This window comes from Lepidochelys olivacea (assembly GCF_965140295.1).
Source record: "Lepidochelys olivacea isolate rLepOli2 genome assembly, chromosome: 9".
Classification (NCBI taxonomy): domain Eukaryota; kingdom Metazoa; phylum Chordata; order Testudines; family Cheloniidae; genus Lepidochelys; species Lepidochelys olivacea.
Genome location: NC_140419.1, coordinates 75919393 through 75981930, shown reverse-complemented (window position 1 = coordinate 75981930; position 62538 = coordinate 75919393). Strand labels below are relative to the sequence as shown.

Below are 62538 nucleotides of genomic sequence, written 5' to 3'. Positions count from 1 at the left end.
AGCAGGGCTAACTCCTTTTGTCCTATGATTGTAAAACAAATAATCAGAGGCAAGAGAACACAAAATGAAGCTAGCACTCTGTTCTATATGGTTCCCAACCTCATATAGGGACAGGCTGTGAACTGCCTTACACAGCCACACAGGGGAATAAGGGGATATAAAGAACTTCCTTATTATCTTTGCTCCAGCTACATGAAATGCAGACAGCAGTGCAGGGGGGAGAGCCTAACCTTTTGTAGAAGATGAAGTCCACTGGTGTTCAATCAAACATTTAGTCCCCAGATCTTTATACATCTGTTTTTTAGATAAAGACGCAGTTTATCTGGTCTCTGCTCAAAGACCGTCACCACTCTCAGGCTTCAGAAAAGGGAAGATTTTTTTTTCTCTCACTAGATGCAAAATTCTTCTCTGAGGCCTGCCTAGATTCACAAACCTACTTAGGCACTTAACTTCCTTTGAAATCAATGAGAGTTAAGCACGTAAGTTGCTGTGTGAATCTGGCCTTTAGATTCACAGGCAACCAGCAAACCATATAGGAAGAGCAAAAGATTTATGTCAAGATCCAAGGCACATTTAAAACCACTCCTGCTCTCACAGAAGGCAACGGGAGTGTTGCCATTGACCTTAATGGGAGTAAGATCAAGGCCTTGGTTTATGATTATAGACCTACATATATATAACATAAACTAAAATCGAATGCAACTATTTTAATTTTCCTTTATTTTGTGTCTGCAGTTTGTCGTGAAATGGACAGTAAATGATGAAGGGAGGGAACTAGCCTAACATGAAGACCCCATATGCATATATACTACATTAGCAGCACAGGGATAACTCTTAGCTCTGAGCACTTGAAACAAATAAAATAGGTGTTGCTTTGGTGGCAGCATAAAACATTTACTTTCCCCCCTAGAATGAAAATACTGATTCCCTTGTTTTGGCTGTGGTTTTGGTTTGCTGTGAGGAGGATAATTAAGCACTTCAACAACTGATTAGTAGTGAAAACAAAAATAGCATGGATTTTAGATGAGTGACATGGGACTAGATAATATGTAATATTCTGCCAATAGTGTAGAAAATGTCTTATTATGAGTCAGGAAAACTTAGTTATTATAATAATACTCAGTGCATTTATTGCTGTTAACTTAATACATTTTCCTTCATGAAGCTAAACTGCCTGTTAAAGTGCACTTTGGAGACTGATGATTAGAAGAGGTTTTTTAGCAGGCAAGGAAGAGAGGGTACAGCTTGAGTCACCAGAGTGTCAACACAGAAAAACACTGTTTTTATGAGGGAGAGAAGAGCTGATGAATAGATATTCAACTAACTCTCTCCTTATATTCCATTCAGAACTGTCCACTTCCATGTTGTCTCCATTCTGCTTCACTTCTAGCCCATTGAGAATGGTTTATTTCAGTGTTTGCTGTGAGAGCAGGTGCTAGCTGTTAGAATTGGAGCAAAAGGCCCAAAGAAAACCTGCAGGCCATAATGTGTCACAATGTAACTGCATAGTACTTAATACTTACCTTATTATTTTGATTGTTTCCACTGCAGTAGTACCCAGAGGCCTCTTCTCGTGCTAGACAAATATATAATCAAAGACAATCCCTGCCCCAAAGAGCTTATAATGTACAGCCGCTGTCCTGCAAGGTAGTCCATGTGGCTGCAGTGTTCTGTCCAAGTAGATGGAGCTCCTTGCATGATTGGTGCCTAATTTAACATCTCAGAGCAAACTGTGTTGTAGCTAAAAAGTTACCATAATGCAGACACTTTTAATGGTGACTGACTTACACAATAAATCTCCATGTTCCCAGTGAGCTAGAAACTTGACATTTGGAACATTTACTCATTATGGAACTTAAATTTGAATTTTCTATAATAGGTCAGCAAAAAGTTGTCAGACTAACCATTTAATAAATTATATGAATTTCTTCTGTGAGGTAGCCATGTTGGGTATGTGTCCTGCAGATGACAGAAATTAAAGTCATCTGAGGTCATCAGTTCCATTTATCAGATTTTAGCTAAGAAAGTTGTTGAAAGAAAGTGAGTGTGCAGCAGAAGTTGATGCTGATAGACACATTCTCCCAATGAGTGGACTGCTCCCAAGTAGTATTTTCATAGTGATGCATTATTTGATGGGATTTGTACTCATTCTGTACATTCCACTCACCTCTTTGAAAACATACACCTAACGTTATTATTTCATACATCTGGAATACATTTTGTTATTAGGTATTGCAGCAACTCCATGGTTAACGTAAGACAGTTACCATTGTAAACATTATGAGCCTCAATTTTCCTCCTCCCTCAAGTTAAAGACCATCTTTTCGGTCTGAAATTTCACATATGAGGTCTCTTGACAAAGAACTTCTTTTTGGGAGAAAGTCTGATATGAGTTGGAGAAGTCCTGAGATATGAGAGTTTGAAACAGAGAGGTTTTTCATTTTTTCGAAAAGCGTTCCAAGGTCTTTTTGGAACAGTATCTGTGATCTCAAAAACTTCTTGAACTAAAAATGCCACATTTCTTTTATTCATTTGTCCACAGTAAGGTCTAGTGCACACTATTGTGTATAAAGTTATGTGCTTAATTTTGGAGTTATTCACAATGATTATCTGAATCTTTTTGAGACTGCCCCAAGATTTATGTAGCATTTACAATCTAGGGTCCCAACTAATTTATTTGGGGCTCTGCACCTCTGATTGGATGGTGGCTTTGCCCACTTGAAGGTATGTAGATTTTTAAATTCCATAAACCAAATGTATCTTATTCAAGGTGATAAAAAATTATACAGGTACAGCCAGTAAAGCATGTAAACTCTTTTAGCCAAGAGATCTGGTTCAAGGAATTTAGAAGTTTAACAGAAACAACTGGTGTAGTTTCTACCCTCTGTAAAATTATTAGTTTTGGTTCCAGGAGATTAGGATGTAAATTTTTCAGGGAGTGTTTCTTCAGATGTGTTTGTACAGATCCGTTCACAATGGGACCCTGATTTGGATTGGGGCTTTGAGTATTCCTGCAATAATAATAATAAGTAACAATTAATAACAATGATAAATTAATAATTACAGTTTCTACAGAGTCCTAGTAAAGCACTATGGTACTGGATGGCATTATATAAACTACTGATTATTAATAAAAATAATAATAATTAATAAGCATACAGCCCTTAGAAAGAATGTGAAAGAACAGGTGGAGAACCTGTGATATGTGTTTCCTTGAACTCTGGGATTAAGTGATTGCCATTAACTCCATACACAGCAGCTGTTGGCTGGGAGGCCCTCAGGACAGCTATGAAGAAAGAGAAAGAATTCCTTTGCAGTGCAATTGTTTAGATTAACATTCTATCATTTTAAAACTGTTTATACACAACTTCTTTAAATTTGCTTGATTTATTTTTCCAGAGGGTGATTGTTTTAGTGGCACTAATGTGTATTCTATTGATATTTAATTGTGTATAAACTACATTCATATAAATGAGAGTAGTCTAAGGATGGGAGCCTTTTAACTCTATATGAAACATGCAAGTAGCCCTATATTTTTGACCAGGAGCAAAATCTGTTAATTTAAAAAAGAAACCATCACACTGGAGTTCATTTTAAAAGAAAGCACTTACAAGGTGTAAATCCTGTTGCTTCTTCCTCTGCAACATCTGTAAAATCTCCAATTTCTTTTCCATCCCTCCTGCTGAAATCCTCATCCATTCTTTGGTTCTCTCTCCTCTCAACTCCTGTAACTTCTTCCTGTCTGGTCTCCCCAGTTCTTTCCCCTCCATTCTAATTTAAATGCTACTGCCAAGAGCAACTTTCAATCATTCTGCCCTACCGATCTTCCTTCATTTCTTATTCCCTATTGCCATTCCTCAAATCTCTGTTCTGGGATACTCAGTCAGCACCAGATTTAAGCCTTCTTTTTGTACCCAGCTTGTAGGGTCTGCACCACTACACCTCTGTTCCTGTCTGTTACTGGACACCCCAGCCCACTCCCTATGCTCTCCTTATGTCTTTTGGGGTCTGATCCTGCTCCATAGAAATCAATGGGAGTTTTTGCCATTAACTGAAATGGAAATAGGAGTAGAAGGCCCTTTATCTCCCTCACCCATTCCTGAATTTGTGCCTTCTTTTATGCCACATCTTATGGTTGAAGGAGTCACCTTATTCATCTTTCCCAGTCTCCTTTCTTAAAAAGTTCTGGAGACCCATCTGTTCATGAAACATTCCTGATACAGAGATGAGCCCGGCTGTGCATTTGTTCTGTATTTTATTTTCCTCTCTTTACACCTATGCTTTTTTGTAAGTTGTTTGGAGCAGGGAGCTCCATTTGAATAGCACTGTGTTAGCAAATATCTTCAATAACAGCAAAGGGGAGACAGAAAATTACTGACTGCAAAGTCGACATAATGCAATGTCACAACTGTATACAAAAGCAGTGTAATGCAATGACCATATACAAAAGCAATACACGCTCTCCCCCTTGTTGTTGCTGAAGATATTTGTGCCTGAGTAATAGCCCATTCCTGCAAGGTGCTGAACATCAGATGTGTGGGGCTGAGCCTCCTAACTCCTATTTGCTTCAATTTGGAGCTGAGGGGACTCAGCCCTTCCCAAGAGGAGCTAGTATCTTGCAGAATTGGGTCCTAGAATTCTTCCTCTCACAGCTCCTCTTTCAGCTGAACACTGCAATTAATTTATAATTCAACGTTGATTATACTGTGTTACTGGGCGTCGTGGAATGATTACAATGTAACAAGTCCTGTAACACAGTACATGTAACATCATCCTTTACTTAAGGATGATGAAGTTGCAGTGGCTGTGAAGAAGAAAGACCTATTTAAACAGGCATATATATTTAAAAATGAATCCACGTGCGATTCAGTTTTCATTTCTGTTCCCCACACATGCATCATGGTGCATTTTAAAAAATCTGCTCGTGTGCAACCAAAGCTAGGAATTGTAGTGATTAGATTTCAAGATTCATGCCATATTTTTTAAAAAAGATGTGGTCTCAATTTAGAAAATGTCTGTGGGTTTTGTTTTTTAAATTTTTGTTTACAAGTAGGGCTGGGGCACTGGAGATTTGTCCTATTTTATGGCTGCTGCATTGTTAATTAGTGGGGGTAATTTGTGTCTGCAACGAAGGCTATAGATTATTTTTTAAACATGGTCTCTGCGTGCAAAGTTTGCCTGGTTATTACTGCTAGTTGGCAGGGCTGATTGCCTGGAATTAATGCTGTTGCCTGGTGCCATGTTTGCCTTCGTGCATGTCAGTTCCTTTCCACAGTTTCTGGAGCATGCTCTCAGGTCTAAGCATCCGGGAGGTGTTGGCAAACCCTGGACTGATTTTTACACCAGTTTCTGTTTATAGAATGGAGAGGGCTTCAGGTATCCTCCTAAGTACATCACTGATCCTACTAGCAACTAGACATCATCCTTCCATGAGACAAGCTGCAGGAAAACATACCCCCACAGCTTTTATTTTCCTTATTTGTTACTTAGGTGCGGCATTTTAATGGGTAACCCTTAATGGACTTGGAGGATTTTTTCCTGTGCCATCCTGTGCTGAAAGGTGCATCCTGACACGTCCCCCACCCTGCCTGCCTGGTGGAGAGGGTAGGGAAGAGGCATACCTCAGCAGCCACCCATCTCTCCACATATCTCGCAGTGCTAGTCGAGAATTCCCTGCACCTTTTCACCATTTACACACTATGAAAATCTCCTCGCCTCTTCCAGGCTCTGGAGCGCTGAGTGCCACACTGCCTGGCCAGTGAGAGCCAGCGAGCTGGCTGGTGTAGTGTTAAAAGCCCACTACTGACACATTTTGCTACAAAACCTGCATTACAATGCAATCCCACCAGTTGGAGCTTGTTTCTCAGGCCCAGAACTGGTACTCCACCATCTGCAGCTGCTCCAGGAATGCCACCAACAATTTTGAATTGGTTGTTGCTATGTCCCACAGCAATCTGTTCTGCATGGAATCATCATGTTCCCACTTCTATTCTTGCAGCTCTGCAAATACAGCAGGATTGTGTACCCTGGACTTCCAATGCTAGTCGTGACAATAGTGCAGAGCCATGCAGACTCCATGCTTCTGTCTGTGGGATTTAGGAAAAAAAGCGCAAAAATTATGTATAATTTTACATATGGGGTACATATAAAATTAGGGGATGGTGAACACTGCAGTATGTGAAGTTGATCTCTGTGTGCCCCATTTTAACCCCAACAAACTTCCAAAAATACAGTATGGTGGACGGTGGCGAGTTGCACAGTGGGACACCTATCTATGGTGCACCACACTCTGGATCGATACAAGCATTTCTGGTGAGTACGCTCAGCAGCGACACAAGGAGTCAAGTAGGCATGAGCACATGACATACTAACTGTGGCGATTCTATGGTGACATAACTTGATTTAACATAAGTTTGAAATGTAGATATGGCCTTGGGTATATGAAATGTATGGGAGAGGTAATAGGAAAAGTATGAGAATAGGCCAAGATTCATTCAGGTGTTTAGGCTCCTGCTTTTGTGGAACCGGGCCTACTGCACCCTAAAGACTCACGAACAAAGAGGCACATAAGAAGAACCCAATATCATTTCTTTCTTTTTTTTAAATTTCATGACTTGAAGGTGTATAACTCCTGATTCTGGAATTCTTGTGGTTGTGAATCTATCTTGGGGTTGTAGATGTGTGTTCATTATATTCTGAAAGCCAAAACAATAACTGAGTTCAAAAAAGAATTAGATAAGTTCATGGAGGATGGGTCCATCAATGGCTATTAGCCAAGATGATCAGGGATGCAACCCTTGCTCTGGATGTTCCTAATCCTCTGACTGCCAGATGCTGGGAGTGGACAACAGGGGATGGATCACTTGAAGACTGCTTGCTCTGTTCATTCCCTCTGAAGCACCTGGCATTGGTCGGACTCACTACAGCTATTCTTATGTTCAGCAAAAATTACAGAAGATTTTTGCCCTTGAGAAGGATGTAATATGAGATAGTACAGTGCCCTTATGGAATATTGAGAATCAGGTTCTATGCACAAGCAATGACATGTGAAAAAGCACTAAGGGCTGGATTGAGAGACAAAATAATAGTTGTAAAAGGCAATCCCCATTGGTCGATCAAATGCAAAAGACGTTTTGACACCAGGCTTGGAAATCAGTCAGACTGGAAGTCACATGAGCCAACAGAATAAACTTCTACTGGAAAATAAGAAGAAAAAGTTAGAATTAAAAATTCCAAATTAAAAATCACAGTAAAAAATACAGCAAGTGCTCCATTAGAAACACAATGTCATTGGCTAAAACTACTAGCAACTATTTACTTATAAATATTTGATGAGTGTTTGCTATTAAAATAAAAATTAAATGGCACAATGACATCTGCACAATGATAACAAAGGTTCATGATCAAGTAATAAGAGTAATAAAAAAAAACATTTTAAAAGGTGCAGAACTGTTTAAATAGATTATCTTTAAGGAAGGGAGTGCAACTCAGGGCCCCACAGCAGCAGGTAAGGCAAATTTGTGACCTGTTATGAGACTTTGTGTAGACGTACAATCTCAGAAGGGATTCTTTTAACTAGCCACCATCCCTGATTTTGCCCTTCAGCTGCTTGACCCCCCCCCCCGCCAGTAAATTTCCGCCCCCTGCTCAGACCCTGCCCATCCCCCCTCCGGTTTGCCGCCTTTGAACCCCTCTAAAGCAGCAGAGTCGGGTCCCAAGGAAGGGCAGAGTGCGGGCAGCGGCTTCAGCAGCTGTTACTGAGCATGCCCGGTGCACCCTCAGCGGCCCCCTTCGGACAGGGAGCCGTTTGTGACGCTACCCCGGTAGGCGGGGCGCAGCGGCCCCGCCCCCCTCCCCCCCCGCGCTGCCCGGGGGCCGGGCCGCCTGCCTGCCTGCGCTCACTGCCCCGCTGTGGCGACTCGGCCAGCGCACACCCAGCACGAGGCGCCCGCGTCCCCGCCGCTCCGCTCAGCATGGTCATCCGAGTCTACATCGCCTCCTCCTCCGGCTCCGTGGCGGTAAGGAGCAGCCCGCGCCTCGCCGGCCCCGGCGCCCAGTTGCCACTGGTCCGCCAGCTAAACCCCGCCTCGCTCCCTTCTGCAGGGGCGGCGAGTTGGGGCACTGCGGGCAGTTTGGGGGCGTTTTCAGCTGGCGGTGTTCGTGCCTGTGGGTGTGAGGGACCTGGGGTGAGCCCGGATCGTACATCCGTCCGCAGGCGGGGGGAGGGTGAAACATCTGGCGGGGGGGGGGTTATTACACATCAGTGCAAGGGTGCTGGAACAGTTTGTATGGGGGGCTGAGAGCCATTGAACCGAACTGTAAAGCCTATATATGATGGCAGCCCCTTCAAGCCAGGGGGGCAGCAGCACCTATGCAGTCTGGGGGGAAGACGAGAGGGTTACACATCTGGCTGGGGGAAGTGGAGAGGAGAGGGTTACACGTGTCTGGGGCGGGGGAGGAGAGCGATACGCATCTGGCAGGGGGGAGGAGGAGAGGAGAGGGTTCTATTTTGAGACTGGGGGCCAAATCATGAGAAACCCACAGCAAAATTCCAATTGGCTTAAATGGGACCAGGGATTGGTCTATGTATGCCCAACTTCTGCTGGGAAGGTGGCCCTGTGTCTTTGTGATGCCTGAGTTCTTTTCTCTCTGGTTGCTTGCGCTGGGTTTTTCCTCTTCTAGAGAGATCCTCTTCTTGCAGTTCAAATGCGTCAGTGAATGAGGAAACACAACTGTACAAGTGGCTTCCGTGTTTGTGTGTGTGAGAGAGACAGAGAGAGATGAAAGTTCTCTGGATATTTTAATGCATACTAAAAACTACTACAAGTTGCTCATCTGGAAACATGATAAAGAGGGTGAAACCTGAATGGTGACAATGATAAATGTGCAAATGTATGTTGCCTTCCCTGAGAGGCAGAGTTGGGAAAGCTGAGGTCTGATATAGGTAAATACCTACTTCCTGGTTTTTCTCTCCACCCTCCCATCCATCCGTGTTTGCTTCCTCACCCATCTCACTGGACCTTTCCTCACAAGCTCCAGGCCAGTGACAGCACATTGTTGTACCAATAAAATAAAAACCAGCAGGATCTTATTAAAGGGAAAAAGGCAAAATACCACATTTATTGTGAATACAGAAAGAATCATAGTAAGCAGTTAGTTATAGCTATAACATTCCATTCAATCTCATATTTAGTCACACATTCATTCATTCATACAAACACACACACATACACACCCACACACACAGGTTCTGCAAGGTTGTTATCATAGTTACCAGCCTTAGAGTTGCTCATGCCAAGCTACTGGCCAGGTGGCCTGGACATGAGGAGGGAGCAGGGCCTTGTCAGATGCTCATCTGATGCTCCTGGAAGTTGGTTTGCAGAATCAGACCCCAAAGTTCTCACTTTTTAGAGTCTATTTTTATAGGAATTTCTTCCTATGCCAGTCTATGGGAATTGCTTCATCATGCTGTTGCTGAATCAATCAGCAGATAGCACATTCCTGACGGCTCCAAGATGTTATCTTGTTCTTTGGTTCTCCCATTCTTGAGGCTGTTGGGTGGATTCCAGTCTGCCCTCTGGGGGGTCCTCTGGTTATTTCCACTTGATGCCTTCTTCAGCCGATGGACACTGGATTCTTAGGCTGGCACCTCCCTGATCATTCACTTATTATCCACACCAAGCATCCATCCACATACATCCTCTATCTCTATTTTAATCACAATTATTAATACAACAAAAGGGTGGGGAGTCTCTGGGTGCTGTTTCTGTTGTTAGAGTATTGCTTTGAGTCTCTCTCTCTGTGAATTGCTTTGAGAACAGACTCTGTCTTAGAATGTACTAACACAATTAGCAGCTTGCAAGTTTCACACATAGAGGGAGAGAAACAGTCCCAAAAACCAAGAGACCTCTTAATTAGTAATACCCTGGAATGTAAACTCTGGGGAATCAAACTCATTTGTGATTTTAATACAGAACTTCTTTAATATGATCCAACAACATCTCCAGTTTTATACCTGAAGAAAGGTCATGGGTGAGGTTGAGATCTTTTTTTTCTGAAAGTGCTGTTACTTTCTAAAACTAAATTCTTTCCACCTAAAAGAGATGTAATTTTTTCTTGTTTATGGAGAGAGAATCTAAAAAGTTAGTGGCTTTTTTACTTGTCCATTAAAGAGATTAAAATTATACACATTTTGCAATATTTCCCTCTTTTTTTTTTCTTTTTCTTCTCAATCTCACTAGGAAATCCAAATATCTACTGCTTAGTCCAGCAGCAGTTTTGCATTGTTGAAATTCCTGCAATGTAATCATAGTGGAGTTTCTAAGTCCTTTTAAGCATTATAATAAACTCTGTATGAGACTTGAGGAGAGAGAGGGGGATCAGACAGTTGGATTGTGTTCCTTTTCTTGCCATGAAATGGAATATGCCTTTCCCCTTTTCTGCCACATTCCAAGCTTATCCCTCAGGACAAGCCCAGTTATTTATAAGTGGGTAAACTATGCCTGCGGGCAGGTCCCCTTCCAGGCAGGAGTCCCCTCACTCACCTCTCTGGAGTATGGAATGCTTGATTAATAATTAAAGAGAAATTTGCAGACTGTTCCCACTCCAGGTCTTATTCTAAATGGGAGGAGCAGCCTGTGTTTGAAGGTGTCCTGTGTTTACTGTTGCTGGTCACTGAAAAGAAAGCATTATTTCCTTTGTGATTTAGGAGTTTGCAACGTGACTTTTAATCTGACCTTCCACCACTCACTCCCAAATACTCTTCTTAAATAATTTCAGTGGAAAAGCAGTACATTTTTCACAGGCAGCCTCCTGCTGCTGGAATGTTCAGGCAAACCACAATGTTTATTCCTAAAGCTAGAGACAGTTGATCATGTCAGTGTTCTGTTTCAATTACTTTATTTCTGCTATGCCAAGTGATTAATGATGATGCTGGAAATATGTCTGGCTGCTGCTGTAGTGGTTTGAGTTTATTACTGTACTACTATGGAAATACTGAATTTTGAATCGTACACACTGAAACTTGTTCTATGATCAGTCGCAAACAAAGTTTAAAAATAAATACACAAAACTTTTTGTGCTTAGGGATGGGTAGTTATTGATTCAAATCTTCCTGAAGCTGGTAGTAACTAAAAGATGTGGACATCTGACTCTGTTTTGATTGTCTGTATTAAAGATGGTCTGTCTCAGTTCAGATCATAGTGGACTTCACAAAAATCAAGAACACACTTTGGCCTGGTCTACACTTGAAGGTTTTGCCAGTACAGCTATACCACTAGACTGTGTTCCTGTGGATGCAGTTTATACAAGCAAACCTGTTCTTTTGCTGGTGTGGCTTATTCCAGCTCCCTCCCCGTCCCACCCGGCGCAGCTAAAGCACGGTTTTACTGGTATAACTGCATCTACGCAAGGGGCCTTAGTGACTTTTGGAGTCTGATAATTGAAACCAAAAGGCCAGGAGACTAGACTAAACTAATCTTTCCGATGAAGTGAGCTGTAGCTCACGAAAGCTTATGCTCAAATAAATTTGTTAGTCTCTAAGGTGCCACAAGTACTCCTTTTCTTTTTAATCTTTCCCTGTCATTGCTGGTTAGTGTAGTTTGGTTTGCAGTGTTGTTAAGCTAGATGGAAATCATTTTCAGAGGAGGACTGTGAAAAATATACAGTCCTGTTCCACTAAATTTTGCCTCTCCAGTTCCATGGATTATATACAAGTACTAGAAATCTAAATACTAAGTTGGGTGAACTAGAGCAGTGGTTCTCAACCAGGGGTGTGTGTACTCCTGGGGGAACACAGAGATCTTCCAGGGGGCACATCAACTCATCTAGATATTTGACTAGTTTTACAACAGGCTACATAAAAAGCACTAGCGAAGTTAGTACAAACTAAAATGTCATACAATCACTTGTTTATACTGCTCTATATAGTATACACTGAAATGTATAGTATTTATATTCCAATTGATTTATTTTGTAATTATATGGGACAAATGAGAAAGTAAGCAATTTTTCAGTAATAGTGTGCAGTGACTCTTGTGTATTTTTATGTCTGATTTTGTAAGCAAGTAGTTTTTAAGTGAGGTGAACCTTGGGGATACACAAGACAAATCAGACTCCTGAAAGGGGTACAGTAGCCTGGAAATGTTGAGAGCCATTGAACTAGAGAGCCTGGCATTAAATGAGGATAATGGCATAACAGGCATCATGGAAACTGGGAATGAGGATATTCAATGGGACATAGTAATACAAGGGTACAAAATATATAGCAGAAGTGGCCAAGTTTACTGCTCTGAGCCGCATATGACAATCTTCAGAAGTATGAGAGTTGAGGGGCGCCTGCCAGGGCTCGGGGCTTCTGCCCTGTGGGAGGCATCTGTAAACCGCATTTTAACTATAAAAGAGTCGCCTGCGTCTCGTGAGTCATAGTTTGGCCACCCTTGATATATAGGAATGACATAGTAGGGTGTGCTGTTGGGGGATTGGCACTGTATGTTTAAAAAAAAAAGCATAGAATCAAATAAGGTGAAAATCTTAAATGAATAAAACTGTACTATAGAATCTCTATGAATAGACATTCCATGCTTGAATAAAGAGGGTATAGCAGTACGAGTATGCTACTGAACACCTGACCAGGATGGTGACCGTAATTATGAAATGCTAACGGATGTTAGAGAAATGCAATAATAATGGGTGATTTCAACTATCCTCGTATTGACTGGGTACATGTCATCTCAAGGCATGATACATGATACATGCCTGATTCTTAGAGCTAGTTCTGGAACCCACAAGGGGAGACGCAATTCTTGATTTAGGCTATGGCTACACTGGCACTTTACAGCACTGCAGCTTTCTCACTCGGGTGTGAAAAAACACCCCCCTGAGCGCAGCAAGTTACAGCGCTGTAAAGCCCCAGTGTAAACAGTGTCCCACGGCTCCCAGCACTCTAAGCTAATCCCCTCATGAAGATGGAGTACCAGGAGATGGAGTACCAGTACCACACTCGCCCTTCAAAGCGCCCCCGCTGCAGCGCTTCAAAGTTTTAAGTGTAGCCATGCCCTTAGTCCTAAGTGGAGCACAGGATCTGGTCCAAGAGGCACTTATAGCTGAACCATTTGGTAATAGTGACCATAATGTAATTAAATGTAGGATCCTTGCAAGGGGGAAGATACTAAAAAAATCCCACCACAGTAACATTTAACTTGAAAAGGAGGAGCTACTCAAGGACACTAGTTAGACTGACATTAGTTGGACTGAAATTAAAAAGAGCAGGCCTAAGGCTGAAGGGCCTGCAAGCAGCATGGAGATTACTTTAAAACACCAGAATAGAAGCTTTGTCTTTTTTTACTTGGGTTATACATTAAAGTCTGTCAGAGGACCAAACGAATGCTACCATGGCTAAACAGCAGAGTAAATAGGTCATTAGAGGCACAAAGACATCTTTTAAAATTTGGAAGTAGATGCTGATGTGGAATGTAGAAAGATGCACAAACTCTGTCAAATAAAATATAATAAGGCAGGCCAGGAAAGAATTTGAGAAGCAACTTGCTAAAGATGCAAAAACTAACAGTAAAATATTTTTAAGTTTCTCAGGCTTCTTGCTTCTGATGAACAGGCAGGGGAGCCTATAGATGACAAAGGTATTAAAGGAGCATTCAAGGCAGACAAGACCATTGTGGAGAAGATAAATGAATTCCTTTCATTGGTCTTTACTGCAGAGGATGGCTGGAAGATATCCACATCAGAGAGATTCTTTTTGGGTGACAAACCTGAAGTACTGTCCCAAATTGATGCCTCAGTAGAAGAGGTTTTAGAACAAATTGATAAATTAAACAGTAGTAAGTTACCAGGACTATATGGTATTCACTCAAGAGTTCTGAAGGAATTCCAATATGAAATTGCAGATCTACAAACTGTACTGTGTAACCTATCACTGAAATCAGCCTCTGTACCAGATGACTGGAAGGCAGCTAATGTAATGACAATTTTTAAAAAGAGCTGCAGAGGAGATCCTAGCAATTACAGGCCAATGAGCCTAACTTCAGAACCGGGCAATTTGGCAGAAACTATAGTAAAGAACAGAATTATCAAGACACATGGATAAACAGGATTTTCTAGGGGAAGAGTCAGCTCAGCTTTTGCAAAGAGAGGTCATGCCTCACCAATCTATTAGAATTGTTTGAGGTGGTCAGCAAACATGTGGATAAGGGTGTTCCGGTGGATATAGTGTACTTGGATTTTCAGAAAGCCTTTGACTAGGTACTTCACCAAAGGGTCTTAAGGAAACTAAGTAGCTATGGTATAAGAGGGAAGGTCCTTTCATGGATCGGTTCTAAATTGGCTATTACCATAGGAAGTGTTATGAACTTCAAAGGACTGTACTTAACAATGTGGCATGCAAGAATGGACTTTTGGAACGAACAGAATCAAGCGATTTGCTTGGGACTCTCTAGAGGAAGGTGAATGTAAATTTCTCCCCACCCCCTGATTATGCAAAAATCCAGCCTTTTGAAGCTATGTCCTGATTACCTGTTCCAGAAGTCTGAAGATCAAAGGCCTGAGCAGTATAAATGAAAGACTAGTCTGTGCATGGGTTTGCTTGTACTGGGCTAAAGCTGTTAGGAACTTGTAACCACAGAAAAACCTCTTTGTGGAGTTTGAAGGACTGTCTGCTGGAGTTAGGGGGTATCTCTGGTAAACTTATTAGCATGTGTAGGTTCTTTTATTGTTTTTAACATGTTTTCTCTAATGCTTTCACCTTAAAGAAATTATACACGTGTTCTTATAATTGCTGGCATTTGTATTGTTCATAGCCTTCAAAGAGAAAGCAAAATGCAGACAGTGGCTGTCTAAGCAGTCTGGCTTGCTGAAAGTATCACAGTATAGGCAGGGAACTTTGCAGCCTGGAAAAACCTCAGTCAGGAGCGAGAGAAACGTGGTCTCCACCCAGGAGAGGTGATGGCTGAGGAACCAAGACTTGAGTGGTTCTTTGTGGATCACAGAGGGGTTATACAGGTGCAATTTCTCTGAACGGAGACAATGTTGATCTCTTGTGGAAGGAAATTCTGTAGGTGTGAGCCACACAGAAAACCGGTGTCCCTACTTCTGAGAGTCTAGGCTGTGTTTTTGACAATTGCACGGTTCCTGATACTAAAAGCCTTGTCTTCACTAGTGAATTACACTGTTGCAACTTGCACCTGAGTATCTGAATCAGTGCAAGTTGAAAGGGTGCAGTGTGTTGGTGTTTCTTATCTTACTTTGGGTGCAGAGAGTGCACTAAGTCCTCCCAGAACATTGCCTGCCAGCATTGCAGGGCATGTGGATTCATTGTCTCTATCCTACAATTCCCAACAGAGCTCTCTCAAGCTAGGCATTATGTAGCACCAGAGGCAGATTAAGATTTATTGGGGCCCTGGGCACCAAGTAGGGTTGCCAACTTTCTAATCACAGAAAACAACACCCTTGCCCTGCCCCGAGTCCTGCTCCTTCCCTGAGATCCCGCCCCTTCCACAAGGCCCCGCTCACTCCATCCGCTTTCCCCCCCGTCACTCGCTCTCCCCCACCCTCACTCGCTCATTTTCACTGGGTTGGGGCAGGGGGTGGGGGGTGGGCTCCAGGATGGGACCGGAAACAAGAGGCTCAGGGTGCAGGAGGGGCTGGGGATTGGGGCCAAGCGGTTTGGAGTGTGGGAGGGGCTCTGGGATGGGACAGGGGGCTGGGGTGTGGGAGGGAGGGAGTTCAGGCTCTGAGCTGGGGGTGCAGGCTCTGCAGTGGGGCCAGAAATGGGGGGTTCAGAGTGCAGGAGGGGGCTCAGGGTTGGGGCATGGGGGGAGGGTGGGGGTAAGGAGTGCAGGCTCTAGGCAGCGCTTACCTCAGGCAGCTCCTGGGAAGCAGCCGGCGTGTCCCTCTGGCTCCTAGGAGCCTGGTAGGGAGCCTGCCAGCCCTGCTGTGCTGCCAACCGGATGTTTAACTGCCGACCAGAGCCGCCAGGGTAAAAACCAGACACTGGCAACCCTAGCATCAAGAACATTCAGGTCCCCCACATCCCACTCGCCACAGGGCCCCACCCCCTCCTCTGCCCCAGTCTAGAAGCCAGAGCTGGGCCATGGTAAGGGCTGCCCAGGAACCCCGGGCCGCTATGGGGCGGGGGACATGTGGTGGCTCTTGTGTTAACTTGCCACTGCGTAGCGCACATTTCCACCTCTTCACATCTTTTTGTTTGTTCCGACGGATGCTTGGAATGGTTCTTTTGCAAGGTGATGCGCACATGTGCCATGAGGTGCAAGGGATGTGCTGTTATACCCTCATGCTACCAGTGCTGAAGCCATGGTGGAGAATGACAAGCCTTCGCCTGAGCCAGTGCCATATAGACTGTGTGCTGGCATATCTGGCTATTAGGAAGAGCCCGTCACCATTTTGGGGGTGGATCTCAAGGAGGTGAGGACCTAGATTTCATTATTTTCATTTATAAATTCAGTGTTTTATTAAAAACAGTGTTTTTGTTTTATTTTGCTGCTCTTTTTGGTTTGGAGTGGAACTGATTCTTTCTTCCTTTCCCCTTTAGGAGCCAGACATAGGATTTAGTCCTGGTCTGGAGAGAGGACATCTCTAGTGAGTAATCCCATCTCTCTTCCCCCACATAATGTAGTGGAGTTCACAGGGGAATGTATTGCTTCTTGGTGATGGCTGGAGGAAGGGAACAGCAGCAAGTGGGTTCTGGAGCAACACAGGATGGTAAGTGGATTTACTTTGGGGAAGGGCCATGTGAGCTACGGGGTGGGTAGATTTGCTGTGATTCCTGTAACTCATGGTCCTTTTCTGTATTCTCTTTTCCACATATTAGGGCTGTGGGAGAGGCTGATGAGGCATCACCCAGACTTGTTATAGCAGTCCCAATAAAGTAAGTATATTGGTGGAGTTTGTGTGTCTACCAAGTAACCATGATTCTTGCATTTTGTATTTTTGTAGGTGAATTCCTCTGGACATCCCTCTGTCTGTTCCCATTTCCCCCAAATTAGGAAGTGTTCGCTTAAAAGAAAAAAATGAATAAACCTTTTTTCCCCATTCTGTTTGTGTGTCTTGCTGTGTTCCTTTTAAGTTTTGGTGGAGGTTTGCGTGGTTCTGTTTGCACAAGCAATGCAGAGTGAGACAGCATAAGCTGACATGGTGCTTAGCCTTGCTAAGCAAATGCAGTTACATTTTTGTCTGTGGATGTATAGTGTTTTACAGGCATCCTTTGAGATGCAAGGATGGAAGCAAAGCCAGAATGCAATGGCGTGAACAAAGCTGAATAGCATTCACTGACACTTGTAATCCAAAAGCCTTAAACAGAAGAAGCATCCCTATCTGAACTGTGTATATCTTCTTTTCTGATTGTGTGTTTAGTATAAATCAGTCCTGCTAAATGATACGAAGAAGAAAATACTGGTAGACATCTCATTTTATTTTTCATCATACTGTGACTAATCTGGTGCAGGCTTCCATTGAACTGCATAATTTGGTGGAAATCAAATGGATGTGTAGTTTTAAGAACAATCATTCATTTTTTAAAACATATTTATATTTTATTTAATATATACAACATAATACGATTGAGCATTGACTTTTTAATGGGCACACTACTGAGTTTAGTTGCACATCTTCTGTAAACAACATCTGCATGAGGTATTCCTTTATATTGCTAGTAGCTCCCACACTGAATGTCTCTCTTGATAGAATAATATTAATTATTCTAAATAAGGGCTATCAGATGGTGGAAAATGAAATGTTACATGAATATGTCTGAATGGTTAACCTGGGATGCATACTTTTTTTTTTTTTAAATAGATCTTCTGATTTCCTAAAACAAAACACCACAAACCACTATTCCAAACCCTGGAAGGGAAGATGGAATGATTTAAAACATTACATTCAGATTTTCAACGGAAATCCAAAGATTAAAGTGATTGGAGTTGTTGCAAAAGCTGACAACAAATTGAAATAAAAACCGCAGTGGCAGGCATTCTACTATTTTTAAATAGAAAGGATTTACTAAATAAATGAGTAATATATACACAGATATGGGGAATTGTACTGCAGAAAGAAGGCTGAAAAGGGCTTTCTGTTAAGAATATTTATATGCTGCATATGTAACTATGAGAAATACCTGCTTTACAGGGTGTATGTTTTCATAGCGCTTTGATGAAGTAGGGCCCAATCCTGCAAGGAAATGAGTGGACTCCACTCGCTTTGGTGAGCATCTACTTTTAACTGAAGTCACTTTGCAAGCTCTGACCCATACACTGGCATGTAAGTGTTAAGTATGTATTGTATTAATAAATATTTACAGAGTTAAAGCAAATAAATTTATTTTCCCTGAGGCATTGACTGAAGCATTCAGGTTACACTCGCCAAATTCCCATAGAAATTAGTGGAGCTGCACATATGAATGAGGGTGGAGGGTGCCAAAACAGGGTTGTATGCAAGGTTGGTGTAGAAATTTATTACGTTGCTTATCCCAGTTTCTCCTTTTTTGCTTTTCGTTTTTCTTATTTAGGGTAGTGGGGTGGGGGGGAGAGAATCACGACTGAGACCAGCACTGTAAGGAAAACACAGAGCTAGCAGAAATGTCTCCCTGTATTTTAAGTGGGAGATTCAAGATTTTGACTCTGATTGTAGCAAGGATATTTATTACCTTCACCATAGCCTTATGAGGTTACTGCTCTTTTTCCAGGTGCATTGTCTAGATTAGTGATGGTTTTCCATAGATGGGTCCCTTCTGGCCTCAGATTGTGATAATTTAGCCTGACCTCCTGTATAATACAGGACAGAGAACTTCCCCCCAAGTAATTCCTAGAGAAGATTTAACAAAAAAAAATCCAATCTTGATTTAAAAATGGTAAGATGGATCCACCACAACCCTTGGCAAATTGTTCCAGTGGTAATTGCTCTCACTGTTAAAAAAAAAATGTATGCCTTATTTCCCTTCTGAATTTGTATATCTTCAACTCACAGCAGTGTTACTTTCCTAGATGACTGTATTAGTCAGTGATCTGGAAAATTAAATTATCTCTAGATCCTATAGAACTGTTACATTATTTAAAAAGGTTTATACTTAAACAGGAAGATGTTTCAAGAGTGTTGTTTGCAGCACTGGATATAGTCCTGTTTGTGGTGGTGTGCACCCATATTTTGGGCAAAGGCTGGAACATCTAAAAGGGAAGGCTTAAAAAAGGCTGTAGGACTCAGCGGAACATATCCAAAGAATACCAACAACGAAGAGTAAAACAAAAAGGAGTTGTGGTCAGGTCAAGAAGTCTTGGATACACCGAATGTACCTGAGCCCTGATTCAGGAAAGGTCTTAAGCACGTGCTTAACTCCATCCCTGTTCAGGACTGCCACTTCAGACCATGCTTGGTCTCATGGACTTAAGTGGGACTTCAGTGCATGCTTAAGTGCTATCCTGAATAGGGGTGCTTTTTTGAATTGGGTCTCTAGTGCTGGAACATTTAAAAGTCTGTCAGCATTACCATTAGAAGCACAATTTTTCAGCATGGCTCTTTATGTGATGGTAAAAATTCACCAAGCCTGAAACTTGGCAGATACTTCTTGGTTTAGGACTGTTTAAAAAAATTGCTTAGCAGCTACTTTTATACAGTTCACTTGACAACCTGGAGAACTTAAACAGCTTCTATTTTCATATGTAATAAATAAATTACAGGTTGAAGGAATCATGGTTTAAATCACCAGAAAACTTAATGGAGGAAAATTCAAGTCTTTTACTCCCACAATTGCAATAAGAGTATTTTTAGGCAATACTTAAACATGAAACTTAAACACAGCAGTTTTCTACCAGAGATACTCTGAATGTGACTCATTGCTGTGGTTAGAACCACAGTAGAAATGTTAACAGCAACTAAGTTTTCCGAAAAGTTTTTTGTGCATGCTCTCCCATACTGAGAAAAATTAGGAATGCAGAAAGTAGAGCTGTAATTGATTACTCCTGATACCATCATTCAGAGGTCTTTCTGCAAGAAACCCTCTACTCTGTTAGAAATGGGTGTGCCACCCTGTCCACAGGCGCCGCCCCTGCAGCTCCCATGGGTCACGGTTCCCAGCCAATGGGAGCTGCGGGGGCAGCGTGCGGTCTCTGTTGGCTGCCCCTACACATAGGAGCTGGAGGGGGGACATGCCACTGCTTCTGGGAGCCATGAGGAGTGGGGCAAGCCCCCAACCCCACTCTCCGGCATGAGCTCATGGATCAGATGAAATCGTCTGGTGGGCCGGATGTGGCCCCCGGGCCATAATTTGCCCACCCCTGATCTACATGGACACCTTCATTTTATACATTTTTTTTTAAATTATTTTCACTCTAAAACAGAAGGCATCAGATGGACACAGCTGATGACCCAGACTTCATCAGACATAGAGATTGGGATCAGTCACACACTTTACTTGCATCATTAACAGAGGTTGTGAGTGTATATCACATTCAGACGTCAGACTTAGACACTACGGTAGGTTTATTGAAAACATCCATTGCCTTAAACATAAATCAAAATAAATTGATAGCAGCATCGTAGAAACACAAAACAAGCAGCCTCAAGGGAAAAATAATAATTTTCACCTAATACCACATTTTTATGCGTTTGATGGTTTCCAGGCTGCATTAAATTCCTGGGATGAGCTCCCAGCCCCACTGAAGTCAGTGGAAATTTTGCCATTGACTTAGCAAGACCGAAATTTCATAGTGGTATGCAGGACTTCATCATGCCATTGATCTGTACTTTATCATTGTGACAGGCATATTGTAGGCCAGGGCATCTGACAATGTGACCACAGCTGCAGATGTATTTAGAGGAACAGTAAATGTAAGAGGAAAATCCAAACTTTCTCAGCTGGCTTGGACGGCAGCGAAGCTCATGTTAACTTGTTCCTTCAGAAAGAATGAACATAGATTTTTCCAGATAGGAAACAGAGGCAACATAAGTGACTAGAAATAAATATGGTGAACAAGTTACTCTGAGAGTGGTTGTGAATCACTTCTTGTTAATGGGTATTGAAAGTCCTGATTATATTCTGAAATCACCTTTCTGCCCTACATGGCAGATATGCAAGTAGTCTGGGGGCATAAATTCATAAACAACCTTCATATTTGATTCACTTTTTCTTATATCTCTGCTTCCTTTCATCTTGGTAGCTTGCTCCGGAGTTAACAGGCAGATGCCCATGTATTACACACAGAGGACTGAGGTTTGTGTGTGTGCATGCTGTGTGAAGATCAAACAAACGCCATAAAGCCACTGTGGTGTAACACCTGTGTAAATGGAGAAGGGATTGTACTGAACACAGGATGCCCAAATATGTGTCAAAGAAAATGATGTTTTGGGGCCATAATTAGCCCCAAACTAGAACAAGGCAAGGAAACTAGAACAGCCAATACTTGATGCTATTAGCAGAGTCAAACCAGCAGGGTGAGACTTGTGAGCATGGGGGACTGGACTTTCTTGGCTGCTGGCTCACGACTGTAGAACTCACTTCTACAATGAATAAGAGTGGCTGTGGGCCGTAGTTCTTCTAAGCCACGTGAGTTCTGCATTTTGCTCTTGCTTATGCACATGAAGTACATAATAATAATTTTTAAACTGAGGGAGTGGGAGAAAAACGTAAGTAATAAAATAAAATCAAGTATTCAAATGGTGAAGAGCATGGTCTAAAAATATGGAAGAGATGGGAGGGGAGCTTCAGAAGTGACCCTCAGATTGCAGCATTGTGCTTGATCTTGTCTGAAGTTTGAGTCATCATGGGACACCAGTAATGGCGTGTTGTTCGGGACAGGGTAGAAGTTAGCTGTTATGCTAAAGTTGGCATGAGTAGATGCAGAGAGAAAATGATGGAAATGGATGAGAGACCACTGCTCTTGCATTGTTGGTGAGGATGACTCTGCTGTACAGGGCAAATTCTGCTTTCTTTATTCATGCAAATAGTGACTTCAGGGGAACTGCTTGTGAGCCAAGTACTTCAAAGGGAATAAGGACTTCAGAGTTTTTGGCCCTGTGTCACTAGGGTAAGCAGGATTTGGCCATATGACTGTGGCTACAGAAAATAGTTATTCTAAAACTTGCCGTGTTGCCCACTCTCACAAGTCTTAACGTTAGTTGGTGTTTTTCTTAAAGCCCCAGCTCTTCAAGTCATGCTATGTCATAAGAATCTTTGTTTTCATTTTTAAAAAATAAGTTTTTCTAGCCCTCATGGTTATAAAGAAAAGAGCTGAAGGTATCCTATAGATCAGTGTTTCCCAAACTTTGGATGCCACTTGTTCAGGGAAAGCCCCTGGCAGGCCTGGCCGGTTTGTTTACCTGCCGCGTCCGCAGGTTTGGCTTATCGCGGCTCCCACTGGCCGCGGTTCACCGCTCCAGGCCAATGGGGGCTGCGGGAAGCGGCGGCCGGTATGTCCCTCGGCCCGTGCCACTTCCCGCAGCCCCCCATTGGGCCACGGCCAGTGGGAGCCGCGATTGGCCGAACCTGTGGATGTGGCAGGTAAACCGGCCTGGCCCGCCAGGGGCTTTCCCTGAACAAGCAGCATCCCAAGTTTGGGAAACACTGCGTTAGATTAAAAATCCAGAACACAAATAAATAAAAGAAAATTAAAAAAAAAAAATCAAGGATTTTTGAAAGCCTGGGGTTTGCTATTCTGGACTTGAAGTTTCAACCATATTGATTTTGTCCAGAATGACTTTTGTATTATTTTCCTGGTTATCTTTTCAAACTATTTACTCTTTACATTGAGCTAGTCCTGTATCTCCATTTAAAAAAAATAAAATAACTTTCTTTTCATTTTTCAGAGAAAAATGGCTAATACAGGCTCACATTGGTGATTTTTCAATACTGAAGACATTGTTTTAAGTCCTATAAAATATGAATGCATTAAAGATGGAAAGTAACAGATCAGCAACAGTTTGATTTACATTAGGTTCCTATAGTTTTTATTACACTTTTTCTTAAGAGATTTAATTTTAAAGATGAGTTAAATACAAATATGTTCAGTAAAGCAAAAAATTGGTATTGTAAACTGCAGATCTTTCAGTCTTACCAGAACATTTATTCTCTCTGTTTACTTGCTCTAAAAATATCCTTTTTCTTACTTAGCTCTTGTGGTTTGTAAGAAACTTGGCTACATTTTTTTAACTCCATTGTTAACCATAGCAAAGTTATTCTTTCATCATGTCCTCCCAAAACAAACATCCCAAGCCCTTTCATTCTGCTCTGTATCCCTGAACACAAAGCTCATCATCACCACTGCAAAGTCACAAATCCTGGCAAATATCAAATTCTTTGCAGCTGTTTCCAATAAATAAATCTAAACTTTAGCCTTCTACTGTTCATCCGTTTATGGAGACTCCTGATTTAAGGTTGACTGCTCCAGCTGCTTCTCAAGGAAGTGATAGCCATCGCTGTGTAGTCTGGGATAACGGAAATTTCAGAGTGGAGTGAATTTGACCTACGCCTATGTTTTTACTATGGCTCCAACATTATGGCAGTTAACCCTCTCCCAGATTTCAGCTGCTTCCAATTTTTCATAGGCTCAGATTCAATCTAAGCCTTCTTGGAGACTCTTTCTTTCCACACATTTACAATCTGCAAGGGATAATCTTGGCTTTCAGAATTAGACTCACTGAAAACATGACTTTGAACAGTGCTCGACAGCCACAATCTGGTCCAGATTTTCAGAAGCTCAGTTCCCACTTTGGCATGTAAATAAAGTGGCTGTGTTTTCACTAGTGCACAGCACCTAAGTCACTCCCACTCAGTAGGAGCTGCTGGGTGCTGAGCACTTTTGAATATCTAAACCAGGGGCGGGCAAACTTTTTGGCCTGAGGGCCGCATCGGGTTTCTGAAATTGTATGGAGGGCCGGTTAGGGAAGGCTGTGCCTCCCCAAACAGCCAGGCATGGCCTGGCCCCCGTCCCCTGTCTAACACCCCCCCACACACACACACACGCTTCTTGCCCCCGGCGGCAGTCCCGGGACTCCTGCCCCATCCAACCCTCCCTGTTACCTGACGGCCCCCTAGGGACCCCTGCCCCATCCACCCCCCCGCTCTCTGTCCCCTAACTTCCCCCTGCCAGCCCATCCAATCCTCCCCCTCCTTCCTGACTGCCCCCCCCTCCTGGGACCCCTGTCCACCCCCTCCCCACACGGCTCCCTGTCCCCTGCCTGCCCCTGGCACCCCCATCATCCCATCTCCTTCCTTATTCCCCCCCCCCACCCCGGGACCCCTGCCCTGTTCCCCGGCCCCTGTCCACCTCCCGAACTTCCCTGCCCTCTATCCAACCCCCTGCTTCCTGACCCTTTACTGCGCTGCCTGGAGCACCAGTGGCTGGCAGCACGGCTGTACCGGGACAGGCAGCTGCGCCATGAAGCACAGAGCACTATGTCAGGCCGGGCTCTGCAGCTGCGATGCCCCAGGAGCTCGCAGACCCGCCGCCCAGAGCATTGCACCGGCAGTGCAGTGAGCTGAGGCTGCGGGGGAGGGGCCAGGGGCTAGCCTCCTAGGCCAGGGGCTCAGGGGCCGGGCAGGATGGTCCTGTGGGCCAAATGTGGCCCGCAGGCTGTAGTTTGCCCACCTCTGATCTAAACTTTTAATTTTGTCATGTCCCAAAAGAATCTTGGCTCCTGGAGGTGGCTAAAATCCCGCAGCACCTAAGTATCTGCCCCTGATCACTAGCATTGCTGCCTTGGTCTAGGTGCATGGGCACCTATCGCAGAACTGATAATCCCCAGAGTGATTCTCACGCCAGGTGAAACTAGGCATGGTCCCAACTTTCTCATCTGCAGGGCCAATCCAGTTAGGACTTCTCAGAGCACACCTAACTCTACACAAACTCCTTCCCCCTAGATCTTTTAGTTAGGCATGGACTGCTGTCATTCTTGCAAGAAACAAAGTAGGCACTGGCTACAGGAGAGGGTTGCCAGCTGAGTCCGTAGCAGAGATAGGCACCTCCCTCCAGCCTAGACTTAGATGCCTAAGTCCTGGAGGGAGGGGGAGAGCCTTAGGATCTGCTCAGCATCTGTTATTGGCTAGCTTAAGCAGCCCCTATCCTAATGTGCTGGCGCTTGTGAGCCCACTTCTTAGGTGCCTGACTCTCCCCAAGCATTGTATAGGGAGTCTGGGTGCCTAATATTCACTGGGCTGCTGGGTGCCTAAAAACTAGGCAGAGCAATACTTACCATTGCGGCGCCTGTGAGTTTCTGTGAATATAGTCCTAAGTGACTTGTTCTAAATCACAGGAAACCTGGGGGTGATAGAGGTGGGTTGGGAGCTCAGGAACTGCTTGCCCTGTGTTCACTCCATTAGACTGCATTGCCTCTCCCGTATAACAAACATTCATTACTTAAGCCTTGTTTCAGAGTAGCAGTCTATTCGCAAAAAGAAAAGGAGTACTTGTGGCACCTTAGAGACTAATCAATTTATTTGAGCATAAGCTTTCGTGAGCTACAGCTCACTTCATCAGATGTAGCTCACGAAAGCTTATGCTCAAATAAATTGGTTAGTCTCTGAGGTGCCACAAGTACTCCTTTTCTTTTTACTTAAGCCTTGCAACCCCCCTGTGAGATAGTTAATTATTATGCTTATTTTAGAAGATGGGAGGAAGAGAAACTGAGGCACGAAAGGGGGTCTTTTACCTGGGCCGAATACTGAGTCACTAGATGAGAACCAGTCTTAGAACTCCGAACTTCCTGACCATCAGCATTTATTCCTCCCAGCCATGGCACCTCCCACAGAATAATAATCAGAAAAATCTGACCATGATAAAATCTAAAATGCAGTACAAAGGCTTAGAGTTGAAGTGTAGTGCAGTTCACTGATCCAGCTTTTAAGCTAAAGCAACAGACAACAAAATCTAAGAATAAATGATGAAAGAGTGAAAATTCAGAGGAGGTTGTTGCGCCAGGTGTCTTATACGTCTGGCTAAAGTGCTCCTATGAATTCAATTGGGGGCTACTCCTGGAACCCCTGCCTTTCTTGCTTGCCTTACATTCTGTGCTGGCAGTTAAGACTGGCTAGGGTGTCTGCAGTCAGTACCTGGAATTGAGCTGTCGTGGCTTGTGGCAAAGCTATTTCCGCTGTGGGCCCCTGACTTGCCAGCTTGTTCTCCTTGGCAGTCTGCCACAGTCTGTCAGCTTTGGGAGCATGGCAGTCTTCAAAGCATAATGTAGTGTGTATTTATTTGGTTAAATGTATGTGTTGTTCCTGGCATTCTGATGGCTTCATATATTTTGACTCACAGCAGTTATGGTAGTTTTGTGCTACTTATAGTGGGGAGCTGGCATAATTGGTTCTTAATTTAATGTGATATAATACTTAGATGCTATGACTAGAAGTGCTTTAAAAATAAGTAAAATAAAATGTACCTAGCAGAAATGGAAGTAGGTCTATGTGTGTGTGACACAAGAACAGCTGTAAGTGTGGACGTGATTGGGTTCATATTCTTCTACTGGCTGTGTTTGTTAATGGATAACTAAGATAAGAGTTGACAGTCTGACCATGGGGAGGTTTCCTCTGTGTTAGTTTTGGACCAGACAAAGGCAGTTTTGAGGCTTGTAAAAGTCAACTGTCACTCGCCTGATTTGTGAAAGGGGACAGGCTCTTTCATACTGTAAGGAAGTAATTTGTGTTTGACCATGATAAGTTTGGGTGTTGCTCTGCTCTGTTAAAAGGCAGAACACAGATGCCGGAAGGCATGGTTTGGCAATCTGACAGTATTTGTTTGGGTTCTGGTCTTAACCAACATTGTCAGTGTTTTAGGCCTGGAAGTTTGGTTAGTAAAATGTATGTATATTTTTATAGAAACTAATAGGAATAGAAACCTTTTCAGTAACTGAAATACAAAAGGGCTATTTTGTTTTGTATTTCAGTATTCCCTCCCGCCTCTTCTTCTCCCTGCACTGCTCCCCCACAGGCTGTGTGAGGAAAAGAACACATATGGGAGAGGTGACTGCATGTAGTGGAGGAAGAGTGACACTGACTCTGTGCAAAGTGCTGTCAAATGCACAAAATAAACAGTGGAAGGAGAAAGGAACTTTAATGAGTCAGTTTTAGCAATTTTAGGGGTTACTTGTAATAAAACAGAAGGTAAATATATTCAGGCTGGAGTGTGCACTGTTTTTTAAGGTGAATGCTGTCCCTTTAACACAAGCAAAACAAAAGCCCAGTTGTAGACAACTCTCTCAAAGCCCCTGGACTATTCCACAGGCAATCTTTCCCCTCTCTGTCTGCCAAACATTTAGTTTATAATCTTTTTTTTTTTTTTTTTTTTTGGTCACCTGTGCAAGGGGAGACAAAACTAAAGCTAGGGTTAGCCCTCTTGCACTCTTCTTATCACAGGGGTACTTAGATTTCATTACTTCATGTTGACATTTGCAGTTTGGAAACACCCTGGCTTCTCAAATAATAATCTTTGATTGGTACTAAGAGGCAATAGGCTCTATTAAAGTATAAAGTTCAGACTAATCAAACAATGGTCCCTGTGCGGTTGTTTGCAGGAGTCACAAAATAGGAGGTGTGGAAAGAAAGGCCAATGCTGCTAATCTCATTTCACAAGATGATACTTGAAGCCCATGGTTCCTTGGGAACACAAAATTATGCATTCTGTGCTATGTTTATCTGTAAAATAGTGAGTTTTTTAGATGGGCTCATGTTGCACAGAATGGCATCTCCAGTAGTTGGCTGTTCCTCTTTGCTGCACACTGCTTGGATTGCATAATATTGAATTGAAGTTAGAACACACTTAATTAGCACAAGCAACACATTTGTTTTCTCTACATGAATTAGTTCTTCAATCATTCTCTCTGGCTAGGAAAAGGAGAAGATGAATGTTTAGAAAGAGTTGACTGTAACTCCAAGGGGAGGATACAGATAGTCTGGAAGCTATTTTTCTGTATTTTACTCCAATTTTTGCATGTTAATGTCTATAAAACTTTTGTGAATTGTTTTACATTGTTCTGACACCTTTCTGACTGACCTTCAGCCTCTCGTCCAAGAAAATAAGTGTAAAGTCACCTCAATCCTTGGTAATGTGATATGAGAGCCGAAGAAGATATCATTAGACTTAAGGAAAATACTGGGGACTGAAATTTATAACAGTTTTAGTAACATCCATGACCACATGGTATCTCTTCATCTTACTCCACTGCCCATTACAACCCTTAAAAGGTCACATATGTTTAATCATATGTTTAATATCTTGTCACCTCATTGGTCATTTTGGTCAGGTGCCAGCGAGGTTATCTTAACTTCTTAACCCTTTACAGGTGAAAGGGTTTTGCCTCTGGCCAAGAGGGATTTTATAGCACTGTATACAGAAAGGTGGTTACCCTTCCCTTTATATTTATGACAGTATGTGATTTTAAATGTTTAGTTGCATTTCTTTTTTTTGCCCTCAAACATGTTTAGACTGCTGTGTTTGCTATAAAAAATGTGTATATGTAATGATATTTACTGGTAAGATACCTTATTTTTGTGGATTTAAGTCTTTATTATGGCTTCTGGTAGGGTTTTAACTCCTCACTTTCTCACTGTTGCATGGGTGTGAGCTCACTGAGGGACCTGATGTATTGTGTGTCATAAAATACATAGCACAACTGGGTGAGCTACCATCCTGAGACCGAATTTCTGTATCATTAACCCAAAATATATAGTTTAAAATAATATTTAAAGTTCTGCATTTAGATCCCTGAAAATAATTTTTTGAAGTCTAGACCCTAAACTATAACAGTCCTATCAGGCACTTTTGTCTTTATCTGCATGACAAAAAGTTTATCTCTTGATACATAGAAGGAATATATTTTAGAGCTGTGACTGATGGGCCCCATGTGCACTGTACATCAGCCACTGCAATAAAGCATACTGGAATATTGATGTATCGGGAACATCAGTGTTTAAAAATCCAGATTATTTACTGTCGGTGCATTCATTGTCTAAACCACAGCTCTGGGAATATTTGTTCTTATTCAAACATATGGCAGTTCTGGGATTATTTGTTGTTGCATTTTAGTGATTAATATCTGATTGCCAACCTAGAGCCTGTAGATTGAATTCCATTTAAAAATCAGTTTAACAATGGCCTAATGCAGGCTTTCTGTCAATAAGGATTTGACCCTGCAAGGTTTTGAGCAGTCTTGTGAAGGGTGGAGAATCTTCAACTCCCATTGTCTGCAATGGCGCTTAGCTCCTTGCAGGATTGAGCTCTTTAACAATCCTGAAAGTATACCTCAGAAGCCCCACAGGGATCTTCATGGCTGATGCCATTCCTTTCCACTTCAGTTTCATTTCATTTGATTTTTTTGAGGCAGGACTCCCTTGTCCACGCTACATACACCTACCCTATAAATCTTTCTGCAATGTCTGTTTCAACTTCTAAAGCTGCTTGACTCCCAACTAACCTTGAGGGCTTGATTCTGTGTGTTGAATGTGCATGAAGCTTGAAACTTGTCAGCTGGGAGTCTCAGCTGACATCTTTGCCTCCCTTAAGAAAACCAACTACCTCTTATTTTACCTTCATTTGGTCATTAGAAAAGATGTGGTATTTTGGTCTGTGATGGATGGACTAAACGGGGCAGCTACTCCACCCCCACCTCCCCCCCGGCTCTAGAACGACATCACATTTGAATGTTAAACAATTTGTCCATTATAATTAACCATCTTATTGTGAAGGACTCATTGTTTTTAGTTTATTAATGTTGGACACGGTGTATAAAAGCATGGAGCCAAGAATAGCTTGAATATAATGAATAGAGAGTTGAGCCTCTTGAGTGTTTATCCAGACTACCACCCAAATTAATTTTTGGGCCTCAGGCTGTTTAGCAATTCAGCTCTTTCCTACAAAGTAATCTGACCATATCACTTATGGGCCCCCAGCCTTAATGCAGAGAAGCCATTATTTTTTGTACCCTCGGCTCTTGGAGAAATGTGTGTGTGATGATAGCGAGCCTTTGCCTGTTTTGGTAATAAAACACTGAAATAAAATAAATATTTTTATGTTTCTGATCTTTTAATTAATGTTTTGGCACTTTGAACTGCTACGGAGAGGAGCATTTAGTAATTAGAAAATGCAGTGAATAAATATTACTACTATTTTTCTGCATAAGGCATAGGAGGAGAACCAAATCCATCCAGAATGTAACATTATAAGCTCATGCTGTAGAATTCTGGTTCTACACCCTTGACTTCTGTTATCTTCTCAGTTTTTGGCAGGCACTTGTTAATTCTGTAGTCTGTATATTTTTTTCAGCCAAGAAACAGGAGCGTACATGAAGAAATTCTCAGTGAAGAGAAGCCACCAGAGTTGTCATGCTCAATTTACAGCATGCAGACTGCATCTAGGCTGGATGGCCATATGTGTTGCTCTCATGGGTTTTACTGCTCAGTGAATCGGAGTATTGCACAAAGCAGACAGAACGCTGTTCTTTTGAATTGGCAGCCTAGGGAATATTGAGAGGAAGTGAGCTGTAGCTCACGAAAGCTTATGCTCTAATAAATTGGTTAGTCTCTAAGGTGCCACAAGTCCTCCTTTTCTTTTTGCGAATACAGACTAACACGGCTGCTACTCTGAGCCAGTAGAGTGGAGTGTGGGGGAGTCGCCTCAGTGCTTACATAGGAGGGGCAGGCAAAGGGAGGAGAAAAGGAGTAAACAGGAACTTACTTCAGTCGGTGAGAAAGGAGCATCCCCTCTTTTTCTCTGCAGCTGGGAGCAGGGCTGTAAGAGAGGGAGTAAACAAAATACAAACAAACAAAAGTCTTCCCAGACTGGCTTGAGTTGGGAAAGAACTTGCTGCTGTGTTGTGATGATGCATTATTGTCATGTCGTGTATCAGAGCAACACCAGGAATTTAGTAAACAGCTCTGTTGAACTGTCTGAAGCTCTGTATTGACAAAATGCCTCTCCGTATGTTAAAAGCCCCATACCTCTGCAATAGCCTTTTGAAAGGCTAATATCAAAGGACAAATTCTTCTCTCAGTTGGACTACTGCATCTCCCATTGACTTAGTGGGGGTATTGTGCATGTGTTTAAGGGCAGAATTTGGCCCAAGCTTTGGCTGTGTACTGAACCTGAAGGAAGATGCCTTCGTATTCTGTAGATTTAAAATATATTAAAAATGAACTCAACCTTAATTATGCAAGTGCTGCCACAATTCCACAATCTCTTTTGTACTTTAAGAGCACTGTAAATTAAACATACATAGGGCTGATCAGTATTTATAAGTTTGAGTTTGAAACTGTAACAGCAGCAATAATTTTTTAAAATATGTGGCATGTGCATTATCTGTGAATGTCTCCAAGAGAGCCTGTTTCCTTCGCTTTAAGGCGATAATGGGCACAAATTGCAGCTAAGAGAGGCTAGGCAGTGAGATTTTGATTCTGTATATTAATTAATGGACAATCAAAGGAAGCAGCAGTCAATGCAGCTGAACATAATCAGAAATGAGTTGGACAGGAAAATGCTATGGGCCGGGGGACAGAGGGAGGCATGAAAGCTTGCAGGGATAAGTAGACTAAACTAGATACAGATGGATCTAGACCCACTGGAAGCTTTTTAGATTTTGTCCAAGTTATTGAATTGGTGCTAGGAGAACCAATGGTGTGATGTGTTGCATCCCAGTAAGGAGCTGGGATGCTGCACAGTGGATAGGCTGGAGCACCTTTTTTGCTTCCACCTTAATTCCCCAGATAAAGCATATGGCAGTAATGTAGCATGGAGGTGATGATTGCCCGGATCATAGTGGCAAGATCAACGTTGAAAATATATGATCCAGAAAAAAAAATTAGCATTTGAAAGCAGCTTCTTTGCTAGTAGAGGACAACTTCAACAAGATTTCATTACTGTAGCAGGTATGCAGGATACTCGTCAGTGTGCCTTAGACTTCCAGAAGAGCCATGGAGGGAGAAAATGGGTGCATATGGTGTCCATCTGAACAGTGACTATCTTGCAGAAATAAGAACAAATGTATTCAGCTTCTGCAGCTCTGCTGAGATGAGCTTTTCAAATCCTCAACACTTGGTTTAGTTCACACGCTTTCTTTCGTGTTGACATGGCTGTGGTTGCCGAGAATGTTGTACCTTTATGGCAGAGAAACCAAGCATTAGAGGAGATAAGGGTGGCATTGGTATGTGTAATAGTTGTCTTAAAATAGCCAGCCCAAAGAAGTAGTTAAAGTTCTGTAGTGATAATTGTCCAGTTCTAAAAATAGCTGTGTTCTATCAGACAGTGAAATAGAATACAGTACTGAGATTTATAGAATAATGGGATAGACCTGCAGGGGCCAGTCCTGCAAAGTTCTGAGCTCCTCCTGTGGGGGCCAATGAGTGCCTGTTGCACTGCTTTCATCATGGAAGTTGTGGTTGGACAGCATCTTCAAAATTGGGGTCCCTTAGGTTTGAAAACTACATTGTAAATATTTCATGGTATTTGGCATAATGTTATATATAAAAGCTGGTTCTTCGAGTGATTGGTCATGTCCATTCAACTTAGGTGTGTGTGCTTGCTACATGCACCGTTGCTGGAAGTTTTTTCCTCAGCATTATCTGTAGGTGACTGGCTCTGGCGCCCCCTGGAGTGGCGCGCATATGCCACGGCATACAGGGTGCCGCTGCGCGCCACTGCTCCCCTTTCCCCCCATTTCTTCTTGCTGGCAGTGATGGTGTATGGAACTGTTGCTGTTTTAGCTAGCGCTGTTGCTTCTCGTTCGTTCATTTACCTCTTGTATATTACTGTATATAGTTTCCCTCTAGTTTTAGTTTCACTATCTGTTATTTAGAGACTTAACAGGTCATGAACGAGACTTTGCCTCAGGACGGGGCATGCCCCAGGCCACAGGCTTTAAGCCCTGTGATCACTGTAAAAGGCCCAGGCCCATTAGCAATCCACATAACAGTTGTTTATGATGTTTGGGCGAAGGTCACATTACTGATAAGTGCAGAATTTGTAATTTCTTCGTCACGTCAAGCCCAAGACGAAGAAGGAGCGTGACATTCGCATTGAAAGCACTCCTTATGGAGTCTGCTCTTACCCCGATGCCGGAGCAGTGCTCTGATTCGGCGCCAAGCACCGTGACCTCAGTGTGCAGCACCCCGCTGGTACTGTCTACAAGCCGGCACTGGTCCCCTTTCAGGGCTCCAGCCAAGAAGCCCAGGAAGATGGGGCAAGGAAGTTCTCCAGCTTCCTGCAAGGGAAAGGACAAATCTGGGGTTGACCAAGGCCCTGTCTTGGGCACCTCTTCACGCCCTTCGGGATCTCAGGCCCTAGCTCAGGTCAAGCGGTGTAGCCCAGCTCGCTCCCCACTGACTACCGTGGATAGTGACAGAGGTTCTTGTCAACTCTGGGTGCCATCCACGCCAGGGGCCCTGCAAGCGGTGCAAGAGATTATGTCCCTCCCGATGCCAACCACTCCGGCCCCTGAGGGCTCCTGGTCATGGGGTAAACCTGTGTTTGGACCACCATAGTCCCCATCTGTACGGCAACAATCCCCGTTGCGGGGGACGTCCCACCAACGGTCTCCCTCTTGCAGCCGACATGCTTCTGACCATGACAGGCAGAACCTTCTCAGCCCCATCCCGTCTCTGGACCTCGGACAAGGGTAGAGAGACTTGAGGCGTGTCTTGCCGGTGACTGGGTGCAGACCTGTGGACGCACGCCTCCCCTGCAGGAGTTTCGGAGTCGGCGCCTGGAATCTCCGTGGCACCAGTACTGCTTTAGGGAGCAGTCGAAGGACCGACAGTACCATTCTCCAGATCGTCGCTGATCCCCCAGGGTGGCATCACCGCTTGCGGGTGCATCTTCACAACACCAAGCCCACTCTGGTTCTCAGTCCCTCTCCACATCCTGGTACTGCCTGTCAAGCATGAGGCATAGATTGCTGGGCCGGGGCTGTTGCTGATCCGCCGAGTGCTGCCAGTCGCTGAGACCCCGATCCAGGCGCTCGTCAAGGTCGGCCAGATCCAACTCCAGGAGGAGCGACCGATACCAATTGGGACAGAGCCACCAGCCACCTTGGTTGCAGGGGAGTGATGTTCTCTGCCCTGTAGCTCCAGCCAGGGTAGCTTTTCCCCTACATGAGGGGAAGAAGAAAAGACAGTTACCTGTTTTCGTAACTCATGTTCTTTGAGATGTTGCTCGTGTCCAGTCAACGACCTGCTCTCCTTCCCCACTGTCGGAGTTTACAACAAGAAGGAACTGAGGGTGGGGGGTCCGGCGGTGCCCTATATGCAGCAGCATATGCATGCCATTCCAGGGGGCGCCAGACCCAGTCCCCTATGGATCCTGCTGAGGGAAAAACTTCCGGCACCGGTGCATGTGGCGAGCACACACGCATCTAAGTTGAATGGATGTGAGCAACACATCTCAAAGAACATCAGTTATGGAAACAGGTAACTGTCTTTTCCTTGAATATTATAGCAATAAAGTGGGGACAATTCTAATGCAGGCAAGGAATGGATTCTGCTTACAAATATTCGTTCTCAGAAGGGAGTCTTGGAGTTATGTTATCACTGGTGGAGGACAGACTTGAGGGGGCCTCTAGGAATCCATGACCTTTAATTGCTTAACTCAGCTGCCATGCTTCTGAACTTTCATACTTGTGTTGTACTTGAAGACAAAATTATAAACTTCCATCAACCTTCTTTGCAACTGATTTGCAGGTATTAGCTTCTGCTTTAGCAACCTACGTGATGGGAGCAGGAGGACACTAGTGTATCAGAAACAGGATGCAAAGTGCAAAAAGCAGATTTTTTTTTCCCTATCAAAATATGGGTTTGAACAGTCACATTTTTAACTAGTTAGAGTAGCATTCACTGTGCAACAGAGGTAGCCAAATCTGACAAATTGTCGCCAGTGACACTAGAAAATTGGTATGAACTTTTTAAATAAGAATATTTGGCTTTATTGGTTATTGCCATGCTGGTTAACTTCTTGGACTGCTTAGTGCTGCCCTTGTTTAACCGTTGAAGTAAGACTGAAGCACAGCAGTTGTTCTCAGCTGGACAGTTTGCAGTGTGTATTATTGACTTGGATCTGTAAGTACATTTCTAGTGTTCTTTGGAATGTTAGTCTAATGTACAACACACAGTTAAGACCTCAGTCTGGCTTGATTCCCTGTGGCAGATTAATTTGTCTTGGCACTGGTACAGTATTCTTTGTCATAATTTTCCTTTTCAAGGAACAGGGTTTCTCAGTATTATCCCCTCTGTTGCAGCGATTGAAAGAGCGGTGCTGTAGTATGGGGATTTACTTATATATATTAGGGCTGTCGATTAACCGCAGTTAACTCATGCGATTAACTCAAATTAATTGTGATTAATTGCGGTTTTAATCACACTATTAAACAATAGAATACAAATTGAAATTTGTTAAATATTTTGGGTGTTTTTCTACATTTTCATATAAATTGTATTCTGTTGTAATTGAAATCAGTGTATATTTTTATTACAAATATTTGCACAGTAAAAATAATAAACCAATCTAATTGTTTAACAGTGCAATTAATCGCACAATTAATTTTTGTTAATTTTTGACAGCCCTGATATCAAAATTTAAAGGATCAACAGTTGTTGGGAGCTATTGAACTTTGTATAAATGTTAACTCTATCTGAGGACTTGGGAGCATTTTTTTTCTTTTTTTGCCTTCCTATATAAATCAGATCTCATCCTATTTAAAACCTCTTTATCAAAAAAATGTTCTAAAATATTATCAAATCCTGCAGGAGGCATCATTCATTAAAAATATGACACTGAAAAAGCTGAATGAGTGACATGTTTCGATTTTAATTTCATCATCACTGATAACTTGAATGTATTACATTAGAGGGTCTAGTACGTAGTTATGGATGAACCTTTTAAGGTTTTGGAGTGCATGGGAATCTGCAATTTGAGAAGCCTATTCAAGTCCCTGTGGTCCTGAAATCAGTCGGGGAATTGTGTGAATTCAGAGCAGTGTATCCAGTTCTATATCATGTTTCATGATGCTGGCAGAAAAGTAATAAAATGTAGGATGCCCTCAAGTGTGTCGGGTAGAAGAAAATGGAGTTAATCATGAGACATTCTAGGCCAGATTTTTTGAGCCCTTTAAATCTGCGGCTATCTGCTGTATATTCATGGACCATTTTTGCGTATCGAGGATGGATGTGGATCCAAATTTTATATCTAAAGCCCTGCAAATCCATGGATCATTTTTGCAGATCATGGATTGGATGCAGATACAAATTTTGTATCAACGCAGGGCTCTACAAATCCTCATCTGGTGTAAATTGACAAAGCGCCACCAGCTGATGATCTGGCACAGAAGCGGAAGGTTAATTTTCAGTGTTAATTTTATATGTATGTAATCTTTTTCTAATCAAATTATTTTAAATCCTCACAAGGTGAGCCAGTTTTATCAATAGTTACAAATATGACCTTGGGTCACTTCCATTCATAGAGATTGGGATACATCACCCTTAACTAATGAAATAGAATAATGTATGCTAACTGCACCTGATATAACCTAGGCTCCAATCCTGCAGATACTTATGCATGAGAGGAACTTTATGGACATAAGCGGTCTCATTGAGTTATCCAAACATGAGTTCAGTGGCACCACTCAATCCATAAAATTACTTAAGGTTCCATTGGTTCGTGAATTGATTTCCAGAAGATTTACACTGTGTGCTGTGAATTGGTTTATAAACAGAGAAATAGGGAGACTTGAAAAAAATGGAATCCTTATACAAAGGTACAAAATACTGTTCTTTTCATCGTACTCCCTGGATGTGTCAAAGTCCTACTAGATATAACGGGAATCTCTCTGAAGCTCACTTTGATAAATGAATAATTAACAAATAGAAAATAAACCTTTCCTTGCAGCAAAATACTGTTAGGAGTGGCCCTCTGTTCCTTCCAGGGAACAAAATTGGTAGTGGAATAATAATCCATTGTTTTCCCATTTGTTAAACAGAAATATTCTGCAGTCATTCCTTTGCTATTGTAAGTGGGGGAATAGTCCAGCTATTGTGGGGAACTTTCCTGGCTTCTGTACTATCCCGGTGAAGTGGACTCGCGAAAGGATCTGAGTCCTCACTCCCACTTCCTTTACCCAGTGGCCTCCCTGCCCTTGAGGACTCGCCTTCCACTCTCCTGTCCGGTGTAACCCCAACAAGGCTGGGCCCAGGATTCCTGGGGGGCTCGACCCCCAACCCTGCTGTGGTCACCTAGGACAGGGGCTAGGGTGTCCCCACTTCGGGGTACTCTCTCTGCACTGGGCACTTCTCTGACCCACTGACCATTACATACAATTTAAAGCAAATGCAAGTTATTTAATCAACAATTAATTTTACAAAGAATAAGGAAAAATGGGAAAGGTTAAAGGAAACACATCAACCCGCTCTGTGGCAAGGAACATCACAAACAGTGTCTCTGGAATGTCAGGGCAGTTCACAGTCTGTTCCTTGTAAGTCTCACGCCTTCTTCTCAGGCCCTGGGTGTGCTGTAGGGATGCTGTGGGTTGGATACTTGCTCTGGTGATGGCCACATACTCTCAGGCTCTAAGTGGTAGGACCCTTCTTCCCAGTGTCGCCCCCGCCCTGTCGGGGTTACGATCCAAGCCTGGCCTGCAGAGCCTCTTGGCTGAGGCATCTCCCTGTGCTGGGCCCGCTGCCCAGCCCCTCGCTCTCCCCAGCTGCTCACCACACCCAGCTCCGGACTGCTCCAGCCACAGCTCCACCACTCTGCACTGCTGCTGCTTCTGCTGCTCTGCCTCCAGCTCCCTGGGCTGCTTCTTTGGTCCCTCTGGCTCTGGTTGCTACAGCTCTGCTCCCAGGACAGGTCTGCTCTGCAGGTTGTTTCTGTGACTCTGCTCCCAGCACTGACCTGCTTCGTGGGCTGCTTTTCTGGCCCCTCTGGCTCTGGTTGCTGCAGCTCTGTTCCCAGGACAGGGTCTGCTCTCTCCGGGCTGCTTTTCTGGTCCCTCTGGATCTGGCACAGCTCTGCTCCCCAGCTTAGCTTGGGCCCCTGCTTTCTCCTTAGCTCAGCCCCACTCTGTCTGACCCAGGCAAATCCAGCTCACACGGAGGACAGGACCTCCATGGCCTCCTGACTCCCTGATTAGCCTGCTCGCTCTGTCATTCAGGCTGACCTGGAACATTGGCCTCTCCCCATTGTTCCTGGGGGCTGTCAGTCTCAGGGTCCTGATTCCCCATCGACCCTTCCCCCTTTTTAGTACTGGGAGCTAGCAACTAAAACACCCCCACTGAATGTTAGTAAGGGGGCAGCAGTCCCCTTACATTATTCTGGGCCTGTGCTCCTACATATTTCAGAGTAACAGCCGTGTTAGTCTGTATTCGCAAAAAGAAAAGGAGTACTTGTGCCACAAGTACTCCTTTTCTTTTTGCTCCTACATAGTTAAGCTTTTCCTGTGGCTTTGACGGCATCTGCAGTGGTGTAAAGCTGACCAGAACTGAGCAGTCCTAAACAGTGTCAGACTGTAGCTGTCCCCCAGGTCCTCACCTCTCCTCTCTACTAGCATATGTACCCCTAATATATGGATTTATCACAGGCTAAGGGACCTTTTTTGGTGGAGGCAGCATGACAGTGCTTTGTTCCAACGCTTTCAAGTCTGCTGCTTTGCCCAGCTCTTTCAGAGGTGCTTTTCTCTAGTGAACTGCAATACTTGCTTCACTTGACAAATGACTGATCAAATATAGGTGTAGACTTAAATTCTAAATAAATCCATTTGTAAGATGGTCTTGTTGGGCTTTTTGCCTGCTGAAATCTGGGTTTCTCTTGCTTCAGTGAGAGCGTCAGCTGTTGCAGAATAAAACTCAGAATCATTCGTTTAGGGTCCTGCTAGTAATCAAATGAGGGGCTGGTATTTTCATAGTGAATAGCTCTCAAACATAATGTTTGTCTATGCATGTGTTATGTTAAAAGCTTAAGATCTCTTAAACCAGTTTTTAGTATGTATATAATTTTAATTTCACTCTGTGCGTGTGTGTGTGTGTCCTCATCACAGGAATGAGATTATAGTAGATTGTCAAGTAATAAAAAATGCTCTGGGAGAAGTATGAAGCTTTTTTTTTTTTTTTAATGAATTAGAGAACGGACTATTTAAACATCATCCCGGAGCACAGTAACAAAGCGTTCTTGTGCTCCCAAAACTTCCATTAACTTGAGTGAGTGGTCTGAATGAACTAGGAATGAAGAATTGGTGGGCGTGTAATGTTTTTAATGCAGATTTTGAGTTCCAAAGGTTCCAGTTTCATAATAACAGTAGTTTGCATAACATCCAACTATTTTTAAATAAGACCTAATGGAAGGGTATTTCCTTCATTAGAATAGAGAATGAAAGATGAAGTCAAACAGGGAAATAAATTAATGTGGTTAAATTATTCCTTTCAGCGCTGCCTTAGGAACATGAGCAACAAGTGTAGGATTTCCTCTAATTTTTGTAATTCTAGATATTTTGCAGAATGAATGTCACACTGAAAAGCAGAAGCAGAGGTGTTTTTGAGATTAGGCAACTGTGTGCTTTAATGGGGAAGAAAAGTAAAATCATCTAGATAGGAAATGCTAAGGAAAAAAACATAGCTTTTGTGAGAGCAGTATTATCAGCAGTCAAAAATTGTGAGTCTGGCTTAAAAATGGAGATTAAAAAAGCATAATAAATCACTTTTCATTCTGTTCTGCCCAGTGACTGATTGTTTAGGGAAAGACCACTCCCCCCACTTTGTGATCATTTTAAATTGACTGTTCATCCTTAAAGGAGCATACACAAACGCAGGCCTTCCTCATGACTACTTCAGATTGGGACTTCAGTTACTGTCATTTTTTCTCTCCCCATCAATTTTCTGTGTCCAGCTTGCATGCAACATTCACTCAGCCCCCACCTTTTCTCTCCTTTTCTCCAACTTCACATTCCGCTTCCCCCCATGACTGTCCCACAATCTCCCTCCCACCTTATATTTCTCTTACCTTCTCTGTCTTCACATTCCCCTGTACACTCCTCAGTCTCTGTGCTACTGCCCCACATTTATCTCTCCTCAGCCTCCCTCCTGCACTCCTTGTTTTCACGATCACCCCATTCCTTTAGTATCTCTCTTCAGTCTCTCTACTGTCCCTACCCTTCCACACCCATTCCCATGTATCTTCTGGGCTGGGAAAGGGTAAACATGTCTCTGCACTCGTAGACAAGGACAGTTGTGTTTAACATCATGTTAGCAGGTTATGCTTAACCATGACATCTAACACGATTTAAAACATGACAGCCATTGACTATACTAAGCCCAACAATTTCAAAAGTGGCAGGTGATTTTGGGTGCCTCCATTTTTTGCATGTCCAACTTGAGACGCCTGGAAAAAGAGCTGATTTTCAGAGTGTATTTTCCCAGCGTCTCAGGCTTTTGTCTCCTGCGTGGTCCACACGTGGACATTAGGACTGTCATCTTTATTGAAGGATTACCTAGCTTTTGGCCTACTGAAAACAATAGGAGACTGTGGCCCTTTAGAATGAGTCAAAACTTAGTGAGATTGCTGCAGTGTATATTGGTGTAGCTAGGTACTTACATTGCTGTAGTATGTGAGCATCTGAAATCAAGAGAATCTTTTTTTTAAAAGCACATAAAATGATGTGATAGAATAATGAAAGTTGGCAGCTCTGCAACAACTGTACCCAGTCATTGAGATGATGTCGATCAGGAGTAATTCTGGCATTCATACAGTTATGCAAGCATCCTGTCACTGTGGTTGAAATGTTTGTTTTAGGAACTGGGAAGGCGGTGTTGACTGTACTGATCAGATAGAGTAAAATGAGTTAGGTTCTGACGGCTTAGATTACACCCTAATACTCCACACTGGCAAACCACCAACCACTCCAGCAGCAGTCACTTGTTTTTGCTCAAGGGGAACTCTTATGGTCAGCTGCCTTGGAAATAGAACTATTTCCCATCTCAAGAAGGGTGACTGACAGCAGTGCTGAGACTCTTACTCTCTGACTGCCTTCTCCATCACGCCTGGCCTAGCCTAATATACACTTTTTTTCCTCCCCAGCAGCTGCAATTTTTTTCACCTTCATAGATAAGGCAAAAGAAATCAAGAATATTGTTGTTTTTGTATTGCAGTAACACCTGGGAGCCTCAGCCATGGACCAAGACTCTATTGTGCTAGGTGCTGTACAAACATAGAATAAAGAGATGGTCCCTGCCCCAAAGAGTGTGCAATCTAAGTATAAGACAAGAGACAACAGGTGATACAGACAGACATGGGAGCACAAGGAAACACTGAGACAACAGACAGGTGTATCTCACAGACACATAATATGAATAAAATCTTCCCTTCAAATATTGGAAACATGTCATCTTTCTTGGCCAGGTACTGTGAGGTGCTGGGCACCTACAGCTCCCATTGACTTCAATGGGTGATTCATAGCTAAACTTTGAAGTCGATGGGAGCTGTAGGCATTCAGCACCTCTGCACAGTTGTGCTGTCTGTATGATTTACGTATCTGGTGAAGAGTATTGGATGCCTAATATAAAGAACGGTACTTGGAGGACATTTTATTATTTATATTGCAGTAGCACCTTGATGGCCCCAGGCAGGGATCAAGACCCCATTATGCTAGGCACGGAACAAAAGAGTTAAAGACAGTCCCTGTGCCAGAGAGCTCACCATCTAGGATTGTGACAAGATACTACTGGAGGGTAAACAGGCAAAGTGGGGTTTTGGGGTGATGAGGTAACAATACAGGTGGGCATGATTGCATAAACTAGCGATAGAAGTTTGTGATAATCTTAGAAGCCTCCAGATGGTAGAGATTTGTTGTCATTTACGGCAGAGGTAGGTTTTAACAGGAGATTGGTAAGAGAGTAAGGTGGTGGCTTTGTGAATCTTTACTGAAAGATTTTAAAGTTCTCTGTCCAATTAGGGTCTGTTTATATTCATCCTTGTTGAAGATGAAGGAACTGAGGCTACTGGAAATTGTCTAGATCAGTTTTTGTAAGCTGTTAATGGCTAAGTTATGGAGAATCCAGAGTTTTTTGTTTTTGTTAAAGTAAGCAAATGCCCTGATCATCCACCCAGGCCTGTACAGTGCATTAGGTACTCTTCTCAGCCCACAGTTATAAAGGCCACTCTGCTATTCAAGGTTGGCATTTGTCAAAGTGCCCTTTAGAACATTTGTGGGGAAAATGCAACACTTAAAACCTTTTTTTTAGGTCTTTATAACTTGGCTGAGAAGAATCTCCTCTCTGCCTCCCTTTTTCTCCTTCCATTCTCTCTTGGAGGCAGATTGCAGCCTGTTGAAAAATGCTTTTGTGCTTAACCTAGAATGTGAACTACTTCCACCAGGTGGTATTAACCTGACCATTTTATTTATTTTTAGCAGTGATTTTTCAGCTAATGCACAGCAATATTGTCATATTTAGTTTTCGCATCCAGATTTTAATCCTGTTTATGAACTACTCCACTGACTCAATATTCTGAGCCATAATTATTGCTTTGGATTTTGCAGTCTCCAGGCAAGCAGCTCTCCTGATGAAGTCAGGGGAACATTATTGCCTTCTTCAAGACTACAGCAGTGGGCGCCCTTTGATGATTTTAAAGTGCTGTTGTTATAAATAAACTGTTGGGATTTTTAAGTGATATCTAGCTAAACATGGAACTGCACCATATTATGGATCGACATACAATGAATTTTAATGGCTACAAAGGAACCACTAAAATTTGAGTAAATAGATGCTTTAGAATTGTCTAGATATGAAATTACACAACCAAGTTCAATGGCATCTTTTGAGATGCTGTATTCTGATGGCTAGACATCTTATGTATTTCTGTGGTAGCTATTTTCCCTTTAAATACCTCAGAAACTCAACCCTGTGTGCTTAAAGGGTCCAACTTTTACTCCCCAAAGCAAACTATAAAATATACAAACCCTGCTCTAAAGTAAATGGTCTAATAGGCATTATGTTCTGATCTGAGATCTTACAGTCAGCTAGGGTTTGTGGCTGTTGCTTTCTTTTTAAACGTCCTATTGCAAGCCGGGGAGCTCAGCTACCATATTTGGAGCTCCTATGCCTGTCCACTGACCTCATATCTGCTTGTTTGAGGGTTTGTGTGTTTTTACTTGTCCATATATGGACAGGCTGCTTGGGGAGTCTGGTATCTGACCTGAATTAGAAGTAATTCAACATCTGTATGGAGTTCAGCTTTTGTCAGTATGCACTAATTAGGCTAAAGCCAGGGCTTCAGCTGCTTTCACTGGGAAAGAGGCAGTACGAAGAAGGCAAATTTACTGTTAAATCATGCTTTTTCGTTATAACTCATACCTATCCTTGAAAACAGTCTCCTTCATCCGGGTATAATCATAAAGAAGCAAACCAGAGCGTAAACAGAAGAAGTCTCTTGATCAGGAAACTAATATTTCATGAATGACAATAATCAAGGCCAACTTTCATGTGAAGCCGTCAAAATCTTTCACAGTAGAGATCCCTGTTTCCACTTGGTGTCACGTGGGAGCATAGGGGCGGCACTGGATTGGATGTGAATGGATCTTGTTCGCTCCATACACTTCCTTTAAAGTTTTCCCTTGAAATGAAGGCAGGGATGAAAAGCCCAGCTCTGAGTAATTCACAACAGACAGAAGGAAAAAATAATTGTGAAAAGAGTAGGAGTTTGTAACCCTCTTCCCCCACCACGTACATGGACATGTTCCCATTGCTTGTGTGGATGTAATATCAGAAGTATATTTCCTGGGAATAAGGATTGTTGTAGAATACTTGAACAATGATGATAAACATGGTGGGTGAAATCCTGGCTTCACTGAAGTCCATGGAAAACTTCCACTGGTTTCACTAAGGTCAGGATTTCACCCAGTATCTGATGTGTAGCACCACTCATTCTAATGGGCGTCACAAAGCCCTTCCCAACAGACACCTGTATAGCACTGCTGAAACTTGGCCAACTCTGGAGTGGAGGGATAGCAGCCAGTCAGCACACTGCACAGAAGTGGTGGGAGGAGAGGTTTTTAGGCCAAAAACAATTGAGCAAGCCTCATATCTTATGGAAATTGCCAAGGGGTCTTCAGTGTAATCGCTGAGCAAACAGGACCTCTGTGTTGTAAGGTCTTAGCTGAAAGATCCACACATAGTAAGCTGTATGGTCCTCAGTTTGTCTGTTTCAGAAGGATGAAAGATTGAGTCAATCCTCCTGGAACTTGAACCTGTAATTGCCGTGGGTCTGTGTATTTTAAGTCAGAGGCTTGCACCATGAACTACCTCCTCAGCAAACTTGACTATAGTTAATAAACTACAGTTACCTGGATAATCGTTAGACATATTGGTATGGCCTCCGCAAGACCACCAACCTCCCTTTGTCTTTGGACAGATATAACTGACTAAAATGTGAAATTAAAAAAATGTCTTTCTCAGTGTAACCTCCTAATTTAAAAATATGCCCTGGTATATTGATGCATGTATCTTTTACAGTAAGAATCTCTTCTAGCTCAAGAGCCAGAGGGAATATTTTGGTTGTCTGTCTGTGTATAGAATACTCACAGGTGTACATGTACAATGCCTTTCAAAGGATGTCTTGTAAATCATATGGGAAGCCAAATGGAATGATATCTTTGAAAGAGACTCAACTCTTGGTGTAACAGGCAAGGGGCTTAGTCAGGCCTGCTGAGAAGCAACTCTTCATTATAGGCAATGATTGTTAAATTACTCTGCATTATGTGATGGTGTGGCGTATACCTTGAGTCTCCAACTTCTGAAGTACAGAAGAAAAATGGGTTTTGAATTTTCTGAGCTTGTGGTCCTTTGAGGGCCTTGTTTTTACATTCCAGTAATCCTCCGTGTTGACTCAAACACACGTGTGTTGAATACAATACAAATATCTAGCATTTGGATTCAGCTCTTCTTTGGACAATATTTGATTTCTCTGAGGGACTATTCTCATTCCTGTCTGTAATCCCTGGAGTGTTAGAAACAATGGGTTACAATTTTGTAGGGCTCTATTTGTTTTCAAGGGAATTAAGGGGAAATTCAAATGATACCTGCTTTTGAAGGATGGGTTGTGACATACCTGTGCCTACAGATATAGCAGTGGGCTGCACACATGCACCATTTACTCCTGAGGGAATTCTGCGCCAAAAAAAATAAATTATGCACTCAATATTTTAAAATTCTTCAAATTTTATTTATCAATAAATGTGACTCCAGCATGGCAGTGGGGATCACAGGCCACTGGCTGCATTGATGTGGGAGATCACCCTGAAGCCCCCACATCCCCCAGTACAGGGACTTGGCAGTGAGGCTGCACTCGACCCTCACACAGTGCAAGGGCTGGGCCTACCCCAGAAACACCCCGGGGCCCTGCCTCTCTGCACCAGGTGTGGCTGGGCAGGCTCAGCCCAGCAGGATCCAAGTGTGGGGGTGAGAGGTTTCTGTGTGGGGCAGTCTGGGTAAGGGCAGCTCAGTGGTAGATTTGGATGCACAGGGGCTCATTGGGAGGTTCCGGGTGCAGGGACAATAGGACTTTGCGGGGGATCCAGGTGATTGGGGCTCAGCAGGGGATCTGGGTGTGGGGGGCTCAGTGTGTGGGACTTGATGGGGGGGGGGGTCCAGGTGCAGCTGGTTGGGGATCAGTGGGGTCAGAGTCTGGGTTTGGGGAGCTCGTCAGAGGGGTCCAGGTGTAGGAGAATAGGGCCTGTCAAGGTGAGGGTTCAAAGTGCCTGCTTAACGGGGAAGCCCCAGCTGCTGCCGAAGGGACGCCGCATGCCGGGATCCCGCGTGCCCGCAACCTCCCTCCCGCAACCTTCCCCTCTTTCCCCTCTTCTTCCCTCTCCCATGCCCTATTCCACTCTTCCTTCGTTCCCCACTGCCTTTTCCTCCATTGTGGGCACTCACTGTTGCACAGAAAACAGGAAGGCTCACAGCACACAGAAAGGGAGCATGATTGGCACTAGGACCCAGGAGGCAGGGTTCAGCGGAGCCCAGATGCAGCCTCTTTCAGCTGGGCAGCTCTGCACTTGCAGAAATGGGGGGGGGGGCGGGGAAGAGTGACATGCAACCCCATGTGCCCCCCCTAATGCCTTGCCTCTGTTTGAGGGGCAGTCTCCCCCCCTAGAACTGCGCCCATGACCCCTCCCCCCAGCTTCCCTTTGCTTCCCTGCCATTTTCTGCGAGTGCGCAATCCCACAGAATTCACCAGGAGTAACCGTTGGGAAAGAAATCAGGAGAGAGGCCTATATACTTGTTTTTTTTTTTTTACTTTCTTGGCTGATGGTTGCAGTAAGACTCTTATCCATATACAGGTCAGCCACTAATCAATCCAGTATATTATAGAATGTGCTAATCTTAGACCAGCAAAGAAATACATTAGGAGGGCAGCCCAAGTTTTGGTAGTGGTTGAAAGTAGTTCTATCTGATGGCCATTCACTGCTGTATGTGAAATGGTTTGGAGAGTGGAGAGAAGTCGCAGCGTACTTCCTAGAGGACAGGTATCCTCAACACACAAGTTATCATCACATTTGGAATACTGGTAGGCAGCCTCATCAGAGGAGTTGCAGATTCAGTGGACATAGAGACTAAACTGCTCTGCCCCCACTAGAAGTAGTTCCTCTACTACAGGGCTTGCAGCACCCTGCTGGGCACTAGGGAATGTTTGAGTAGTAGTGACCCACATTTTATCTTTTCTGTGCAGGGTCTGGTTTCCTGGGTTGTCGTTGTGGCACTTTGCACTAATGTACACTAAAAAGAATATTAAGTGGGAGTGAGAGATGTACAATGGACTTTCTCTTAAAGGCAGTAACTATGCCTAGAGAGAGAATTTGTAACCGTGCGGAGTGACCTGCACCCTTGGACTTGCACAGACAGATTGCTCTGCCTTTGAGCTTCTGTTTGATCACTGACTAGTTTATTTCCCTCTCTCCCTTTGCACATCTTTTATTGTAGATCAAAAAACAGCAGCAAGATGTGTTAGGCTTCTTGGAAGCCAACAAGATTGAATTTGAAGAAAAAGATATTGCAGCCAATGAGGAGAACCGGAAATGGATGAGAGAGAATGTCCCGGAAGAGAGCCGACCAACGAGTGGAAATCCATTGCCCCCTCGCATCTTCAATGATAGCCGATATCTGGGGGTAAGAGACCATTTTAAGCTTCTCCTTGGCCTCCCCATTCTGACTTTCCCAGACTTTATCCTGCTGCTAACTATATGCTATAGTCACTGCTCTGACTATAGCATATGCCAGATGCAACAGAAAATCTGACATCAGGAATCCTAACATTCAAAAACTGGTAGAAGAACACTTCAGCCTCCCTGGCCACTAGCTGTAAAAGATTTAAGGGTGGCAATTTTGCAACAGAAAAGCTTCAAAACCAGACTCCAAGGAGAAACTGCTGAGCTTGAATTAATATGCAAACTAGATACCATTTACTTGGGTTTGAATAGAGACTGGGAGTGGCTGGGTCATTACACATATTGAATCTATTTCCTTAAGCTAAGTATCCTCACACCTTCTTGTCAACTGTCTAAATGAGCCATCTTGATTATCACTACAAAAGTTTTTTTTCTCCTGCTGATAATAGTTCATCTTAACTAATTAGCCTCTCACAGTTTGTATGGTAACTTTCAACTTATCTGTGTGTTTGTGTGTGTATATATATATATATATCTTACTATATGTTCCATTCTATGCATCCGATGAAGTGGGCTGTAGCTCATGAAAGCTTATGCTCTAATAAATTTGTTAATCTCTAAGGTGCCACAAGTACTCCTGTTCTTTTTGCGGATACAGACTAACACGGCTGCTACTCTGAAAGAAGATGTGAGTTATCAACAGAGAGAAAATTACTTTTTGTAGTGACCCAGCCACTCCCAGTCTTTATTCAGGCCTAATTTGATGGTGTCAAGTTTGCAAATTAATTTCAGTTCTGCAGTTTCTCATTGAAGACTGTTTTTGAAGTTTTTTTTGTTGAAGAATGGCCACTTTTAAGTCTGTTATTGAGTGTCCAGGGAGATTGAAGTGCTCTCCTATTGGTTTTTGAATGTTACATTTCTTGATGTCTGATACGTCCATTTATTCTTGTATAGAGACTGTCCGGTTTGGCCAATGTACATGGCAGAGGGGCATTGCTGGCACATGATGGCATATATCACACTGGCAGATGTGCAGGTGAATGAGCCCCTGATGGTGTGGATGATGTGGTTAGGTTCTATGATAGTGTCCCTTGAATAGATATGCGGACAGAGTTGGCAACAGGATTTGTTGCAGGGATTGGTTCCTCAGTTAGTGTTTCTGTTGTGTGGTGTGTAGTTGCTGGTGAGTATTTGCTTCAGGTTGTGGGGCTGTCTGTAAGCAAGGACTGGCCTGTCTCCCAGGGTCCGTGAGAATGAGGGATCGTCCTCCAGGATAGGTTGTAGATCCTTGATGATGTGCTGGAGAGGTTTTAGTTGGGGGCTGTAGGTGATGGCTAGTGGCATTCTGTTACTTTCTTTGTTGGGCCTGTCCTGTAATAGGTGACTTCTGGGTACCCTTCTGGCTCTGTCAATCTGTTCTTTCACTTCAGCAGGTGGATATTGTAGTTTTAAGAATGCTTGATAGAGATCCTGTAGGTGTTTGTCTCTGTCTGAGGGATTGGAGCGAATGCCCAAATAAATTTGTTAGTCTCTAAGGTGCTACAAGGACTCCGTTGTTTTTGCTGATACAGACTAACATGACTACCCCTCTGAAATCTTTTTTGTAGAGCTCTCCGATAACATTCATAACAGCATGCAATTATATAGAGTATCATCTTCTTTCCCACAGCACTCCAGAGCCCATGTGTATACCTGCAGGGTCACTACACAGATGTCCTTTACCAATGAAAAGCAGCCACCTTTACATTGCAGAGCTGCAGCTGTCAAATGAAGCATGGCATTGTTACACAGTGGTTTAGCACAGGGAATGAAGAAAACTATGGAACTGTAATGATGGGGGATGCCTCTCTGTCATGCATATTTCTAGGGTACTGATCACCATTGAATCAGAGTTCCATATACAGTAATGAGGATTGGCACAGAATTATAGAGTAGTTGATAATAGACTCTTCTTTGCTTCTCCCTGGTTTGGTGGCATTTGCTTATATTGTATTTTGTTGTTGTTTGTTGGGTACTGAGCAAAGGTTTTTCCAGTGTCCTCTGCAAATGACCAGCTGAGCATTTGGTTCTCTCTCCTCTGGTTAGTTGCCCATAGTTGAGCTTTGGATCTACTACAGGAGCACAGCCATGCTAAGTCCAGTTTGGTCTTGAGCAGCCAGAACCTTGGCGAGAAGGACTGAAGAAAAGTGTGATACATGTAGCTTGAAGAGAGCAAGAATGAACATGAAACAAGAAGGGAGAAGGCGTTACTGGCAGTTACATTGATTGCTCTAGAAAAAACATTAAGTAAAAAACAAAACCTAATTTCCAAGAGAATAGGAGGAGATTCCCCTCAAGGCTAGAATGCAGTTAAAGCCCTCAGCCATCTCTCTTCCTTAACCTTTAATTGCTGAGTCCTCCTGAATCACTGGTGGCCTGGATCCTAAAACCTCAGGGATATCACAACATGAGTTCTTTCTCTTTCATCACTTCTGTGGCAGGCAATGGAAATACTACATTAGAGGGACTCTCTGGCTAGGACGCCCAAACTGACAGGGCTTTGTGCTGCACTGAAGTTGTACTGTGTTTGATACATGGAAGGGCCCCTTGACACTTGAGGTTCTCAAGTTTCGTAATGCAATGAGAAGTCTGGGAACTATGGACCTGCTCCTTCAAGGTGCTGAGCTCTCCTGGAACTGTTAAGTGCCCTCAGCTCCCACTGAGTGAGATGAGTTCGCTTGGCACCTTACAGTATAGGCCCCTATGTTCTCCAGGGGAAATGGTTTCAAATATCATTGAGTGTAGGACTAAGCTGAAGATCCCAGAGTCCACTCCTCCTTACAAGGAGATTTTTAAAGCTTTGTAGCACAGCCGTGCAAAGCAGTTACATATATGTGTCCTCTCCTCCTTAGGTCATTACTAGTTAGATTTTAGAGGCACCTGCTGATGTAGCTTTCAGTGTTTATGAATGCAGCAGATCAAGAAGAAAGTAGTATGTTATCCAGAGTGGCACTGCTGCATTCCTCAGAGCCTGTCAGCCCTCTATTTAGGGACCTAGGACTGGAAGGGACCATCTGCGTCATCAAGTCCAGTCCCCCTCCTATCGCAGGCAACACGGTCATACAAACACCTTCATAAATGTATCAAGCTCTATCTTAAAACTAGGTTGGTTCTTCATCCCGACTATTCCCTTTGGGAGGCTGTTTCAGAACCTCACTCCTCTGATGGTTAGAAACCTTTTTCTAATGTCCAGCCTAAATTTATTCATGGCCAATTTATACTTATTTGTTCTCATGCCAACCTTGTCCATTAGCGTAAACACTTCTTCCCTAGTGTTTACCCCCCTGATGTATTTATAGAGAGCCGTTGTATTCCCTCTCAGCCTTCATTTTGCTAGGTCAAACAAGTCACGCTCTTTGTAGTCTCCTCTCATAAAATAGGCTCTCCATTCCCCTGATCCTGGTAGCTTTCTTTGCACCTGTTCTACTTTGAATTCATCTTTCTTGAACATGGGTGACCAGAATTGTAGATAGTTTTCCAAATGAGGGTTTACCAGTGTCCTGTGCAATGGCATTAATACTTCCCTATCACTACTGAAAATAGCTTGCCTGGTACATCCTAGGATTGCATCACATTGGTTGTTCATAGTCATCCTGTGGTGAACTAATAAACCCAGGTCTTTCTCCTCCTCTGTCATTTCCAACTGATGAGCACCCAGCTCATATTAGAAATTCTCAGTAGTCCCTAAGTGCACGGCCTTGTACTTTATACTATTAAATTTCATCCTATTTCTGTTACTCCAGTGCTCAAAGTCCTCCAGGTCTTTGTGAAAGTAGAATGAATTATATTGAAATTATAATTCATTAAAGAAATGCTGCTTGAAAGATTTGTTGAAATATAGTTGTCAGGAAGAGAAACATTAAGGAGTGTGAGACAGTGGGTCCTCAAACTAATTAACTTAGAGCTCCTACTGATCTAGGAGGTTGGTAAACGTTAGTATGCAAATAAGATATGTATGTATATTTGTCAGTTTCTGCTTCCTTTTTTCTCCTATGTTGGATTGGCTTTGGCTTGTCTGTATAAATGGGTTGGCTTGAGCTTTTTGCAGGAGGCTCACATATATCTGGGTGCATTGGCAAAGCGCTTTGCTAATAAGCAGAGTGGTCTGACAAATTCAGTGAGTCTTGAATCTGACTTTGACATCTTCCTGTATAATACTCCGATCCTTCTCTGTGTTGACAAGACCTCCCAACTTTTTGTCATCTGCAGATTTCATTAGCGCACACTTACTTTTTGTGCCATGATCATTATTGAAAATATTAAATAAGATCAGTGTCGAGACTGATCCTTGGGGAACCCCAATAGTACTTACTCCAGCCCAATAGTTCTCTCTTCAACACAACCCATTTTTGTTTCCCATTTATCCAATCAATTATTCACTTTACAATGCTTGTACTAATCCCCAGCTTCACCAATGATTTCCTGCATGGTACAGTATTAAATGCTTTACTGAAGTCCAGATAAATGAGATCTGTTGCAGTTCTCTTATCTAAATGATTTAATGGATCAAGTGGCAGAGAGGCAGATTTTTCTACCCATCATACAGGAGATTTCTGGTACTCTAATCTACTGGTCTAGAGTATGGTTCCCATAGGTTCTAATCCTACCAGGTGATGAGATCCCTGGCTTCCATTGAAGTTAATGGGAGATGAAGCTACTTGCTCAGGCCCTAATAGGCTAAGATAGATGTTGTTTCTTTTTATATGTAAAGAATCATCACCTAGAGGAGAAATGCCAAGAGAGCAGCAAGCACTCTATTACTGTAAAAATTCTCCTGAATGATGATTCTACTTGGCAGTTATTAGGAAAGACGCCATCAGCTTGGATAGCTGGATCCAAATCACAGGAATTCAGCTTGCAGGAATTTACCTACCTTTCTATTTTTATCAGTTCCACTGTAAACATGAATTGGTACCTGCTTATTTTACCTGGGGATGCATGTTCTGTGTGTACACGAGCAACATGCACAGCAGAGAGGCTGTGATTATAAACTGTATGCATCAATGACTTGCAATGCAAGAATCACACTCTTCTATAGCTGAAAGGGTTGCTTTCCTAGTAGTTGTGCTAGGAATCGGGTTGCTGGACCATGCTCAAGCAGGACAATCAAAACACTTGTTAGCAAACGATTCCAGCATGTATCAGCCGAAGGGCTATAGGGAGGATTTAACAAATCTGTACACATTATTTAAAAAACGAAAACCTGAAAGTTACACATTCAAATTTAACAGCAATCGAACTTCTCCGATCTCCAGTTCATGCAAACTGGCAGTTCCTTGTTCCGCCCTCTCTTCCCAACTGCAACAGAGCCTCACGGGTTATTGCTCCTGCCCACAGCATTCCCCTGCAGATTCCAGTCTACAGCATTCGGATTCAGCTCATTTCCCATGCTTCTGCCTGTAGATGGAGGGGCATGTGAAGCAGCCTGCCTTCAATGGCAGCTCCCTCACTAACTTCAACCCACAACTCAGCATTCTCTGTATTACTGGCATTCCACAGCTAGATGGCTCGCCAGGATTCTTGCATCAAAAGCATCCCCATCTGACGCAGAGAAAACCAGTGTTACAGCTTCAGTGAAAAGGGGGAGAAAGGGTAGGAAAAAAGCCTACATTAGGTCTGTAATGTGACTTTGGAAATCAGAGCTAGGGATGTGTGTGGTAATCGAAATGATGGGTGGCTTACACAAGCCTCCGAAGCGCGATTAGCCAGTGTTTTGCAACTGTGTTTGTCAAAACCAGTTTCATTGTGTAGCTCTTTCCACACTTATCAGACCCATGAGCATAGAGTCTCTGTGCTCAGGGCAGACTTGCATTTTGTGTGTCAGAAAATATACTCTCTGTGTGTGTGTGGGTGGTGGTGGTGGTTTCTCCCTCATACTCCACCTCCCCTTTCCTCCCTAGAAGTGGCTGTGTATGTTAGTGTTGCAGTTCTGTAACTTTAATTGAGCACCAAACATTATAAGGCAGATACGTCTCGTGTTTACTGAGCTAGTGCATTAACTGAGTTTACCTCACAGCAAGCTTAACCAATACATGTGCAGTGTGTAAAGGCAGATATTGGCCTTCAGAGTGAGGAGAACCACTTGCTTTGTGCATTCACATTCACAAAATCATTGAAAACAATGGCAGTGTAATGCCAAGGCTGTGACTTGAGGATTAGTACCTCAAAGAAGTGTAGATTTCATTTTCAAATAATAGATTTGAATCTGTCTCAGATTAGTAGCAACACTTTGACATCTCCCCTGATGAAACAAATTAGGGGGCTCAGCTCTGTCCTTGTGGAGAGCCATGTCCATGCCACAGCATTTGCCACCTCCATCTGGCGCAGTTACAGCAGAGAGACCAAGCACTGAGTTGCCATGAATGTGGTGCTCCCAAGGTTGAGGCATACTGGTGAAGCTGTCACTGCTTGTGGTTTATCTGTTGCCATGCTGGCATCTTTTGCAAGTACATCATTTTAAATTTACGGATACCAGAATTAGTTCTGGAAATATGAACTGACCCTCTGAATTGTGCTTTAGACCACACAAGTCCTGAAAAGTTTTAGTTTTCTCAGTGTGGGCTTGGGTAAACTGTATCGAACTAATCCTTTATTATTTTTGGATGGCTCATAATCTTTCTCTCTCTCTCTCTTTCTCTCCCATGAAGGATTATGAAGCTTTCTTCGAAGCTAGAGAGAATAATGCAGTGTATGCTTTTTTAGGCTTGACTGCTCCTCCTGGTTCAAAGGTAGGTGGTATTCTGTATTGTTTCAGACTAGTGAATACAACTTTTATTTACACTCTTTTAACAGGGTAGCTGACCCTTTATAGGCTAGAGGCCCCCGGGGGGCCAGCCAGTCGTAGTTACTAGGGTTAGTGTTTAATCGCAGTTAACTCACGCGATTAACTCAAAGAAATTAATCGTGATTAATTGCAGTTTTAATTGCACTGTTAAACAATAGAATCACAACTGAAATTTATTATATATTATTTTTACATTTTCAAATAGATTGACTTCAATTACAACACAGAATATAAAATGTACTGTGCTCACTTTATATTATTTTTATTACAAATATTTGCACTGTAAAAATGATAAATAATATTTTTCAATTCACCTCATACAAGTACTGTAGTGCAATCTTTTTTATCCTGAAAGTGCAATTTACAAATGTTGATTTTTTTTTTGTTATATAACTGCACTCAAAAACAAAACAATGTAAAACTTTCAGACCCTACAAGTCCACTCAGTCCTACTTCTTGTTCAGCCAACGGCTAAGACAAACAAGTTCGTTTACATTTTAAGGAGATAATGTTGCCCTCTTCTTATTTACAATGTCACCAGAATGTGAGAACAGGCATTTGCATGGGACTTTTGTGGCCGATGTTGGAAAGTATTTATGTGCCAGATATGCTAAACATTCATATGCCCCTTCATGCTTCGGCCACCATTCTAGAGGACATGCTTCCATGCTGATGATGCCCATTAAAAAAATAATGCATTAATTACATTTGTCACAGAACTCCTTGGGGGAGAATTGTATGACTCCTGCTCTATTTTACCCACATTCTGCCATATATTTCATATTATAGCAGTCTCTGATGATGACTCAGCACATGTTGTTCATTTTAAGAACACTTTCACTGCAGATTTAACAAAACGCAAAGAAGGTACCAATGTGATAGATACAGAACTCGACCCAAGCTTTAAGAATCTGAAGTGCCTTCCAAAATCTGAGAGGGACAAGGTGTGAAGCATGCTTTTAGATGTCTTAAAAGAGCAACATTCTGATGCGGAAACTACAGAACCTGAACCACCAAAAAGAAAATCAGTATTCTGCTGGTGGCATCTGACTCAAATGATGAAAATGAACATACATTGGTCTGCATTGTTTTGAATCATTATCGAGCTAAACCCGCCATCAGCATAGATGCGTGTCCTTTGGAATGGTGGTTGAAGCATGAAGGGACGTCTGAATCTTTAGCGCATCTGGCATGTAAATATCTTGCAACGCCGGCTACAACAGTGCCATGCAAACATCTGTTCTCACTTTCAGGTGACATTGTAAACTAGAAGCGGGCACCATTATCTCCTGCAAATGTAAACAAACTTGTTTGTGTGATTGACTGAACAAGAAGAGGGACTGAGTGGACATGTTGGCTCTAAAGTTTTACATTGTTTTATTTTTAAATGCAGGGGGGTTTTTGTACCTAATTCTACATTTTTAAGTTCAACTTTCACGATAAAGAGATTGCACTACAGTACTTGTAATGAGGGAAAAATGCTATTTTTTGTTTTTTTACATTTCAAATATTTGTAATAAAAAAAATACAAAATGTACAGTGCTCACTTTATATTTTGTGTTGTAATTGAAATCAATATATTTGAAAATGTAGAAAACATCTGAAAATATTTATTTAAATTGTATTCTATTGTTATTTAACAGTGCGATTAGTTGCATGATTAATGGATAATTTTTTTTTATTTGCACAATTAATCGCGATTAATTTTTTTAATCACTTGAAGCCCTACTAGTTACTAAATAGGCACACTTCAGAAGGAATGAGATGATTCCCCTGTAAAGTGCAGCAGGAAGCTGCAGGGAGTGGGGAGTGTCTGAGGAGACAGAACTGAAGGAAGCTGTGGCAGAGGAAATGCAATGAGCCAGAAGCTCTTGGAGGAAACCCTTTGCTAGTGGGGAAAATTTTGGGCCTGGAAGTCAGAGGGCTAGGGAGAGCAGACTCCAGAGAAGTATGGGGAGTTGCCCCAGCAGTGAAGGGCTGGGAGTGGCTTGCTAAAGCATGAAAGTTCCTGAGACACCTGGGGAGTTTTGAGACAGTACCTCAGAGAGGAGGTTCTGTGCTCAGCTTAAGGCTATGGATAGACTTTGTGTGTGTGTTTATTTTGAATGTCATGCCCATAAAACCAGACCCTAAGGAGAGAGATTTCTGAACAGAGAGAATCCTTTTGTGAGTTATTGAGGGGAAACTGAGGTAGACTGCCTGTATAGTGACCTGCAGGTCATAAGGGGGTGCTTGCGAAGCAGCAAGCCTGTTCATAGCTCTCTTGTCCAGTCACAATAGGTAATATCGTGTTTTGTCTGTTAATGTGTTGTGGTTGCTGTGTATATGTATTGCAGTGGATCTGACATTCACTTTCTAAAGACTTTTGCTTTGAACGTGGGCATTACTGCTCCATTTATTTGGAGGATGCAGCATTCACCAAGAGGCTTGTCTACCCTTCTCTCCCTCTCCCCCCCACACACCCACACCCACACACACACACACACCCTTTAGATCAGGATGATTCCGTGTGCAGACTTGTTACTGTAACAGTTAACATTGGTTTTGTAACTTCACGATGGCCCCAATCCTGATTCCATTTAAGGTAATGGCAAAGCCCCTGTTGACTGAAATAGGAGCTAGATCAGGCCCTGCATTAGTTTTTGATGCCTCTTGACTTTGGACAGTGTCTTCTGTACAGACCCATAGGCAGACACAATCCCTGCTCAGAGGAACTTCCATTCTAGTAAATTTCACTAGAAATCCTGTGGAAAAGAAATTGAAACAAAGGCCAAAAAAAAAACCAAAAAACGAGAAATTCAAATAAACAAGCCACTAATACTTTGCAACGGAACATGTCTGGAATATGCTGCTCACGTGTTTTGCAACCAATTTGCCATAGAGAGATCAATCTTAGAATGTTCTTTTCTTCCACACCCTCCGCTGCCTGAAGCTGTCTCTTTTCTTTACAATTTATAAAGTGGGTTGCTGTAATACAGATCCACCAAACTGAATTCCTCCCTTGATTTTGATGTGATAGGACATGAATGCTTTATGCATTTTACTGGAGGGCATTAGGATCCCTGGGTCACTGTCAAGGTTTTCAATACCAGCCCTTTTGTTCACATGGATAAACTTTATTTAAGAATTAGGAGGTGACTTGAAATGCTCCATTCTGCATACATTTCACACAGACACCTGAGTTAAGATAGTCTGTGTGCAGTTAGTATTAACAGGTGCAGTTGGAGGTCAGGCCGAGGGTCAAAATTCTGGGGGCCAAATTAATCTCTTGAGGTAACTCTATCGATAACAGTGGAGTGACACTAGTGATGAATATGGCCCATTCTTTCTTTTGTCTCAGATCTACAAAGTTCCAGAGTAACAAAAGACAGTATTAGATGCCCATATTAATGTTTACTGGGGTCAAAAGGCCAATTGCACACAATGCAATACTTATTTACATTCCTTCGGGTTATTTTAAATGCACTCATGTCAGGTTTTGGGAGCACCTGCAGAATATTGAACAGAATTTGGACAAATGCACAAAAACTAGCCCCAATCACTCAGCCCTCCAGGCATTGAGGTTCGTGCGTGCAGTGCAACCAGTGCATTGCTACCACGTAGGAGGCCCAATTTGTAGAGTAAAGACTTTGGCTCCTTGAGGGCTCTATGATCGTTGTCATTCACAGGGCTTTTGGGAGCCGGCCGGAGCTGCTGGAGCAGGAGCTGCTGCGGCAAGAGAATTCCTACACACCCACATGCACACCATGAACTCAGAATTCTCTCCGCACACAGCCTGCCTACTTGGGCTCTGCATTTGATGTTCCCCCAAAGGAGTTCAGTCAGACTGAAAGACAAAAACATGCTGGGCCAGATTCTGTTCTGTTACACTGAAGTCAGTGAATTGTATATGTATCAGTAGAAGCAGATTGCTCAATCTGAGCCTGATCCTGCAAGGTTCTGAGCATGCTCCCCTCCCACTGAAGTCAGTGGGCTTCAGTGGGACTGGTGGGCACTTAGAGGGCTGGATCCTGTAAGGGGCCATCTCTGATGTCCCGTGTAGAAACATCACATCTGACATAACGCACTTGATTAATTCTTTGACCGACACTTAATAACTGCAGTGAAGAAAAACACACTGGTGGGCATGGCCATTTGTCAGCCTGATTAAGGGTGACTAGAAGGAAAAGATCATTGTAAAAAAGAGAAACAGACGCAGTAGCATTATTTATTTAATCCCTATAGTGCCTCCTAAATTTTAGGGGACCATTTAGTAAATGGAGATAACCCTATACTATGTGACTTTGTACGCACAGAATTTTGCTATCAGCCTAACTTCTGGCAAGTATGCTCCCACTAAATGCTAGCAGATCAAACTGATAGGCTGTTGGTTAAAATGAGGAATTTACCTTAAAATGTTTGGATATCAGAGTATGGCAGACAAGGAAAACATCCTTGCAGCTGGAGGGACCATGCTTGGCTACATTATATAATAGCTATCTACATAATCCCTTTGAAGAGTGTTATGTAAAGTGGAAGGAGGTATCAGAGCAGCTGCATCGCACACATCTGGGAGAGATGAGTTTTGACAGCACGCCCTCTGTGTTCCATGAGAGGTTCAGGGAATTTGTTTGACAGCAGTACAGGGGTGTTATGTAAAGTGAATAGCATTAAAAGCCAAGCCTAAGCAGCATTATTAGAGATACAAATAGCTATTTATTGAGCATCAATGGTTTGTTCAATGTTCTGCACACCTAGGGGGAAAATACATGATCCTATAGATAACACTGGAATAAATTAAATACAGACAGCTTGATACAATTATTGTCCAGGCTTCAAGGGATACTGGTCTCTTCCACGCATGCATGACTTGAGGAGTTAAAGATTATGACTCATTGTTTGTTAAGGGCTGACAGTGTACTCAGTGAAAGGCATCATGGGAGAAATTAGCATTAAGGAAGGATTTGAAAGGGGAGAGTGATAGTGGGCAAACAAGGGCCTAGTCCTCTGAAGAGCTGAGCCCTTCCTAAATATCTTGCAGGACTGGGTCTGAGAAGGGAGAGGAAGTTGATTGTCCTGTTTCTCTCAAAGGTCAATGTGTTTACTGTGGAGTGCACTTTGTGATGGGAGGGGTGTTCTGAGTTCCCTGCTCCCAAAGGCCTGGACTGTGGTGCCTTTCCCTCTGGCATAGCAGGCTGGCATCTGCCCAGAGGGAGCTGCTAGAAACTGACAAGAAGCACGACACCTTTCATCTGTTCTATGCTGCTGTGTGAGATACTGCTGCTCTCTGGAAAACATGGGCATCTTTTTCCTCCCCGTCCTATTGCCCCTCTTTTCTCTCTGCTTCTTTCCCATCCTCCTCCTCTGCCACCTACCCACTGAATAAACTTTGTGTGGATGCCTCCCATACCACCAGGTGATTGATTCTCTGCCATCAGAGCAGAGCACAGATTTCAGGGAGTATAGGAGACCTGAATCAGTAGTGCAGAGCTACACGTTGTTCTCACACTCTTGAATTTAAAGGGAGTAAGATATGATACACAGGCAAATGGCCAAAAAAGCCCTAGAATCGTACAGATAATGGAAATATGCAGGGCACGTACTCCCCTTTGGCTGAGGTCATTCACTGTGTCTCTTCTCTTCTCCTTCACATGAAGAATTTTGTAAAAATTTTGCATAGATTTCCCTTTTCTGAGTATTGATTTACTTTTATTGCATATTTATAAAATAGACGTAACTGTTCACACTCATGATGTAGTGCCAGAGTTTCAAAAGAGCTCTACTCCCATTTAAGCACCAAAATAAATGGCCAGATTTTCAAAAAAGCTCAGCACGTTGTGTGATGGCCTGTTTTTGAAAATCTGGCCATACGTACCACAGTGGAAGGTCCTGAGTGCTGAGCTCTTGGAAATCTGGCCCTTAGTGTGAAGAAACTTGTAGTGGATCTAGTTGGCATTAAAATCTAATTAAATTTAATCTTCATTTTCATTAAGAAATAAGGAGGACAATAGCAAAAATTATTTTGAGAAAAGTAAGTCTCCTTTTGCGTTCCCTCCATTTTGTCAATCTGTTCCCTTTCCTTCTGAAGACCAGAAGGCGTGGGGTATTTTTTTAAAAACATTTCTTCTGAAAATTCTCATTACTAGGCAATTCTAGAGCTTAGTTGACATGTTTGTTACATTGTTTCTGTTATGACAAAGTTAACTAGTCACTTCTCACTGCATCATAGTATTAATTTAAATCTCAACAAGAACCTGTTTTATATTTCCATAGTGAAATTGCTTCATTCTTTTTTATACAAAGTCCCCCCCATCTTACCTAGCAGTCATGCTTCAGAAAGTCTTGTCATCCTCGAGGCTTTAACAATGTTTTAATCATTTTTTGTAGCCTAATGTGAATAATGAAAGGAAATATGAAAAATCTGATCTTTTACTTTTAATACACAGTTTGGATAGCAAACATGACCTATCATGGTCTGGAAAACCTAGCAGCTAGTGGAAAGAACATGCATTCTTTGATTACACCTGCAACTCCTATTTGAATTCAGTGGAAGTTGAGGATACTTACCACTTTAGGGGAGTGGGCCCTTATCAGTGTATGGGAGGACCTTGCCCCAGAGAAGTAAATGAAGATCTTCATTTGACTTAAAGGCTCAGAGCGACTTGCTTTTTTGGCTATGTATCACTGGAATTTTTTTATCATGTAGTACAGATGTCCACTCATAACAAAAATATATACAGGTTGCTACGTTTGATAAAGTACTCATTAATCCTTATTTTATTATTTCAGGAAGCTGAAGCACTGGCGAAGCAGCAAGCATGAATTTCAACTGCCTTAAATGTTCTGTAAAGGGAACTTCCACAGCTTTTTTATAAAATAGCAAAATTGTCTCTGCTTCAAGAAAAATAGATTTAATTTCTAACGTTTTGATTGGTGCTTGCAGCATCCACAATATATGAATATAAATATGAACCTGGTGAACATGGGAACATTAGGGTAGAGAGCATGGAAGACACTATTGCAAAGTTGGAAGCATAGGAAACTGAATCAATTAGAAGTGATTGATTTAAAGTCATTTAAACTATGTCTGGGCAATTGTGTCCATTTTTGTAAGCTTAAAGAAAACCTATTTTAGTACTAATTATGCAGATAAACTTACACCTAGAGATCCAGCTATTTAAACATAGGGGAAAACAAGCAACAACATAAAACCTTATCAAATAACTCTAGTGCCTGAATTGCCTCAAATGTTATTGAACAATACAAAAATACAGTAATTTCTCAATGTCTTTTTAAATAGTGGTTTAAAATGAAATTGTAAGTGTTGTGTAGCGTAGTAACCATAGTAATCGCTTATGGAAATTATGACATTTGTAGAATGAAGATTTGAAATTGTATTGTAACACATTGTACAGATCTAAAAAAACCCGTTGCCATGTATTTCTCATTTAAGTGACCAATGTGGGCCCTTTCCACAAAAAAGAGATTGAGCAGTGGATAACATTTCCATTGGCATGTTCACCACATAACTCTCTAACCATGACTTGATTATATGTTTGTGTACTAGATTTAGTGCACTTCAGTGAAAAGTACACTAATTCCTAGGCAGTGTCACAAATAAGCCAAAATGGCCAGAAATGGCATTTCCTTACACATGTAAGAGCTAATGCCTTTCATGTAATAGTTTACAAGTTCACATTGTTTATAGTTTAGGCATTTGGTTGCACGTTCTAGTCGTTGCTAGTTGCATATAGTAGTTTTTCATATGAGGAACTAAAAGTAAATGTTTGAGTTGTAAGAAGTATTGTAATTGAGTGTGTGGTGCGGGGGGGGTTTCTTTCAAGTTTTAAAAGTTGATTTGTATTGCCATGGAATTAGTGAATCCTATTAAAGAACAGCATTCTGTATCAGTGAATTCACCAAGTGCAATATTAATCCATTACATGCCTTAGGTATACATCAGATATTTGGCAAAAGGGCATTCACATAGTTTGCATTTTATGGCCATCCACTGGAAAATCATGAAGACCTATTTAAAAGCCTAACCATACATGCACCTGAAGTGGTAAGGAGTAGTTTTAAAATGTACATGTGTGATTTTAAAATATACTTTGCACAGTATAAGCCACTCTTACTTCCCGAATGCATCAACACCATAAAACAGTGATATGTAGCCTTTACTGTAGTTGGAGGGGCATTCTACAAGCACAGCACACACAGTTTATTTTCATCTGCTTTATAACAACATAGAAATAGGTGGTATAGATCAGCAAAAGACTTATAAAGGTTTTATGCCACTTGCAAACCGTAGCATATCCTGGCCATGCAGTTACTTATTTTGATGCAATAAAAGTTACGCAGTGCTTTAAAATGCTTCCTGAGACCTTTATAATTCTAAGATCCAAAATTAGTAACAGGATAGAAGTAAAGAGTTAATTATACTCTACAACAGAATAATTAAATATTTTCCTCTTGCCAGCATATTTCTTTTGGGCTCTGCATTTCCCCAGCTGGTAGAGGTGTCTTCATCAACACCTAAATAAGTAGCAGAGAAATGTTTTCCCTTGCATTGTTGTGAGAGCAGTCTGGCTCCCACACAAGTCAAT

General features: G+C 42.6%; 1 protein-coding gene across 1 annotated transcript; it reads left to right on the top strand.

Moving 5' to 3' along the window:
• Positions 1-7850: 7850 nt before the first annotated feature.
• Positions 7851-61847, top strand: SH3BGRL (SH3 domain binding glutamate rich protein like). The gene is made up of 4 exons (XM_084639373.1): positions 7851-8018; positions 46946-47131; positions 53817-53897; positions 60722-61847. Exons 1-4 carry the CDS (start codon positions 7974-7976, stop codon positions 60752-60754), a joined length of 345 nt encoding a protein of 114 aa, XP_084495499.1. The 5' UTR covers positions 7851-7973; the 3' UTR covers positions 60755-61847.
• Positions 61848-62538: the final 691 nt, after the last annotated feature.

Coding starts and splice junctions, on each gene's coding strand:
- SH3BGRL (XM_084639373.1), top strand. CDS start 7,974: ATGGTCATCCGAGTCTACATCGCCTCCTCCTCCGGCTCCGTGGCG. Junction 47,132..53,816: donor ATGATAGCCGATATCTGGGG/GTAAGAGACCAT, acceptor TCTCCCATGAAG/GATTATGAAGCTTTCTTCGA. Junction 53,898..60,721: donor CTGCTCCTCCTGGTTCAAAG/GTAGGTGGTATT, acceptor TTATTATTTCAG/GAAGCTGAAGCACTGGCGAA.